This window comes from Vicia villosa, unplaced genomic scaffold (assembly GCF_029867415.1).
Source record: "Vicia villosa cultivar HV-30 ecotype Madison, WI unplaced genomic scaffold, Vvil1.0 ctg.000001F_1_1_3, whole genome shotgun sequence".
Lineage (NCBI taxonomy): Eukaryota > Viridiplantae > Streptophyta > Magnoliopsida > Fabales > Fabaceae > Vicia > Vicia villosa.
Genome location: NW_026704932.1, coordinates 26,945 through 99,033, shown reverse-complemented (window position 1 = coordinate 99,033; position 72,089 = coordinate 26,945). Strand labels below are relative to the sequence as shown.

General features: G+C 37.2%; 1 protein-coding gene across 1 annotated transcript; it reads left to right on the top strand.

Annotated features, from left to right (window-relative positions):
- The first annotated feature begins 29,114 nt into the window (after positions 1 to 29,114).
- Positions 29,115 to 30,407, top strand: LOC131621310 (uncharacterized). Its single transcript, XM_058892355.1, has one exon. The coding sequence runs from the start codon at positions 29,115 to 29,117 to the stop codon at positions 30,405 to 30,407; it is 1,293 nt and encodes a 430-aa protein (XP_058748338.1).
- The last annotated feature ends 41,682 nt before the right edge of the window (positions 30,408 to 72,089 follow it).

The following is a 72,089-nucleotide window of genomic DNA, read 5'->3' as shown; positions in this document are numbered from 1 at the left end:
ATACATCATCAACAGAAGTTGCACGAGGCATCACCATTATGAAGGGAATCATTCGAGATAGAGACAAAGGATTAAAATATAATTTAGAATGGAATTCTGATAAACAAGCAATTGGTTCTAATGCTGCAAAGTTGACAAGCTACATTGGTACACTTGTTCGTTTGCATATTCCAATCTCCGTATCTAAATGGAATCTGAAAAGTAAATCGTTGGACGAGAAAAAAGATATGATTTGGGACGAGATTAAGGTATCATATATGGTTGTTGTTATTATCTTGACGATAATTTGTTTAAATTACTTATACTAACACACTCTATGCGTATGTTTTTTCGCAGAGGTCTTTTAATATACCAGATGAGCGTAAACGCTACATACTTAGTTTGGCCGGAAAAAGATATAGAGGGTGGAAAGCTTTTTTTAACAAACACCTATCTTAAGGATAAAGATGGAAACTTTCTCGAAGAGGCACTGGGACGGCCAAAAAAATATGAGCTCTTCATTAAAGAAGAAGATTGGGCTGAATTTCTAAATCAAAGATATGAAGCTTTCCAGAAAAGGAGTGCCACAAATAGTGCGAGAGCATCAAAACCCGCATATCCATACAAAAAAGGGCATTTGGGATATGCACGCTTAGAGGAAAAAATTGTAAGTAAATAGAAATGCTACGTTCTTATTAATTGTCTAAATATGTTTTAATTGACGATTTTATCATTTGTGTCAATGCATAGTTAGAGGAGACAAAAAGTGAGGAAACCTCATTTCCAGTACATGTGTTGTGGAAGATAGCTCGTGTGGGCAAGAATCGAGCTGTTGATCCCGATGTTCAAAAAGTTTATGATGAATGTGTAAGTATAACACTGTGTCTTTAATTAAATCAAATGTTTATTAATATATAATTGATTTTTTATCTCCACTAATAATTATTGAAATGTAAATGAATTACAGGAGACCATGTCGCAATCAGTATCCACCGGTGAGGACCAGGATAATAGGAGCGTACTTAGTAGAGCACTAGATGTTCCTGAGTATCCCGGTCGGGTGAGGGGTAAAGGTCATGGTGTGACTCCAACCTCTTTCTACAAGAGTTCTAGGAGAAGAAATCCTACCAATGAAGAAGTGTTGCAAAAATTGCAGGAATTACAAGCACAAGTCTCTGAATTGCAAAGAGATAAAGAGATGTATATGAGAGAAAAGTGCAATACTTCATCGGTGAAAGAAACTAGTGATAAATCTAGTATCAACTGTCAAAGAAAATTTCCCGAGGTAATTATAAATTCTTTTTTCTTACAATTGTCTATTTTATTAATGATAATGACTCTATTTATTATTGGTTTAGGGCATTTCATCTTGCCAAATATACTTATCGTCACCGAATTATCGCCTAGTTGGCAAGGGAAAAATGAACAACACTTTGGGAGATTTACTTCACCATAGACCGCTCCCGGATGGACACTTGAAAGTATCAGTTGATGTTGTATTAGATCATGATGCGGTGCTACCGGTACCTGACATGGTCTCAGAGACAACATTGCTGCGAGATGCAATAGGGTCATTTGTTGCATGGCCCTCGGAGCTCATTATCATTGGTGATGAGGTATGTTGAAAACCATTATGAATCATTTAGTTTTCGAATGTCAATTCTGATCCGTTACGTTAATTATTTTTTACATTTTAATTTTAGGCTGCTCCTACAAAACCCGCAATTAAGGGTAAAGGGATTTTGCAGGAGGACGAGTCTGTTGCATCACTAAAAGAGATACATTTAAAGTGTTAATATATAATTTGAATCTAAAACTGCATGATTTTATAATTTACCTAAGTTATATGATTTTTAGGCATCTGCTCGGGGGTCACAACAAGTGACACAGCAAGTTCGTAGCGTACCACCCAAGGAAAAGGGTCCTCCGAAGCCAGGGGCAAAAAGAGGTGGTGCTTTTGTGCCTCGATGCCGGCAGACGCCCGGAGCACTTGTTGATATGTCAGATTTGACGAATGGTGCTTTCCGTGAAATTAATATGGATGAAGCTGTCTTTGGTATTGAATTCCTCGAAAATATTGCACTAGATGACATGCATGAGATTTTTTCGCATGACCAACTAGGCGTCGGTAATATTCACTCATACATCCGGTAATCCGATGAATATATTATTTAATTAGTTGAACAATTTATTTACACATTTCAATGAAAATAATATAATGTTTATTATGTTTTTATTTAAGGTTGTTGTATGACAAAGTGTTACGCGGGACTGAAATGTCAAACAGATTCCATTTCGTGTCTTCCGCCCATTGCAGCGGACAGACAATTGCTACGGAACCGGAATCAGTTAGACAACGCTTAGTCGATAGATTCCTGGTTCATCTAATCTTTGTTTCTTTTGTGTAGCAAAATTTTCATCTAAGCTTTTGTTTTAATTTATAGAGTACATTGGTTATTGCTTGCTATCAACCCTATAAGAGAAGTGGTATATTTTCTGAATTCGGTAGATGGTGAGTGGACGAATTATCCGGCTATGAAGTCAATGATTAATACGTAAGTGGGATCGTTCTAAATATTCGTGTATATTTATATATTTAATTATTTGTGAGATTGATCTAAATATATGCTTTTATATTTTTGTTAGATCAATACAAGTGTTCCGAAGTCAAAGAGACGCACAGGTATCCCGGACTAAATCAAACAACATTACTTGGATCAAAGTGCAGGTACATTAATTTTCACAATTTTTCTTATAATAGTTATGCTACTTGATAAAACAAGACAACTATAAAATCTTTTTTTTTCTATATAGTGTCCGCAACAGCGAAACAGTTATGATTGCGGATACTTTGTTTTAAGGTTTATGAAAGAAATCATTCAAACGAATCAATTAGAGATTCCAACCACGGTATGGATTTATAACTTAAGATAATTTCTTATAATTTATTACATTTAACTAAATCATTCATATTATGTTTTTGTTATGTAGTACTTTGATGACTTCTATGCTGCTTCTTACACGAGACTTAAGTTGGAAGAAATCAAAGATGAATTGTGTCAATTTTATATTCAGCAACTATTCATATAGGTATGAATACATTATTGTGTGAAAAGTTTTATATGTACATTTTTTTGATAATGACTTTGTGTTTGAGTTTCTTTGGTGGATGTTGGTTCATTTTGCTTAATATTAGTTGACGATGATGACGTTGTTATATGAATCAAGTTTGTTTTTGTTGTTGTTAAGTGGTGCTGATAGTTTTATTTGAGATTGGTTTGATGACACATTACGTTGGTGGATTGAGTTGCAAATCACATGAAATTGTTGCTAATAATATTGTTGATGTTACTGAATGACAATTTGTTTTCTTGGAAAATTTGAAGTATAGATGTTGGAGCATTTAATTGACCGTGTTGTTCTGTTCATACTTTGTAGTACCAGGACCGTGCGCTCGTCGGATTTTTTACATTTCGGGCTTATATTCAGATTTAGTTATTGTTAGAGATGAGTTAGTTATATGTATCTGATTTAGTTTGTTTGACATGAGTTAGTTACATGTGAATTGAACTATAATGGTGTATATATATTATTTTGGATTATAATGGTATTATATTAGTATATATATATATTGTCCTACCTATGGTTGAAAATATTACAGGTTGAAAATATATTACAGGTCGAAAATATATTACAGGTCGAAAATAAATATAGGTTGAAAATATTACAGGTTGAAAATATATTACAGGTCAAAAATATTATAGGTTAAAAATAAATATAAATTACAGGTCGAACTAGGAGGCTTAAATTACAGGTTGCACTTTAAAATACTGCGTTTAGCAACGACAACGCTTTCAAAAACGCTCTTAAAGGGCTACCTACGAAAGCGCTTTATAACTAAAAGCGCTGCCTAAGATAAAAAACCATAAATGATAAAAAAAAGCGCAACCTACGAAAGCGCTTCTGGAAAAAGCGCTTCTATAGGAGGGCTACGAGAGCGCTTTTCTAAATAAAAGCGCTGCTATAGGGGAGGCTATGAGAGCGCTTTTCTGGAAAAAGCCCTGCTATAGGGGGGATACAAGAGCGCTTTTCTGGAAAAAGCCCTGCTATAGGGGGGCTACGAGAGCGCTTTTGGAGTTTCAAAAGCGCTGTCGTTACCTACGGCAGCGCTGGCTTTGGCAGCGCTTTTAAGCGCACTAAAAGCCCAAAAAAAGCGCTTTAGAAGCCCTTGTACATTGTAGTGGGTGGATGTTGATCTAAAGCACTTGTTTTTGGAAGAAGGACTATTTTCTATTAGAGTAACTCCCTTTGGCCCAAATATATGCCCGTTGGATGATTTGGTTTCCGGAGAAACTGAGTTATTCATAGAGGAGCGGAGGGCTTGGTGGGAACAATGGTTTAGTAACATCAAACCATGGGAACCTTTGGATGTAGATAAAGATAGAATTTGTTGACTGAGGATTTCAGGTATCCCGTGCCATGTGTGGGGAGAAAAATGCTTCAAATCTCTAGTAGAAATCAGAGGAAGCAATATAAATTGCGATGAAGAGACGACGGCGAGATTAAGAATGGATGAGGCTAGAATTTGCATAAAATCTGGAAGGAATGAGAGAATAGATGGAACAGTGAAAATGTTGGTAGATGGAGTTTCCTTCTACGTTAGCATGAAAGAAGATCCATCCCTGTTAAAGGCGCATGGAAGAAGGTTTATGGTTGAATCAGAAACAATTTCTCTAGCATCTAAGGAGGATTTCAATTTTGAAGAGGCGGAGGAGAACCAGAACTTGCCGGAGAAAGCATGGAGGTTTGATGAATCAGCTCTGGATGAGAAGTGTGGAGAAAACGTGGACATCGAGAATGAAAATTATTGTGTTAGACAAGAAGTTACTCGAGAAAGGGAGGTTTCTTTATCAAAAAGCAAAAAGGTGGTATTTGACTTACATGTAAAGGATGCAGTGTCGCTTCACAAGGCAGAAGTTGGAAAGGTGTTTTTGGAGTTTAATAAAGGTGAGGATATCATAGATGTTAGCAGAGTAGGGGATTCGGTGGAAGGAGATAATCTTTTGGATAATAACCACGTGTCTAGTGGGACCGACATTGAAGCTTCTAGTTTATTGGAGAAATTTGGGCCTAGGGAGAATCAGTGTTATCACTTAGGCCCAATGTCTTTTGATAAGTGTAGCAACCTGCCTAAAAATTATAACTTAGAGAGTCGCCACCTATTCTGAAGGGCGAATAGGAAACCCTACGCAGTATAGAGATCAGGGTAAGATACTATATTCAGGTCGAGGGAAGGTGTTAGGCACCCTCAACCCTTTCCTATTGGCTTTGAATCTAAGGTGAAGGTTTTATGGCTAAAATATTGAGTAGGGGAAAATTGAGATTTTAGGGAGGGGGACTCGCCTTGTTGCCAAGTGCCTACGTATCTCCTTATGGAGAATCAGAGCCAACGTAGTTCGGGCACAGGATTGTACGCCTTAGAATTTGATTTGAATGGTTTGAAGTTGATTTGAAATTGTTTTCGAAATGCGAAGTTCGAAGGTATTTTGAATTACCTTATCGTAGTTTGAACATCGCAGAATTGAAGAGATGAAAATCCGTGGTTTGTGATTTGATGTATTTTAAGTGTTTTGGGCGTACAACCCTGATTTAATATGGCACTATTAACCGCAACGATCAATAGATTCGATCGCCATAGTTAACAGATTAGTAAAGGATTGCTGGCAATTCTAATCGATTGATTCGATTATCACTTTTAGCAAATTGATGTATTTTAATTATTAATTTATTAATTTATCGTTACCCCTCATAACCGATAGCTTCGATTACAAATAATAACGAATTGATAAGGGGAAATATGCTAATCATCATAACCAATAAGATGGTTAAAACCATTTAGCAAAATAAATTTATTTGAATTTTAATTTATAGGATTTGATTAATTAAATTAATCGATTATTAACCATCGCGACCAATAGATTTAGTCAGAACGAATAATAAATTAAATCCTAATATCTTTGATACTTTGGGCAAATGGGATGGAGCAAACCCTAATATCTTAATGTATTTATAAGGGTTTTTTATTATAATTAAAAGTAATTAGACTAATTTAAAACGAGTAGTCGAATAGTCGGGAAATAGTCCTAATATTAATTATCCTAATTATATAAATAAATTAAATCAAATACAATTATTTATTATTTAAATCTAAATAGTTAAATAACAAAATAAATAATTATATTAAATAAAACCTGGGTGTTGATCCTGTACGACATGCTTGGGAAGGTGCATGGTGCACCTCACAATCTGGTGCGTTAGATTTGATCATAGGAGATGTTGTGGCTGATAGCTGAGTGTGTGTGGTGTGCCAGCAAGGGCGAAGGGCGCTGGATCTACAAGCTTATGAGAGGAAAGAAAATAAACCAAAACTTTTGCAAAAGCCAGGAGTTGAACCCCTGTTCTTGCATATGATTCACCTTTGGACCACGCATGCTACCAATTGTGCTAATTTGGTTCGCTGTTATAGAAACAAACAATAAATATTAAATACATAAACAAGTGTTACTGGGAAAATCCAAACCTGAGTCAACCCTGGGCCCCACAGTCACACGCAGGAACCAATTAGGAATAGAGAGAGGGTCTGAACGCTGTTGACCGGCAAATTGAATCATCACACGCGTGAGAGAGAGAAACGGAAGACTGACCAGCGAATCATGCAGCTCCACGCAAGCGTCCATGTTTCCACTTACCCAGTCATCATCTTCTTCACATCAGCTGCGGAAATAGCCACGTATTTTGCTGCGGATTTTCATGCCAATAAACCTTTGAATTTTCTGTTCTTTTGAAAGCTCGCGAAACCGATGCAACAGCCAGCGAAAACAACCCAGATCCCCCATATTAATCCTTGCGAGTTCAATGGTGGTGGTATCGAGACCTAAAACGGCCTGTAACATAGAAATCGAATCACCTTTCTTCTTAGCCCTAACAATGGTAAGTACAAGTTCAGGGCTCTAAACTTCCATGCCGTACGTCAAACCTCTCCTATTACTTGCCAGGGACATAAAGGGATCATTAGCTTGGCTCAAAACACGATAAATTATCAAAAACGAAAATCAAAGATGTATGTACATGAAGAATAAAAAGAACGTGTTTGAGATAGTTTTAATCACCTCCCAAGACCAATACTTACTCCTTAGTACCTTATGAGGAGGATGGAATGAATTGGATCCTCTGAAATTGGCTGCAATGGCGAATACCAATTTTGCACCATTCCTTGGATTTTATCTCCTTAAAACCCTAGCCCTTGGCTGCCATTTTCGTCCTCCCCTGATCTGCATATTCTTTTCTATATATATGGGCTCCTATTAGGGTTTCTTCTTTGGAAATTATTCAATAAATTATCCACATGGAAATTGGAAAAAGATTTTGCATAAAACCTTTTTATTTTGGACACTTATGTTATTCTAGGCATTTTTCCCATTCAATTGAGACCATTGGATTTAATTTGGATTGACTGGATACTTGGAACATGAATAAATGATTTGAAATTATCTATTTTATATTTATATGATTTATCAATCTTTAAATGAAAAAAATTCAATTAAATAAAGATAAATATAATAAAATAAAATAAAGGGTTCACAAGTCCTTTTATGGGCCATGGTCATGTTTGAATTCCAAATTCTAGGCCCATTGGTTAAAAACCAAGTTTTGAACGCTTAGGGTTTCATGCACATCTCAGAAATCGCTCAACTTTAACCATGTGTATTTCTCTCAATTTTAACTCTATGGAGGCATTCTTGATCATTTTAGAAAGCTTAGAGAGTCCTCTAAATGATGTCTTTGGTTTCATCTCAATTGGAGTTTCCATGCTCAAGTTATGAGCTTTGACCCAAAAGGTATACCTCATTGACTTTTAGGAGGACCTATAATGTATTGCGCCATATCTCTTGAATGAAGCATTTATAGCTTTGGCTTGTGAGACACAAAGTTGTAGAGAATCCAATTTCCTTCCAAATAAGCTTTGGTTGAGAAATTTCTGATAAAGTATGAGGGAGTTATGCCCAGTCAAAGTTGAGTTGACTTTCTCCTAGAGAAACCCTAATTTGAACCTTTTTGTATTTGTTCATCTCTGAGCTCCTACTGATAAATCATGATCAATCTTTGATCAAATGATTGATATACCCTCACATACTTGATATTGACCAAAAATCTTGAAGTTTGACTGTACTTTGACTATAGTTGACTTTTAGGTCAACATAGTCGATTATTGGTCATCTGAACCTTTGAATGGGAAAGTCTTGGGATTGAAGTTTGATATATGAGTGAGTGACCTGAGTAAGCCATTGAAACCTGAACCATTGAAGATGCATAGAGGAACCTTTGATTGAATATAAGAGGGCAAATTTTGGGTTATGACAGCTGCCCCTGTTCAATCTTCTTAAACCTGAAGAGTCAGATAGGCACGTCTGCCTATTGTGATCTAAAGGTAGAAGATGATTGAACACTGAGAATACCCTAAAATTTGCATTTGCCGGGAAGGATCTTCTGCGGGAGATGGGCTTAGAGATGCCATCCGAGGTAAATACCTATCTTTTTCTTGGATGTGAAGCAGATGCTTTCGAAAGGGACCGGGTGCTTTGATTGTAGCATAGCCTAAAAAGGAAACCTGAATATTATGCAATGGTATGATGCATGCGATGTATGATGCAGTAAGCTCCTTAAAATAAATGAGAGCGATGTCTGTATATGCAATATGTATGAATGAGGTGTGTTAGTTGAATGATGCATGATTGTCAGTTAAAGTATGTTAGTAGCTCTGAAAAGAAAGATAACACCTTTGATTATTATTGATGATGTTTTGGAGCATATCACTGCCAAGGGACTAACGTGATAAACCCAATTGAGAAACCTTTTGAAAATCTTGTGCTCAAGTGTGAGAGAAGAGAACCGTCCTGCTAAAGCCTGAGTCTTACATAGCGAGGATTTGTAAGAGGGATCACTTGTTATGGTTCTAACAAGCTCACCTGCACCAATAGGATCATTTGCGAGGGTTATCGCAAACTCACCTGCACCATTAGGATCATCTGTCCTAGTTCGGACAATTCACCTGCACCATTAGGATCCTTCGCGAGGGTTATCGCAAATTCGCCTGCACCATTAGGGTCATTTACGAGGGTTATCGCAAATTCACCTGCACCAATAGGATCCTTCGCGAGGGTTATCGCGAATTCGCCTGCACCATTTGGATCATTTGCCCTGGTTCGGACAAATTTCACCTGCACCAAAGGAATTACCTGCCATGGTTCTGACAAGCGTACCTGCATAAGAGGAATCATTTGCTATAGTTCTAGCAAACTTACCTGCATGAAAAAAATTCACCTGTTTGGAGAACTGTTTAAGAGACCGGGAAAATAAATCGTTATTTGCAAGGAGACGTAGCTTTGTATCACTGCCAAGGGACTAATGTGATATGACATAGCTTATTACTGCTCAGGGACTAACGCGATAAGTCATGGTTGGGATTGAAATTGAAATTGAAATTGAAATGAGTCTTGGTTACTGCCAAGGGACTAACGTACCAAAGAACTCGGTGTCATATCACTGCCAAGGGACTAACGTGATAAGACATAACTTATTGCTGCTCAGGGACTAATGCAACAAGTCACAGTTTGAATAGGAATTGGAATAGGAATTGGAATAGGATGTAACGGTCAGACGGGAACTGACTACCAGACGGGAACTGACTACCAGACGGGAACTGGACTTTGTAATGGTTTGGATTGCCAATAAAAATTGGGCTTTATTTGATGATATATATATATATATATATATATATATATATATATATATATATGCTAATGCTAATGCGTATGTATATATGCTAATGCTGATGCAATCCCAAGATTTTATCTCTTTAAACCCATTGAACTTGTTTACTCCATGCTTGCACCTGTCCCATGACTATGCTTATGCTGGCTTTGTAATGTTTATGTATGCTTATGCATATGCGTATGTTTGGTCGACGTAATGAGTGGAGCGAAGTAATGTCTTCTGTAAGGTTACCTGAAAAGGTCTTTTGAATGGATGTGAATGTTTGTCTTAAAGAAGACTATCTGAAATGATTTTTCGAAATGGTAGCAATTTGTCTTAGAGAAGACCACCTGTAAAGGCTCTTAGAGTAGATAGAAATTTGTCTTAAAGAAGATCACTTGAAAAAGTTCTTAGCAAGGAATGAAGAATGTCTTTAAAGACGACTACCTGAAAAGGTTGAAAGATGTCTTAAAGAAGACTACCTGAAGAGGTTCTTGAGAGGGATGACGAATTGTTTTTTTGAAAGAGACTACCTGAAAAGGTACTTAGGACAAGAATGTCTCTGAGAAGCCTACCTGAAAAGGTGCTTAGAAGAAGGATGTCTTGAAGAAGACTACCTCAAAAGGTACTTAGAAAAAGAATGTCTTGAAGAAGACTACCTCAAAAGGTACTTAGAAAAGGGAACGTCTTGAAAAAGATTACCTGAAAAGGAACTTTAGAAAGAGGGATGTCTTAAAGAAGACTACCTGAAGAGGTACTTAGAAAAAGAATGTCCTGAAGAAGACTACCTCAAAAGGTACTTAGAAAAAGAATGTCCTGAAGAAGACTACCTGAAAAGGTACTTAGAAAAAGAATGTCCTGAAGAAGACTACCTAAAAAGGTTCTTTGAAAATAATGTCTTGAAGAAGACTACCTAAAAAGGTTCTTGGAAAAGAATGTCTTGAAAAAGACTACCTGAAGATACTCCTGAAAAGGATGACACTTTGTCTTGAATAAGACTGCTTGAGGAAACTCCTAGAAAGGATCGTGATATTTGTCTTAAAGAATACCACCTAGAAAAGGTTACGGTGTAATGTATCAACCCATGTATGTAATGCATGATTTGTATGTATTTGTAGGATGCTCCAATGGTAGGTTATTGATAACCAAAGCGTATATAGTTCGCTGGAGTTGCAGGTTTGCTTGATGAGATGGGGTGTGATGCTAGCGCGATTTCCCAATACCTGTTTTGTTTGAACTTTGAAGATCGTAGTCAGGAGAAAGATTGATTCGAGGTTGTAAAGTGTGAAGACGCCTTTTCCTTTTGTTATGCGTCTTATGGATTTGCTATCCATTGCCCCAGTATTTTCGTGGAAAAAGATGCTTATGAGGGAAGTGCCCCAGCAAATAGCTTTGTCATATGCTTCGATGTTTAGATTGAAGGGTGTGCCCTTGATCTCCATGATATGGAGGACTATCCATAGTGTTCTACCCTTTTGAATTTGAATTCTTGCCATGTTTGACATGCCCCTGTTTGTTATTGCTTCGAGGTGTGCCCCAAGTCGATTGAACCTTTAGGAAGAATTCCCCTAGTAAATAGGATGTTTGATTGCATGCTCCTGTTTAGGAAAACCCTCTGGACGTGGTTTCCCCATTCAAGAGTCTTTATCAAAAATGATCACCCTTGTGCTAAGTGTATACTCGTAGATGACGTTGTACCCTTTGAGAAGTAACTCTAATGTGATGTGTATGCAAGTTTTTTTGAAATCGAAGTCCGTTATGAATTAGGACTGGGTGATTTAAGAAATGAATGCTTGAAGAAGCGTAGTGGTTAGAAATAGTTTTAACAAACATAGGAGTCAGTATAACAAATCCTGCTTAATATGCTTTCATGGTTAACCTTGCCTCAATTAGGACTTTTAAATGTTGTAACTTGGCCTGGTTCATGTTTTAAGAAACAATGGATATAAGGCTCAAAATTTTATTTATCCCACCCCTTTCTCCTTGATGTTCTCCAGATCCTAAAAATTCTCCTAATCCGATGGATGTGCCTTGTTTGTAAGAGAATCAGTTCTGATGTTGAGCAGAAGCCTTTAACAAAGACCCAAGCGTTTGATAAAAAATATTGTAAAGATCCAAGCATTGTTGTGAAGTTTTGATGGTTTGGCAGTCATAAGATTATCCTTTGTATTTCGCCTTTGTTTTTATCCCTTATTTTTGCATGAACCAACTCTCTTGAGTTTGATCCATCGGGATGCCCTAATTTTTGCCTAAGTCGTTCTTTTGTTTTCATGGAATTTTCCATTTTGACTTAGCGGGCGTTTTTCTCCTTTTTCTTTTGAATGCTCTTTTTGAAGTACTTGATCCTTGGATATTGAATGTTGTGACTGCCATGTCGATTTTGATTCGTAAGCTTCGCCTTTGATACTTCCTCGATCTTGAATGATGTAATGAGGAAGAAGATTGTTGTGAATGTTATCTCCATTACTTCCTCAATCTTTGATGAATGCGAGGAAGAAAATATGCTTGAACCTTTGCTTTGCTTGATCCTTTGCTTGGATTGACTGATTCTCTTGACAACCAAAATACACCATTGAATTAATTGAAATCTACCTTGCCCCTGGTTAAAATCAAGGTTTATTTGAAAAGTAGAAACAAGCTCCAACTCCTGGCTCGAGGGGGTAACGAGGGATTAACATCCTTATATCTCCACTGTTTGGGAATTGAAGCAATGCCTGTACATCCTCGGCTCGGTCTTACCTTGAAAGCATATGTTTAGCTGGACTTAGTTATTTGTAATCGTCATTCTCCCTCAAGTTTGTTAATACTCTTAAATTTGAAATTGAAAATAGAATAGAAGCGTGCGAGTAGAAAGTCGTAGTAGTGAGCGAATGAAGCGAATGGATTGATTTCAAAACATGCATGATATTTTTATTGAATTACTATTCGAAAGGTACAACGTTTTATATCAAATAGCATTTTGTGATCGTAGGAAATACAACTTGAAATGATAAACCTATTGATCCTAAGGGCAATCTCCTTTGTGGATCCATTGATCTTGTTTTACTCCTTAGCTCTTTAGACTTGTAGAAGTAAAAGGGTAACCTCGAATTCTTCTTGGGCACGTCAAACCTGTCGGAAGTAATTGTAAGCGGTGGGTTTTTGTCGTATCGGAACTTCATGGGTTTCCTTTGACTGAACCTCTTTTGCCTTTCCTACGGATAGTACCACACCGTTTGCAACCTCCAGAATTTGTAGATTGATAGAGAGAACCTATGACCCTTTTGCCCCTTGGTGTGGAGTTAACATATGTTGCCTTCCCTCCTTCGTAGTATGCATCTTTGTCTAGGATTTTGCCCTAGTTGGATTAATCCTTGCCCCCAGGTTATCGTAGAGAGTCCTCGAAAGTTTGATATGTTCTAAGATGAACCCCTTTATGACTAGATACATCTTGAGTGTATCTATGAGGGAACTCTTTGTTGAACTAATCCTTGCTCGATGAAACCCTTTATTGTATTTATAATCCTGTTAAGCCAAGGCATGGACACGTGGCTGGCACGGTAAAAGACGTCCCCTTTTATTAGCAAGACCAAGATCTTTTATTCTCCTTTCTCCATAGTTTTTTTTTTATCCTTTGATTTTTTTGGCGAGTTTCGGGAAACCGGCTAGCACGGTTGGTATGGATGCGGGCGAAGATAGAAATGCAAAAGTGAATGTATGAATGCATGAAAATGCAATGCACGCGTAAGCGAGAGACTCCTTATATTGTAACTCCGTGTATGCAATGCAGACGTGTAACATATGATCCTAGGGATAGCCTTAGAGGCGACATTAGACCCTCTTGGCATCTTTGCAGGGTAAATGTTATGACATGCTAAGGGAAATCCCTTGGATTCGAGAGTATGCAGAAGATAGCGGCTAGTGACAGTTCAAGACAGTCACTAAATCTCATGGCCATCGAGAGGCCAATCAACATGTACCAATGAATTTGTCCCCCGTGGGAAGGTTCTCTATGCGGAACACAACCTATCTAAGGACGATATGGACGAAGAGAAATCCCTACAGGCTAGGGATGTGATGTGTAAATGGAGATCCAAACCCTACAAGTTAGAGGGTGCGCGGGAATAAGCATGGAGTGACCGTTCAGGACAGTCACTAGATTTCATAGCCATCGAGAGGCCAATCGAACGCATGCTAGTGAAGTTGTCCTTCGGGGAAGGACGCGTCGTTGTGAAAACACACGGGTGTGAAAGAAAATCCCTACAGGCTAGGGAGTGCGTAGGTGTAGGCACGAGGTGACCGTTCGAGACAGTCACTAGATCGCATGGCCATCGAGAGGCCAATTGACGTGCGTTAATGGAAATGTCCTTCGTGGGAAGGACGCGTAGTTGTAAGAATACAAGGATATAAAAATAAAATCCCCACAGGCTAGGGGATGCATAGATGGTGATGTCCTTCGTGGGAAAGACATGGTCTTTAGAAATTAGAGTCCCTACAGGCTAGGGACCACGTGGGGATACCTGCAAAAATCGAAACGCATAGATATTCGAAGTATATAAATTGCAAACATATAAAGAGCACAGCAGCACAAAAGTCCTAGGTTCATAGGTTCGACGTAGCGGCTCTTGGGAGCCAACCTTTTTATAGGGGGGTTCTAGAAGGTCTCATGGGGTCGTTCGTAGCCTCCGAGACTTTTTGTCTCTTCGGATTTTAGAACAACTCATTTTATCCATGAGGTTCGAATTTTTGGGGTAGGTTCCCGGAGAGATCAGCTAAGTATCCAGTCCAGCCCTCCACAAAGCCAAGCTTCGTTTCGGACCTTTCCAAATACCTAACCCACTCCGAGTGGAGTTATCAGTGAGATAATCTTTTGGATAATAACCACGTGTCTAGTGGGACCGACATTGAAGCTTCTAGTTTATTGGAGAAATTTGGGCCTAGGGAGAATCAGTGTTATCACTTAGGCCCAATGTCTTTTGATAAGTGTAGCAATCTGCCTAAAAATTATAACTTAGAGAGTCCCCACCTATTCTGAAGGGCGAATAGGAAACCCTACGCAGTATAGAGATCAGGGTAAGATACTATATTCAGGTCGAGGGAAGGTGTTAGGCACCCTCAACCCTTTCCTATTGGCTTTGAATTTAAGGTGAAGGTTTTATGGCTAAAATATTGAGTAGGGGAAAATTGAGATTTTAGGGAGGGGGACTCGCCTTGTTGCCAAGTGCCTACGTATCTCCTTATGGAGAATCAGAGTCAACGTAGTTCGGGCACAGGATTGTACGCCTTAGAATTTGATTTGAATGGTTTGAAGTTGATTTGAAATTGTTTTCGAAATGCGAAGTTCGAAGGTATTTTGAATTACCTTATCGTAGTTTGAACATCGCAGAATTGAAGAGATGAAAATCTGTGGTTTGTGATTTGATGTATTTTAAGTGTTTTGGGCGTACAACCCTGATTTAATATGGCACTATTAACCGCAACGATCAATAGATTCGATCGCCATAGTTAACAGATTAGTAAAGGATTGCTGGCAATTCTAATCGATTGATTCGATTATCACTTTTAGCAAATTGATGTATTTTAATTATTAATTTATTAATTTATCGTTACCCCTCATAACCGATAGCTTCGATTACAAATAATAACGAATTGATAAGGGGAAATATGCTAATCATCATAACCAATAAGATGGTTAAAACCATTTAGCAAAATAAATTTATTTGAATTTTAATTTATAGGATTTGATTAATTAAATTAATCGATTATTAACCATCGCGACCAATAGATTTAGTCGGAACGAATAATAAATTAAATCCTAATATCTTTGATACTTTGGGCAAATGGGATGGAGCAAACCCTAATATCTTAATGTATTTATAAGGGTTTTTTATTATAATTAAAAGTAATTAGACTAATTTAAAACGAGTAGTCGAATAGTCGGGAAATAGTCCTAATATTAATTATCCTAATTATATAAATAAATTAAATCAAATACAATTATTTATTATTTAAATCTAAATAGTTAAATAAAAAAATAAATAATTATATTAAATAAAACCTGGGTGTTGATCCTGTACGACATGCTTGGGAAGGTGCATGGTGCACCTCACAATCTGGTGCGTTAGATTGGATCATAGGAGAAGTTGTGGCTGATAGCTGAGTGTGTGTGGTGTGCCAGCAAGGGCGAAGGGCGCTGGATCTGCAAGCTTATGAGAGGAAAGAAAATAAACCAAAACTTTTGCAAAAGCCAGGAGTTGAACCCCTGTTCTTGCATATGATTCACCTTTGGACCACGCATGCTACCAATTGTGCTAATTTGGTTCGCTGTTATAGAAACAAACAATAAATATTAAATACATAAACAAGTGTTACTGGGAAAATCCAAACCTGAGTCAACCCTGGGCCCCACAGTCACACGCAGGAACCAATTAGGAATAGAGAGAGGGTCTGAACGCTGTTGACCGGCGAACTGAATCATCACACGCGTGAGAGAGAGAAACGGAAGACTGACCAGCGAATCATGCAGCTCCACGCAAGCGTCCATGTTTCCACTTACCCAGTCATCATCTTCTTCACATCAGCTGCGGAAATAGCCACGTATTTTGCTGCGGATTTTCATGCCAATAAACCTTTGAATTTTCTGTTCTTTTGAAAGCTCGCGAAACCGATGCAACCGCCAGCGAAAACAACCCAGATCCCCCATATTAATCCTTGCGAGTTCAATGGTGGTGGTGTCGAGACCTAAAACGGCCTGTAACATAGAAATCGAATCACCTTTCTTCTTAGCCCTAACAATGGTAAGTACAAGTTCAGGGCTCTAAACTTCCATGCCGTACGTCAAACCTCTCCTATTACTTGCCAGGGACTCAAAGGGATCATTAGCTTGGCTCAAAACACGATAAATTATCAAAAACGAAAATCAAAGATGTATGTACATGAAGAATAAAAAGAACGTGTTTGAGATAGTTTTAATCACCTCCCAAGACCAATACTTACTCCTTAGTACCTTATGAGGAGGATGGAATGAATTGGATCCTCTGAAATTGGCTGCAATGGCGAATACCAATTTTGCACCATTCCTTGGATTTTATCTCCTTAAAACCCTAGCCCTTGGCTGCCATTTTCGTCCTCCCCTGATCTGCATATTCTTTTCTATATATATGGGCTCCTATTAGGGTTTCTTCTTTGGAAATTATTCAATAAATTATCCACATGGAAATTGGAAAAAGATTTTGCATAAAACCTTTCTATTTTGGACACTTATGTTATTCTAGGCATTTTTCCCATTCAATTGAGACCATTGGATTTAATTTGGATTGACTGGATACTTGGAACATGAATAAATGATTTGAAATTATCTATTTTATATTTATATGATTTATCAATCTTTAAATGAAAAAAATTCAATTAAATAAAGATAAATATAATAAAATAAAATAAAGGGTTCACAAGTCCTTTTATGGGCCATGGTCATGTTTGAATTCCAAATTCTAGGCCCATTGGTTAAAAACCAAGTTTTGAACGCTTAGGGTTTCATGCACATCTCAGAAATCGCTCAACTTTAACCATGTGTATTTCTCTCAATTTTAACTCTATGGAGGCATTCTTGATCATTTTAGAAAGCTTAGAGAGTCCTCTAAATGATGTCTTTGGTTTCATCTCAATTGGAGTTTCCATGCTCAAGTTATGAGCTTTGACCCAAAAGGTATACCTCATTGACTTTTAGGAGGACCTATAATGTATTGCGCCATATCTCTTGAATGAAGCATTTATAGCTTTGGCTTGTGAGACACAAAGTTGTAGAGAATCCAATTTCCTTCCAAATAAGCTTTGGTTGAGAAATTTCTGATAAAGTATGAGGGAGTTATGCCCAGTCAAAGTTGAGTTGACTTTCTCCTAGAGAAACCCTAATTTGAACCTTTTTGTATTTGTTCATCTCTGAGCTCCTACTGATAAATCATGATCAATCTTTGATCAAATGATTGATATACCCTCACATACTTGATATTGACCAAAAATCTTGAAGTTTGACTGTACTTTGACTATAGTTGACTTTTAGGTCAACATAGTCGATTATTGGTCATCTGAACCTTTGAATGGGAAAGTCTTGGGATTGAAGTTTGATATATGAGTGAGTGACCTGAGTAAGCCATTGAAACCTGAACCATTGAAGATGCATAGAGGAACCTTTGATTGAATATAAGAGGGCAAATTTTGGGGTATGACAATAAGGCCTGTCAAAACATTCAACCAAAAAAGCCAAATAAGAAAAAGAAGAAATATGTTTGCAATTTGGGGAAAAAGGTTAACATCTCCCCATCATTCTATGCATGCTTAGCTCCAAGAGGAGGCAACAAAGCAAAGTAAGGATGTGACCAGCAGGAAACGACGATCTCTTCAAACGACACAATTTCCATCGGTGAGTCTTTCACTTGCAACTCTATTTTGGAATCTGATATTCATCGCTACGATAATAGATTGTCTAGTAAATCTGATGTGGGGAAGAAGGTGTGGAGCTCTATAGTTGAATTGGGGGTGTTGAGTGGTAAGGAAGACTTTATGAATGAGAAGCTGATAGAAGATATGGAATTGATAGATAAGGAGGGCATGAAGAGCAAGAAGGTGAATCAATATTTGTTATCATGAATTTATATTCATATAACATAAGGGGTGGGGGAATTCCTTCCAAAAGTAAGAGAATTAGTTATCTGATCCAATCTAATAAAGTAGAGGTGTGCTTCATTCAAGAGACCAAAATTTCCAGCTTTAATGATTCTTTAGCGTGTGACTTTTGGGGCAGTAGAGATGTAGAGTGGACTGCTAGCAATTCTGTTGGTGCTGCAGGAGGCATGGTAATTTTTTGGAGGAGAGGGTCTTTGTCCTTAAACTACAACATCATTGGAAAAGGTTATGTTGGTATCAATATAAATTGGGAGGGGTTGGCTTATAATTTGGTAAATATCTATGCTCCGTCTAGTATGAAGGAAAGAAGGTTGTTATGGAATTCCTTGGTGGAAAAGAAGAGATTGAGAGGTAAAGAGGAGTGGTGTGTCGGGGGAGATTTCAACGAGGTTGTTAGTAAAGAAGAAAGGAAAGGTGAAGGAGGTTCCCGTTTTACAAAAGGTATGGAGGAGTTCCGTAATTTTATAGAGCAAATGGATTTGGTAGACATCCCGTGTGTAGGAGGAAAGTTCACTTGGTTCAAAGACAACGACAAGGCAATGAGTAGAATAGACAGGTTCTTACTTTCGAGGAAGTTGATAGATGATTGGAAGGTGATAGATCAAATAATTGAAAGAAGGGATATTTTAGATCATGTGCCTATTCGGTTGTACAAGGGGAATTTTGATTGGGGGCCTAAACCCTTTAGGTTTAATAATGGATGGTTTAAAAACGGAGGGCTTAAGACTTTCATAGAGGAAGAGTGGGATAAATTGAGGTTTAATGGAAAGGGTGATTTCATCTTGTATGAAAAGCTAAAAACTTTAAGGTCGAGGCTCCGATGTTGGAATCGTGATATCTTTGGTTGGTTTGATCTAAAGGTGGAGGAGGAGGTGGACAAATTAAACGATTTAGACAAGTTGATTGAGGAGAACATAGAAGGAAATGTTGAGCACTTGGTTCAAGCTAGAAGAGAAGCTTCTAGAGAGATTTGGAATGATTTGAGTGTGAAAGAAAGCATGCTCCGTTTGAAATAAAGAAACTTATGGTTGAAAGAGGGTGATAGAAATTCTAATTTTTTTCACAATGCTATCAAGGGAAGACAAAGACGTAACGCCGTTACATCCTTGGAAGGAAAGGAAGGTAGAGTGGAAGGTGTAGAGAATATTAAGGAAGAGGCTAAAAACTACTTTCTCAACTTTTTCAAGGAAGCAGACCATGATAGACCGTTACCGGAGGGCCTAGCTTTTAGTTGTTTGAATGAGAATGATGTGGCTTGGTTGGAGAGACCGTTTACGGAAGAGGAAGTGAAAGAAGTTGCGTGGTCTCATGGGTTCTTAACACCTTGTGAAGGCCAAACGAAGCTAATGGAAGTTAAAAGTTTAAAACTTGTTCAATGGAGCTTAGGAACTCAAAGATTTTAGGTTTAGAAATAAGCTTATGATGTTTCTTTTTTCTTTGTTCCATGTTCCAAAAGTGTAAAAACAGTAAGGCATTGGTATGGTTTGTAAGGTGAATAAAGGTTGTAATTTCTGAATGAACATGAAAGAAGTTTGATAGAATTTTGCTGAAACTTGTAGAGTTGAATTTGAACGGATCCACGTGGAACCCATATGAATTTGAATATGAATTTTGACGTTAGGGATCAATAGTTCAAAAGAAAATTTTTGAAGGGACGATTTCTTGAAGGAAAATTTTGGAGGGATTAAAAACGAAATTTAAAATATTTAAAGGGACGAAAAAGTTCACTAACCCAAGGTTATTTTTCAGACGCTATTTCAAATAGCGTTTTAGCTTATAGCTTATCATTTTTTTCTTCCTTTTCTATTGTTATTATTTAATAAAAATCCACTTTTATCTTTTATATTTTATTTTAATTTAAAATAAAATAATGATGCATTAAATACCTTTTATAAGTTAGTTGAACTGCTAATTTTACCAGACACTTTAATTAGCTTATAAGCCATCAGTCTCAACCATCAACTATAAACTATCTGTCATCAGGCATAAACTATAAACTATCATCTAACTTATCAGTCAACCGCTATTTTTACTAAACATACTCTAGGAATAGAAAAAGTAACCCCCTAAATATTTGTGCTGAACAAAATGTGTTCGTAAATAATTTACCCAATAAAATAGACTTTTATGATATGAATAATTAATTTAATAATTTGTTCATATATTTTTTAGAATTTCCATACATATCTATTATTAATTTAATATATAAATAATTTACCAATACCAGTTCAACTCTGATTCAGTTCAGGTTGGATATTGAACCTCGAACCTGTATGTTTACTGGTTGAATGTCGTGTCCAATTTTAATTACGTTTATATCAACATTAGAATATAATAAAATTTAAAATCACAATAATAACATTATAATGATTTAATTATAATGACATTTGGAATTGTTTAATTAAATCTTGTTAGATTTACTTTATATTTTTTGTTCTCTTAATAGTTTCTGTGAGATATTGGATCGAACTCTAGTATTGTCGAAGGGTAGCTTCTTGGTTCGACAGTTCGACAGAGTTAAGCATGAAGTCGAAGGATTGTTCACATGCTGGTGTCGAAGTGTGCATGCTGTAGTCGAAGATGGGTTTAGCATGCAGATGTCGAAGATGCTAGGGTTGTTAGCATGTTAAATTAGGTTTTAGTGTTTAAACCCTAATTTGTTAAGTTAGCTTGTTTATTAAGTTGGCTTGTGTAATGGGCCTTGCTGAAAAAGCCCATTAGTTAGTATGTTAGGTTTTATTATAAATAGCATACTAGTCTCTCATCATTGCTAAGCTGCAAATCCTAATTTAGGGTGAGAGAGGTTATTTGTTATTCTTGTAAACTTGTAATCTTGTTTTAAGAGAAAGTGAAAGAATAGAAGTTATAACCAATTCTTGTGTTCCTCTTCTTCCTTGTCCTTTATTCTTCCTTGTTTTATACTTTGTTCTTGGCATTGAATTCACAACAAATTGGTGCGGTGAGCGTGGAGAAGATGCCTTCAACAAAGTATGAGATTGAAAAGTTCACCGGAGTGAATGATTTCGGTCTGTGGCGCTTGAAGATGAAAGCTCTACTGGTTCAGCAGGGTTGTTTGGAAGCGTTGAAGGGAGAGGCAGCCATGAATGCAGAATTGACGGCAGCGGAGAAGACGAATATGATCGAGAAAGCACACAGCGCAATTTTGTTGAGCCTTGGTGATAAGGTTCTCCGGCAGGTATCAAAGGAGACGACGGCATCAGGGTTATGGGTGAAACTTGAAAGTTTGTATATGACCAAATCGCTGGTAAATCGACTCTACCTGAAGCAAGCTTTGTATTCATTCAAGATGATTGAAGACAAAGTATTGGCTGAGCAGTTGGATATGTTCAACAAGCTGATTCTTGATCTTGAAAATATTGATGTGAAGATCGATGATGAAGATCAAGCGCTGTTACTATTGTGTTCTTTGCCTCGATCACATGCTCACTTCAAAGAAACTCTCTTGTATGGAAGGGAGTCCCTGACGTTTGAAGAAGTTCAATCAGCCTTGTACTCTAAAGACTTGAATGAACGAAAGGAGCATAAACCTTCGACTGTTGGCGAAGGTTTGGCCGTTAAAGGAAAACTCTTACGAAAGGATGGTAAGTTCGACAAGAAGAAAGGCAAAAACCAGTCGAAGACTTACAGTGGCGAAGCATCTGGCATTCGATGCTACCATTGTAAGAAGGAGGGTCACACAAGAAAGGTGTGCCCTGAATGCTTGAAATATCATGGAGGTAAGGATAATGGCAACGCTGCCATTGTTCAAGATGATTTCGAATCATCTGATGTTCTTGTGGTTTCAAGCAGTGACTCTAAGAAGGAGTGGATTATGGATTCAGGTTGCACTTGGCACATGACTCCAAACAAAGACTTGTTCGAGGAATTATGTGATCAAGATGGTGGATCAGTATTGCTGGGAAACAACAAGGCTTGCAAGATTGCAGGTGTTGGATCTGTGAGATTCAAGCTCCATGATGAGTCAATAAGGTTGTTGACTGAAGTCAGGTATGTTCCTGATTTGAAGAGAAATCTGCTTTCTCTTGGTGAATTCGACAAGAAAGGATATGTTTTCCAAGGAGAGAAAAGTATCCTAAGAGTCATGAAGGGTTCGAAGGAAGTCTTGAGAGGCGTGAAGAAACAAGGCTTGTATACCCTTGAGGCTGAAGTTGTAAATGGTTCGACAAATGTTGCATCCACGAAACCTTTGTCGAAAACAGAAATCTGGCACATGAGATTGGGCCATGTCAGTGAAAGGGGTCTGGTCGAATTAGGGAAACAAAATCTGCTTGGTGGAGACAAAGTCGAAAAGCTGAAGTTTTGTGAACCCTGTGTACTTGGAAAATCTTGCAGAGTGAAGTTCAACAAAGGCAAACAAAGAACACATGGATTCCTTGATTACATCCATGCTGATCTTTGGGGGCCTGCAAGGTGTCCATCACATTCAGGAGCAATGTATTTTCTATCCATAGTAGATGATTATTCCAGAAAATTATGGGTATTCATCCAGAAAACTAAGGATGTGTAGCAACCTGCCCTAAAAATTTAGTTTTTAGAGTCGCCACATATTCTGAAGGGCGAATAGGAAACCCTACGCAGTATAGAGATCAGGGTAAGATACTATATTCAGGTCGAGGGAAGGTGTTAGGCACCCTCAACCCTTTCCTATGGCTTTGAATCTAAGGTCAACAGTTTGATGGCTAAGAGTATTAAGGTAAGGTTTATGCTTTCGAGGGTTAAATAATTAAGGGAAATGAATCGGGAAAAATGAGATTTAGAGGGAAGGGGACTCGCCTTGTTGCCAACTGCCTACGTATCTCCTTAGGGAGAATCAGAGTCAACGTAGTTCGGGAACAGGGTTGTACGCCTTGAATTTGATTTGATATGGTTTGGAGTGGTTTTGAAATGCGAATGTTCGAAGGTATTTTGAGTTACCTTATCGTAGTTGTGAACATCCAGTGTTGAAACACCGTAGTATCGTGGTTTAGTGTGTTTTGAATGTTTGGGATTTGGGCGTACAACCCTGATTTGATTTGTACCATTAATCGCGATGATCAATAGGTTTGATCACCATAATTAATAGATTAGTAGGGAATTACTGGCAATTCTAATCGATTGATTCGATTATCACTTTTAGTAAATGGATGTATTTTAATTATTTAACTTCATCGTTACCCCTCATAATCAATAACTTTGATTAAAAATAATAACGAATTTTTAAGGAGGAAATGTTAATCATCGTAACCAATAGATTTGGTTAAAACCATTTAGCAAAATAAATATTATTTTATTGGATTTGATTAATTAAATTAATCGATTATTAACCATCGCGACCGATATATTCGACCGAAACGAATAATAAATTGAATCCTGATATCCTTGGCCAAATGGCTGGTGGGATCGGACAAACCCTAATGTATTATAACTTTCTAGGGCTTTTTGTGATTATTACAATCAAATTATAATTAAAGTTGAATAAAACAAATTAACTCGAATAATCGAGATAATCGAAAAAATCATAATATTAATCGTATCCTAATCATAGCCTAATCCTAATTTCATTATATTATTATGTAAATTTTAAAATTAAGTCATATATAAAAAAAACTAAGTTTTAATTATTAACTAATACAAATAACATATATAAAAGAAAATAGAATAATGACACCTGGGTGCTGATCATGTATTGCTGCATTGAGGGATGAGCATGGTGGACCTTCGATCCAGGTGCGTGAGATCTTATTCGCTGGAGATCCAACGGTGATGAGTTGAAGGCGCATAGCAAATTCTTTTAGTGAGACTTTGATGCGTGGTTGTTGTGGCTATGCGTTACGGGTGGAATTTCCAGCGGCTGTAGGGAGACCCTCGCGGTGGTACTGGTGCGTGGTCGTGTACGGCGGTCATCATGGTGATGTGGCGGTTGTAGTGGATTGCGATTTCAATTGGATCTAGATGGAAGACCCGTCGATACTACCGACAGCTTCCCCTTGAATCTTTTCTTTAATAATGACCTGCAACGGAACTGAAAACAACAGCAACAACCAATTCTCTATTTTTCTCCACCTTTTTTTTATTTTATTTTCAGGTTTCTTGTTTGAATTTTAATTAAAAGTAATATTATTGGTGATTGTATCAATGGTGATGTTATTAAGGTAGCATACATAAACTGAGCAACAAAAATACAGTGTATGGTCAATGCTTACGGCAAGAAATATGTATGGTTGGAATTGATGAATTAGTATGAAATACTTACATGCTGATGGAATTTTTGTACGTGTGGTCGGTTAGAACATGATGGTCAAGAATCAGTGATGGAATTTGGTACGGTATCTGGGATTAGTTTGCGTAGAGAATTAGTTTCGTAAATGTTCTGAGGCTAGGTTAGGATTTTGTACAGTGTGGATTAGCCTCCCCCTAAAATAGGGTTGTTAGTTGTGTATTTATAATAAAAATTAGGGTAAGGAATGGGCTTGGATCTATTATATTTTCCATATTTTAAATCTAATAAAACTATAAATCTAATAAATTTACAAATAAATACAACTAGAACTAATATTAATATAAAACTTAAAAAATAAAGATATAAGGAACCATATTTATTTTTTGTAATTTTTGTTTAAATAAATAAATAAATAAATGAAAAGAGGTTAGAAACAAACATTATAAAAAAAGAAAAGTTAGAAGTGGGGTTCGAACCTGGGACCTCTCGATCGCATACTCTTATCTTCAAATTCTTTACCGACTGCACCATATCAATTATTCGAAAAGATGACATCGACAATTATAAGAGGGCAAATTTTGGGGTATGACAGGATGAAACTTTTGAGAATTTCAAAAGTTGGAAGACTCTGGTTGAAAATCAGACTGACAGAAAGGTCAAGAGGTTGAGAACCGATAATGGCCTTGAATTTTGCAATGAGGCATTCGACAGTTTTTGTGCTGCCTCTGGTATTGCAAGGCATAGAACTACTGCAGGTACTCCACAGCAAAATGGTTTGGCTGAAAGGTTTAATCGAACTATTTTGGAGAGAGTCAGATGCATGTTGACTAGTGCGGGGTTAACAAAGGTGTTCTGGGCTGAGGCTGTTTCGACAGCAACATATCTGATAAACAGATGTCCTTCGACAGCGTTAGATATGAAGACACCTGAAGAAGTTTGGTCCGGACATCCACCAGATCTCGACAAACTGAGAGTATTTGGCTGCGTAGCCTATGCTCACATTAGGCAAGACAAGGTCGAACCTAGAGCTCTGAAATGCATGTTCATGGGATACCCTGAAGGAGTCAAAGCTTATAGGCTATGGTGCCTAGAGCCAGGTCACAGGAGGTGTATCACCAGTCGAGATGTAGTTTTCAATGAAGCTGAAATGGCTTTTAAGAAAACTGATGATGTTGGTCGAAGTACAGAAACATCTGACGAAGAGCTGGAACAGGTAGAGATTCCTGTTGAGGTGGAGCATGTTGATGCTGAATTGCATATCCCAAATGAAGTCGAAGAAGAAGCAGAAGATGCTGAAGTTGAGGAAACTGACGATGACTACCTATTGTCGAGAGATAGGTCGAGAAGAGTCATCAAGCCACCTCAGAGACTTGGATATGCAGATCTTATAGCTTATGCCTTAATCTCTGCAAGTGAGGTTCTAGACGAAGAACCTAGAGACTATAAGGAAGTTATGAGGAGTCGAAATAAGACTGAATGGCTGAAGGCCATGGATGATGAGATAAAATCTCTTCATGATAATCATACCTGGGAACTGATCAAGAAACCTGCTGGGGCAAGGTTAGTCAGCTGTAAATGGATTTTCAAAGTTAAGGAAGGAATTGAAGGAGTGACGTCGAAAAGATACAAGGCAAGGTTAGTTGCAAGGGGTTTCACTCAGAAAGAAGGTGTCGACTTCAATGATGTGTTTTCTCCTGTTGTGAAGCATAGGTCCATTCGAATGTTGCTTGCCATGGTGGCACAGTTCGATCTTGAACTGGAACAGATGGATGTGAAGACTGCGTTCTTGTATGGTGATTTAGATGAAAAGATCCTGATGAGGCAACCTGAAGGGTATGTCGAAAAGGGGAAGGAAGATTATGTGTGCAAGTTAAAGAGATCTTTGTATGGGCTGAAACAATCTCCTCGACAGTGGAATAGGAGATTCGACAAGTTCATGGCACGCATAAGTTTCATTAGAAGTCAGTTCGACCACTGCGTTTACTTCAGATTTCGATCTGGTAATTCATTTGTTATTTTGTTGCTTTATGTGGATGATATTCTCATAGCAAGCAACAATGTTGAAGATGTGACGAGGGTGAAGGCTGAACTCAATAAGGAGTTTGATATGAAGGATCTGGGAGCTGCTTCTAGGATTCTTGGAATTGACATTCGAAGAGATAGAAAGAAGTCGAAGTTATGCTTATCTCAAAAGGCATATCTACGGAAGATTCTTGAAAAGTTTGGTATGTCGAATTCGAAGCCAGTTGTGACTCCAACAAACCCTCAATTCAAGCTGAGTATTGATCAGTGTCCCAGTACTGATGTCGAAAGAGCCTATATGAATAGCATTCCGTATGCTAATATCGTTGGTTCTTTGATGTATGCTATGGTTTGTACTAGACCCGACATAGCTTACGCAGTCAGTCTTGTAAGCAGGTACATGGCGAATCTTGGAAAGGCTCACTGGCAAGCATTGAAGTGGATTTTAAGGTACATAAATGGGTCTCTGAATAGAGTCCTAATTTATGGTGGAGCCTTGGCTGAAGATAGTAAAGCAGTAATAGAAGGATATGTCGACTCTGATTATGCAGGTTGTATGGATTCTAGAAAATCTATTTCTGGATATGTTTTCACTATGTTTGGCACTGCAATTAGTTGGAAAGCAACACTTCAGAAGGTTGTTGCTCTATCAACCACTGAAGCGGAGTATATTGCCCTAACTGAAGCTGTGAAAGAAGCATTGTGGCTTGAAGGTTTTGCGAAGGAGCTGAAACTTCAAGGTCGAGGTATCACTGTTAAATGTGATAGTCAAAGTGCAATACACCTGTCGAAGAATTCAGCCTATCATGAGCGAACTAAGCACATTGATGTGAGGCTGCATTTCGTTAGAGGAGTAATCGAGCGTGGAGAAGTCCAAGTGCTGAAGGTTTCGACTGAAGACAATGCTGTTGATATGATCACCAAGACATTGCCGAGTTGCAAGTTTCTCCACTGTATGCAGTTGATAAAGCTGCATGAAGAAAGCTAGTTTGTTCCTTGACGTTGTAGTGTTAGGTCCAAGGTGGAGATTTGTGAGATATTGGATCGAACTCTAGTATTGTCGAAGGGTAGCTTCTTGGTTCGACAGTTCGACAGAGTTAAGCATGAAGTCGAAGGATTGTTCACATGCTGGTGTCGAAGTGTGCATGCTGTAGTCGAAGATGGGTCTAGCATGCAGATGTCGAAGATGCTAGGGTTGTTAGCATGTTAAATTAGGTTTTAGTGTTTAAACCCTAATTTGTTAAGTTAGCTTGTTTATTAAGTTGGCTTGTGTAATGGGCCTTGCTGAAAAAGCCCATTAGTTAGTATGTTAGGTTTTATTATAAGTAGCATACTAGTCTCTCATCATTGCTAAGCTGCAAATCCTAATTTAGGGTGAGAGAGGCTATTTGTTATTCTTGTAAACTTGTAATCTTGTTTTAAGAGAAAGTGAAAGAATAGCAGTTATAACCAATTCTTGTGTTCCTCTTCTTCCTTGTCCTTTATTCTTCCTTGTTTTATACTTTGTTCTTGGCATTGAATTCACAACAGTTTCTAAGTGAATTTTTTCAATCATGTTTACTTCACAAAATATATCTATTTGAAAAGCTAAAAAGAATATTATATACATAACAATAAGAAAAAAAACATGAAAATATAACAATAAAATGAGAATAAAAAATATTAGCTAAATTTTATTATGTCAGTTCAGTTAGTAATTCCATAGAGACATCTGACTATACAAACACAAATTTGACATACTAGTAACTAAATAGAGACATTTTACTATACGAACACAAATTTGAATCCGCAATATTTCAATTATTTATTTGTAGGAGTTAAAACTCTAATTATTATATTACTATACCATAAAATATTAAATAGTAAAAATAAAATTTGACTAAATCATCCAAATAAATTTAATTTGAAAAGAAAAAAAAAAATCTATGTAATGAGGTGAAGTAATTTTTAAATAAAAAAATTTATTTTATATCAAAAATAAAACTGGATCATAATAAGCACAAGTTTTTATAATTATTTATTTTACTATTATTTTATTAATTAATTAAATGATTTCATAATAATTATAATATATAAAAAAATAATGAAAAAATCAAATAAATGAGATGTGTGGATTGCTAATGGTTTGGCGGGTGGATTTAGAGATCTGTCAACTAGTTGGACATTAACTTGCCAAAAAAAAGTAAGGTAATTTAAGAATTGTATGTATTGTATTTTAGGATGATGTTAGAGTTCTTTTTTAGAAAAATAGACCATTAGGTTAAATAATTCAAAATTTAAATTATACACGAAAAATTCAATAAAATTATATTTGTAGATAGATAGCCCAAAATTTGGTTTTATGATGTTCTAAAACATACCTAATGTAGTTTAGGTCTCCAAATATCAGTGGCGGCCTCCTTATTCATGATTCTTCAGTATGAAAAGAAAGATTAGGAGGAAGAAAACTTCTGCAAAATCTGATTTTTATTTACCCGATGACTGTTGGGAGCATGTCTTCACATTCCTCAACAACCACAACCGCGACTTTAACTCTCTATCTCTCGTCTCTAAACGGTTTCTCTCCATAACCAACAGACTCTTATTCTCTCTCAGAATTCGCTATCCACATCTTTGCTTTCTCCGCCGTATCCTCCATAGATTCTACAACCTTAATTTCCTTGACCTCCGATTCAACCTCCATCATGATCTGGGTGCAGATATTGCTTTGGCTCTCCGTGACATACCAACATTGAAATCTTTAGCTATTTCCAATATTAACCTAAAGTATGGAAAGTATGTTACTTCACTGTTCATTGATTCATTACTCAGTTTGAAGGGTTTGATTAGTCTTAAGTTCCGATGCTCGCAATTCTCAAATGATTTGTTCTACTCTATTGGAAGGGAAGGTCTTCCTTTAAAAAGCTTTGTCATCAAATATTGTACCGGCTATACTTACGATGGAGTTTATTTTTTGTTATCCAAGTGTCATTCGATACAACATCTAGGTCTTCGAGCTAATTACTTTCTAGATAATCATCATATTACCGACTTGTCTTTGCTCCTTCCTCATTTGGTTTCTATAAACCTTAGTCAATGTTTTAAACTCACCGAATCAGCCTTGTTTGCCATAATTAGTAACTGTCATTCAATTGAAGAAATCATAATGGAAGAGATTGATTTTGGGAATTTTGATTCTTTCAAGAATTTTCAAGTGAGCTCTCAATTGAAGTCTCTGTGTTTGGCTGACAATTCCTCCATAAATGATGAAAGCATCACAACGGTGGCCTCCATTTTCCCCAATTTGCAGCTGCTTGATTTGAATGGTTGCGATGACATATCTGAAAAAGGTATTTGTCATGTTTTAAGTAGATGTTGTAAGATTAGACATTTAAACTTGAGCGATTGTTGTGAAATAAGGCTACTTGAAATGAACTTTGCAGTTCCTCAGTTGGAGGTGTTGAACTTGTCATATACAAGAGTTGATGATAAAACACTCTATGAGATTTCAAAGAGTTGTCATGGGCTTTTGCAACTAAAATTGGCATATTGTAATTATGTCACACAAAAAGGAATGATACATGTGGTTGAAAATTGCACACAACTTAAGGAGATTGATTTGAGAAATTGTAAAAAAGTGGAGGCTGATGTCATTGTCTCAGAGGTTTTATCAAGGTCTCCTTTTAAAAAAAGGAAACTCTTCTCGCGTGATGAGTATATTTTCTTCTCCTAAATTTCAACTCTAAATTGTAAGATGGTCTTGGTACTTAGATTTTCTTCATTGAGAAATTACTCTTTTATTTTTAAATACCAATGTAATGCATACAGTTGAGTGTTACATGAAGTTTTAATATTTAGTTTTTCTTTACTCTTCATTGAATTATATTTTCTTGGATTCGATTTTTGTGTCATGCTTATTGGCGCCTTCATTGAAAACATGGGTGGAAAGATAATAATTTAACTTGCAAGTCATCTTAATTTCTAATTTTATTCGGCTTTTAAACTGTGAATGTCAGTCAAGTTTGTTGTAGTGTCATATCATCATTGTAAGAGTATCTAGCCCATGATGGCCAAGTATTAATTTAAATTTGGCACATGAAACCAACAAGTTAAAGGTTGATTCAGGTTTATATTTGAGTACTTACATGCTTAGGTTTAGGAAATTACCAGCATGTAGTACTTACTACTGATGAATAATCTTCTTTTCAATATATGGCAAGAGCCTTGGCTGCGAACTTGGAATTGTATATTTTTGCTGCTAGTATTAGATAGGATATTGAGAAGAACAAGGTCCATTTGATGGTTGTAGAAATTTTGATAACACTTAGTTATGGCTAAAGAGAACTTGAAATTATTTATTTTTCAAGGTTATACATTGCAGATAGGAAATAAAATGTCTCGAGAGATCAAACATCCAGGCATTAGACAAACAAATCGAGGCGTCACAAGGTAAGTTCAATGAATTTGATTTTCATTGCTTGATAAAGATAGAAATTTTTAATTATACATGTCTTGGCACGATAATAGACGAGCATCCTATTTTGCTCCAAACCTGCTCCTTAGGCCTCCTCACATACCTTACTGCTCCTTAGGCCTCCTCACATCTACAACATGAATTTGGGCAGTTAACCCACCTGGTTCGGAGTTGGGCACGTGTAGGTAGTGTTTGGCAAAGTCTCCACAGGAATGTTTTTTCTTTAGGTGCTATATGCAAGCTCCACAGATTTTTAGTCTCCCGACATTGCCGATAACCTTGCTTTTGTGAAATCATTGACATAAAGGTTGTCGGTTGTCTTGACTGAGTAGTTTCCTTGACGAACACCTGTCCAGTTCTGTTGATCAGTTTCATTTTGATGCAGAATTTGCGTGCACACGTTTATGCTGAAAAATTGCAGATAGTAGATTGAGGTTCCATATGTTGTCATTGGTCTGCATAAGAACAGAGACTCCTAAAGCCGCAGATTTGTCTTGCACAGGGGCTAGCTGCTAGCAGCCTGTGGTGAAGATGGTTTCGCAGCTAAGGCTCTTGCCATAAATTGATAAGAGGATTATTGATCAATAGTAAATTCGACACAGTATTTTTTTAACCAAACTCAACTGGTACTATACCAGTTGAACCAAACTGTTTTTCTTAAATTAAAGAGAATATCTATATTTAGAGTTGTGTATGATTGAACCATAGTTTTAGATGCAATGAATAATAATTATTGGATAGATTTCTTAATCTCAAACAAAGTCCAATCATTGCATTCAACTCATTGAACTTAAGAATATGACATTCAACATATTGCCTTACAATCTGAAATTTTGGTGGAAAATTGAAACAAAATTATAAACACTTTCTAAAGGTTATGTAGATCTGTTAGTCTGTTTACAGTTTTCTTTTAATATTTTCTACTAACTCTGCAACTGACTCTCATTAAAATATTCTAGACCATAATGAAACTGACTGACTGTACAATTTTATTAACAATTAGAATAAAGGTATTACATGATGGTAGTAACAAACTATAACCAAATGAAAGGAAGACCAATTCTCTGATGAGGAAAATCAAAGAGAGTAGTGAGACTAAGAAAGGAAACCATCACTGGAAATCAAAGAGAGTATAAAAGACATAAACTGATCCCAAAAAATTATGAGAAAAAAACCAATTATTACTAGTACTAATCAGCATCAAGGGTTGTGAAGATGGAAACCAATACTGGAAATCAAATGTTCTATATTTCTAATTTATCCTCCAAAAATAAAATATATGTGTGTTGGTATTTTCAGGTAGTAGAGATAGTTTAGAATGTAGTTGGATAATGTAAAGAGCTTTGGATGATGGTTGAAAGATAGTAGCAAGTAGTGTGTGAGCTAGTATCGGAGCATGGTGTAGCAACCTGCCCTAAAAATTAGACTTTTAGAGTCGCCACCTATTCTGAAGGGCGAATAGGAAACCCTACGCAGTATAGAGATCGGGGTAAGATACTATATTCAGGTCGAGGGAAGGTGTTAGGCACCCTCAACCCTTTCCTAAAGGCTAACATTGCAAAGATAAGGGTTATGGCAAAACATAAAGAAAGGTAACAAACAGTTAATAGGGTTAAAGACATGATTAAGATTTGGAGGAGGGGGACTCGCCTTGTTGCCAAGTGCCTACGTACCTCCTTATAGAGGATCAGAGTCAACGTAGTTCGGGGAAGGGTTGTACGCCCCTAGAGTTGAAATTTGATTTGAGATGGTTTTAGAGGCTTTTTGAATGGCCTATCGTAGTTTAGAATAAGGATGAAAATCCGTAGTTTGATGTGGAGTGTTTTGAATGTTTTAGATTTGGGAAGTGTTTTAGGATTTGGGCGTACAACCCTGGTTTTAATTTGTTACCATTAGTTGCGATAATCAATAGGTTTGATTACTACGGCTAACGGATTAAAGGGAATAGCAAATGTGCGTATTTTAATTATCGTTAATCCTCATAACCGATAGATTCGATTACAAATAATAACGAATTTTGATAAAGGGAAAATGCTAATCATCGTAACCAATAGCTTTGGTTAAAACCGTTTAGCAAAATAAATAAAATTAATTTATATTTAATTATTTAAAGGATTGATTATTACCCACCGCGATCAATTAATTTAATCGAAGCGAATAAAATTCTAAATTTGTTTGGCTAAAGCCTACGTTGGCTAGAAAACCCTAATCCTAATACTTTAGCCACTGGGCAATGGGATTAAGCGAACCCTAATGCATTGATAGCCTTTCTAGGGTTTTCGTGATTATAATAATTAAATATATTAAATCGAATAATCGAAAATAATTGAATAATCGGGATAATCGGGAAAATCCTAATATTAACTATCTCCTAATCATCTATCCAACCCTAATTATAAATAGATTAATTAAATTATCTAATCTTAAATAATTAAACAATAAAGAATAAATAATAAAGAAAAACTATATGGAAGAACCTGGTTGTAATCCTGTATGAGCAACTCTTGAGGGTTCATGATGGAGGTGCTGTTTCTGGACGTTAGATCTGGATCGTAAGAGACTTTATGGCTAGATGCTGAGAGTGCATGGTGGACGTGTGTTGGTTACGAGCACCAGATCTTGAAGTTTGAAGTTTGAAAATTGTGTAAAAATAAAGGGAGACGCTGGGTATCGAACCCAGGTCTCAATGGTAATAATCTTCTTTCCTCCACCACCTGCGCCACGTTCTATTTCTGAAATTAATATGGCCGTAAAACATTATATTAATATTTGTGTCAATTCTGGGAATTCAAACGAAATGTCAAACCGGGCCCCACTATATCCTGTGTACGCCAATGATATGAAGAGAGAGGAGGTCTGTTTGTTGACCCTCCAATCAGGACACCCAGATGTGCCACGCGTGACTTCAAACGGGGCTGTCACTTTTGCAGCCGCCGGAACAGTGGCGGAGGTCATCTTCTCCGACCGTACACACGACCTGCAACCTGAAAACGATGCATACAAGACGGGAAACTAACCCAGTTCACATAAATAACACGCTGCGAGTTCATTGGTAGCGTTCTTTTCCCTTAAAAGTGCCTGCAAATTCGAGTACAAAGCTCTAGGAGCTTCATGCCCTAATAATGGTAACTCACCGTCTGGCCACCAAAAGTTACGAATGAATGATCAATTCGACCCTAAAACATCATACAAACTCATTGGTGATGTTAGTTTTGATCGAAACCCTCTATAAATAATAAAACGATAATGCATATCATTCTTAAAAATATGAATGTATGTATAGTTATATAATAAGCATGGGGGCTGTGCAAGTGATCCTTCTTACCTTTTCCTACCTCCAGAACGAGATTCAAGGGTTAAATGGCCCTGAGGAAGTCTCCAATTCAGATTTCAAAATTACAAGTTTATGTGTAATTTTGAGCTTTGAGAACCCTAGCTCCCCTTGTCAAATTTTCGTCCCCCTTCTCTTGCAGCCTCCTCTTAGTATATATATGAGTCAAATTAGGGTTGGAAGCTTTTAAAAAAAATCCATCATCCATTAACATGAAAATTGAAAAAGATCTTTTTTTATCAAATCTTTCTAAGTTTAAACCCCATGCTATTTTATGCATATTTTCCACATTTGGATGCCCTTGGATTGATCTTGAAATTGATTATGGTTTGTAAAAATCAAATATATTATCTTTTACTATTTAATCATGATTTAATTTGATTTATTTTAAATTTAAATGAATAAATTTAAAGATAAATTAAATAAACCATAAAATAAATAAGAATTGATAAATGGGCCTCCCATGACCTTGTATTCATGTGAGAAGTTCAATCTTATAGGCCCAAAAACTCAAAGTTCAAAATTCAACAATTAGGGTTTCATTTATTTCTCCAAAAATCGACCAACTTGTACCAAGCATATATCTCTCAATTTTTTAGATATGAAAGTGTTTTGGTACATAAGTGACACATTGAGATCCATTTGAGGCCTTGGAGATCCAAATTATTTTGCTGAAGAACAAACCCTAATTTATGATAATGCAGAGTGACTTGAGAAAGCCCTTGAACCTTGGATTATTGAAAATGAAAAGAGGAGGGCAAATTTTGGGGTATGACAGCTGCCCCTGTTCAATCTTCTTGAACCTGAAGAGGTAGAAGATGATTGGACACTAAAATGCCCTGAAATTTGCTTGCGTATGGAAAGAGTTATGTGGGAGATGGGCTTATAGATGCCATCTATTTGCCTGGAAGGGTACTTGTCTAAAGCGTATGCTTTTCAGACTTGGATTATTTGATCGCATCTGAGGAGAGAGGAAGTAATGTCTTACATAAGACTACCTGAAGAGGTTCCTGAATAGGGTATATCGAAAGTTGATGCGAAGAAGCTTAGGCTTTGAACAATGCTTAGGAAGGATGTCTTGGAGAAGACTAACTGAGGAGGTTTTTTTTTAAAGAACTAAGTGTGTCTTAGAAAAGATTGGAGAAACATTTTAAGAAGGCTACCTAGAAAGGCATGATATGTCTTAAATAAGACTCACCTAGAAAGGCTCCTAAAAAGATATGAAACGTCTTAAATAGGACTACCTAGACAGGTTATGGTACGTCTTAAACAAGACTAACCTAGAAAGGTTCTTGGGAATGATACGACACGCCTTAAATAAGACTATAAGGTTAACTTGGATATGTCTCAAACAAGACTGACCTATAGAGGCTCCTGGAGAGGATAAGGAGGGATTGGATATATGTTTGAAGAAGATTACCTAGAAAGGTATGATATGTCCTAAACAAGACTAACCTAGAAAAGTTGTTTTTGGAAATGGTGTAATACGTCTTACACAAGACTCACCTGGAAAGGCTCTTAGATAGGATACGGGATATCTTAAACAGGACTTACCTAGAGAGGTTCCTATAAAGGGGAGTGATACGTTTTAAACAAAACTATCTAGAAAGATTCCTATAAAGGGAACGATATGTTTTAAACAAAATTAATCTAGAAAGATTCCTATAAAGGGAACGATATGTTTTAAACAAAACTACCTATAAAGGTTCCTATAAAGGATATGGCATGTTTTAAACAAAACCACCTAGAAAGGTTCCTATAGAGGACGTAAGACGTTTTAAACAAAACTACCTAGAAAGATTCCTATAAAGGACATGAAACGTTTTAAACAAAACTACCTAGAAAGGTTCCTATAAAGGACATGAAACGTTTTAAACAAAACTACCTAGAAAGGTTCCTATAAAGGACATGAAATGTTTTAAACAAAACTACCTAGAAAGGTTCCTATAAAGGACATAAGACGTTTTAAACAAAACTACCTAGAAAGGTTCCTATAAAGGACATGAAACGTTTTAAACAAAACTACCTAGAAAGGTTCCTATAAAGGACATGAAATGTTTTAAACAAAACTACCTAGAAAGGTTCCTATAAAGGACATAAGACGTTTTAAACAAAACTACCTAGAAAGGTTCCTATAAAGGACATGGAGCGTCTTAGACAAGACTACCTAGAAAGGATAGGATACATCTTAAACAAGATTGCCTAGAAAGGTTAGGATACGTCTTAAACAAGACTGCTTGGGAAGGTTGAGATAATTGTCTTGGACAAGACTACCTGGAGAGGTAAGAAATTCTTTGATTGCTTCTCGATTGTCTTTGAAGAAATACTTGGAATGAGGTATTGGAATTGTATTTGTTAAGATCGAATCGTTGATACGATCGTATTTGCACTGTAATTGGATGATAACATCCTTTTGAATATGAAGTGACCTGAAAAGGCAGCGTTAGTTTTATGCAATGTCATGATGCATGTGTCATGTAATGAGATTCTCAAAATAAATGAGAATTATCCATGTATGCTTATCCCACACTGCGGGATGTAAATAGTACAGGCGTGGGAAGATCAATTATGCAACAATGCTCCTTGTATGATACTAGTGTGACTCCCCGAATATCAGAAATTGTGAGACATGCCCCTTTATCTGAAGGAGGGCCCTTTAGAGAGAACTCGAGTTTCACCATGTCTTGCCTGATATGCATTGCCCCAGTGTTTGAATTCTTGAAAGATATGCCCCTAGTTAATTGGATCCTTGATTGTATGCCCTTATTTTAGGAAAACCCTCTGGACGTGGTTTCCCCATTCAAGAGTCTTTATCAGGAATGATCGTCTTTGATTAGACCAATTTTGAGGTCTCCTTGATGCTAAGTGTTGATTTGAATGTGAAACAGATGCTTTTCAGAATGAGTTGTGACAGACAGTGATTTGCTGAGTACTCAGAATGAGATGATGTCTTTTACAAGATTACCTGAAGAGGTCCTTGGAAAAAATGAGAAATTGTCTTAAATAAGACTGTGCTTTAAACAAAGCTCAAAGGATATGTTTGTGCAGAGGGTCAAAAATATTCCTATAGAGGATAAAGACTGTTTTTAAGGAATGTGGGGTTTTAAACAAAACTTAGGAAAAATATCTTGAAGAAGATTACCCTAGAAAGGATGGTGAACTGCCTTAGAGAAGGCTCTGTACTTTAAACAAAGTTTGACAAGGTTCTTGAAAGCATGAGAGAAGTTTGAATACGTCTTAAAAGACTAACTGAAAAAAGTTAAGAGATGTCTTACAGAAGACTACCTAGAAAAGGTTCTTGGAAAGGAATATATCTTAGAGAAGACTGTTTGAAAGGGTTTGAAAATAGAGAGGATAAGAAAATGGGTCTTTAAAAGACCGTCTGAAAAAGGCTCCTAGAAAGGGTAAAAAGTATTTGCATGTCTTAACGAAGACTATATGGACGGATTGAGAAGTATCCTATAAAGGTTCCTGGAAAGGATGTGAGAGTGGTATTGACACCATCTAATACTGAGTGACCTTTGCAACATGCCCCAGGTAATGGACTTGCCCCATGGGCTATTCAGCGTCCTTGAGAGATTCGATGAATCCTGATGAGATTGCCCCATGTAAATGGGATAATAACGGCTCATGCCCTGTGTACACATTAGCCATCCCGGTCATGTGTAAGAGATGTTTCTTCTTTTGATAAGCTTCTTTTTGAAAGCTATTTCGTCCGTCGGTAGGATTTTTAGTCATTAGCCATGCCCCATGCAACTTCTCCTTGATGTTAGCATTTAAATCTATATAGACAAGTGTACTTTATAATGAAATTCATAAGATGCGAATGCATATGTCTGTCTTGAAAGTTTAAAAACATTTTTTGAGTAAAACGAAGTTTTTTTTTGTAAGAAAGTGATATCAACTCAAGAGTTATAGTAGACCTTAAGGAGTCGGGATACCTTTGGTAACGATATGCTTTCGAACTAACCATGTTTCAGTTAGGACTTTTAAGGGTTGTAACGTGGCCTGGTTCACGGTTTAGAGAAACAAAAGATAGAGGCTCAAAGTTTATTTGTACCCATCCCAATCTTCATGATGTTCTCCAGTCCTATGCTCAGTTAGCTATGCGTTTAGTCTCCAAAAGAATTTGGTAATTGTGACATTGGCATTTATGATGGTTCAAAAACCAAAGGTTTATCTGCAAAGGCAGTCATTCTCCTTTTTTATAATTTTTTCCTTTTGTCGAAGGTACATAGTAACCTTTTTTCGACTTTGTTATCCCTAACTTTTGCATGAACTTTTTGTTTTAAAACTGCAGTCAGCGGGATGCCTCAATGTTGCCTAAGTCTCCTTAATAGCTTTTGACTCAGCAGGCTTTTGCATTGCTTTCTCTTTTTTTTCTTTGCGGATATTGACTGCCAGGCTTAATCATGACGGAGAACCATCGGTGGTTATGTTCAAAGGAACAGTTTGGAATAATTAAGTTAACTGAGCAGCTACCCTACCCCAGGTTATATATTAAGGGTTTTATTTTGTATGAAGGAAAACTCCTACTTCTTTGGGCTCAAAGGGGTTGACGAGGGATTAACATCCTTATATCTCCATTATTTAGGGATTGAACAAATGCCTGTACATCGTCAACACGGTCTGTTCGAAAGCGTAGTGTATGAAATTGTGGTATCGTTTTCGTCATTCTCCTTCTAAAGGTGTACGAATTTAACGAGAGTTGAATATCGCAAATGAGAAAACCGAGTAAAAACGCAGTTTTAAATATAGTGAGAACACTAGGAGTAAGTCAAGACAAACGTAAGCAATGCATTAATGATTTTTTTGAAAAGTACATAGCATATGTTGTAAGACTAATGTTTAAACAAGCGGAAAGAAATTGCAAATGAAAACAAAACTAATGATCTAAGAAATCCTCTTTCTAGCCACCTATGGCATTAGGCTTGTGGGGATCTTAGAACTCAATGAGCCCTTCTTCAATCAAATCTTGGATCTTGTGCTTTAACGGCCCACAGTCCTCTGTATCATGGCCATGACTGTCTGAATGATAAGCGCACCTAGCATGATGCTTGTACCCAGGAGCGGGGTTAGCTGGAGCTGAGTATGGAGGTAGCAGAGTTACCAAGTTCTGACTGAGCAAACGTTGCAAAGCTTGAGACAGTGGCATGTACAACGGGGTGAATGAGCGTTTGGGCTTGGGCCTCCAAGTGCGTTGGCCACCCTGTTGCTTTTGCTGATCCATTGATCTCTTCTGCTGAAATCTTGTTGGATAATATGGTCGGGATGTTAGGTTATCCTTCCCAATGGTCCCTTGCTCTTGAGATAGAAGAGGAATCTTCTCTTAATGCCATGAAAATGATGTGTATGCCATGCATGATATGTATGATATCTTTTTCCTTCCTTTTTTTTTTGAATAAAATACGATGCAATAATGCCCATGATGTATGATGAATGGAAAAAGAAATAATAAAAAAATAATGATCAACACATATATATACATATATCACATAATCACATAAGTTCATAGGTTCGACGTAGCGGCTCTTGGGAGCCAACCTTTTTATAGGGGGGTTCTAGAAGGTCTCATGGGGTCGTTCGTAGCCTCCGAGACTTTTTGTCTCTTTGGGTTTTAGAACAACTCATTTTATCCATGAGGTTCGAATTTTTGGGGTAGGTTCTCGGAGAGATCAGCCAAGTATCCAGTCCTGCCCTCAACAAAGTCAAGCCTCGTTTTGGACATTTCCGAATACTCAACCCACTCCGAGTGGAGTTATCAATGAGACTCGTAGGCGATTCATGCTCCCCTATTGATCTCAAAGTTAACTCCCACACTTAGGGTTTTAACATTACATAATATGTCAGCAGTGCATATAAAAATATGACAATTAGGCAATTAAATATAAATATATTAACATAAACAATTAAATATAAACATATTATAAACAATTAAATATTTTTAGATAAAAAACAAATAAAAATTTTTTTTTTAAAAAAAATAAAATAATTACAAACCCTAAAAAAGGCGAATTAGCCAAACCCTAAAAAGTTGTCAAACCTAAACTCTGCCAAAACCTATAGGAGCATAGTATTCACTATTAAGTTCTCCCCAGCAGAGTCTCCAGCTGTAGCAACCTGCCCTAAAAATTAGACTTTTAGAGTCGCCACCTATTCTGAAGGGCGAATAGGAAACCCTACGCAGTATAGAGATCGGGGTAAGATACTATATTCAGGTCTAGGGAAGGTGTTAGGCACCCTCAACCCTTTCCTAAAGGCTAACATTGTAAAGATAAGGGTTATGGAAAAACATAAAGAAAGGTAACAAACAGTTAATAGGGTTAAAGACATGATTAAGATTTGGAGGAGGGGGACTCGCCTTGTTGCCAAGTGCCTACGTACCTCCTTATGGAGGATCAGAGTCAACGTAGTTCGGGGAAGGGTTGTACGCCCCTAGAGTTGAAATTTGATTTGAGATGGTTTTAGAGGCTTTTTGAATGGCCTATCGTAGTTTAGAATAAGGATGAAAATCCGTAGTTTGATGTGGAGTGTTTTGAATGTTTTAGATTTGGGAAGTGTTTTAGGATTTGGGCGTACAACCCTGGTTTTAATTTGTTACCATTAGTTGCGATAATCAATAGGTTTGATTACTACGGCTAACGGATTAAAGGGAGGATTGCTAACCACTATAACCGATAGATTCGATTATCGCGAATAGCAAATGTGCGTATTTTAATTATCGTTAATCCTCATAACCGATAGATTCGATTACAAATAATAACGAATTTTGATAAAGGGAAAATGCTAATCATCGTAACCAATAGCTTTGGTTAAAACCGTTTAGCAAAATAAATAAAATTAATTTATATTTAATTATTTAAAGGATTGATTATTACCCACCGCGATCAATTAATTTAATCGAAGCGAATAAAATTCTAAATTTGTTTGGCTAAAGCCTACGTTGGCTAGAAAACCCTAATCCTAATACTTTAGCCACTGGGCAATGGGATTAAGCGAACCCTAATGCATTGATAGCCTTTCTAGGGTTTTCGTGATTATAATAATTAAATATATTAAATCGAATAATCGAAAATAATTGAATAATCGGGATAATCGGGAAAATCCTAATATTAACTATCTCCTAATCATCTATCCAACCCTAATTATAAATAGATTAATTAAATTATCTAATCTTAAATAATTAAACAATAAAGAATAAATAATAAAGAAAAACTATATGGAAGAACCTGGTTGTAATCCTGTATGAGCAACTCTTGAGGGTTCATGATGGAGGTGCTGTTTCTGGACGTTAGATCTGGATCGTAAGAGACTTTATGGCTAGATGCTGAGAGTGCATGGTGGACGTGTGTTGGTTACGAGCACCAGATCTTGAAGTTTGAAGTTTGAAAATTGTGTAAAAATAAAGGGAGACGCTGGGTATCGAACCCAGATCTCAATGGTAATAATCTTCTTTCCTCCACCACCTGCGCCACGTTCTATTTCTGAAATTAATATGGCCGTAAAACATTATATTAATATTTGTGTCAATTCTGGGAATTCAAACGAAATGTCAAACCGGGCCCCACTATATCCTGTGTACGCCAATGATATGAAGAGAGAGGAGGTCTGTTTGTTGACCCTCCAATCAGGACACCCAGATGTGCCACGCGTGACTTCAAACGGAGCTGTCACTTTTGCAGCCGCCGGAACAGTGGCGGAGGTCACCTTCTCCGACCGTACACACGACCTGCAACCTGAAAACGATGCATACAAGACGGGAAACTAACCCAGTTCACATAAATAACACGCTGCGAGTTCATTGGTAGCGTTCTTTTCCCTTAAAAGTGCCTGCAAATTCGAGTACAAAGCTCTAGGAGCTTCATGCCCTAATAATGGTAACTCACCGTCCGGCCACCAAAAGTTACGAATGAATGATCAATTCGACCCTAAAACATCATACAAACTCATTGGTGATGTTAGTTTTGATCGAAACCCTCTATAAATAATAAAACGATAATGCATATCATTCTTAAAAATATGAATGTATGTATAGTTATATAATAAGCATGGGGGCTGTGCAAGTGATCCTTCTTACCTTTTCCTACCTCCAGAACGAGATTCAAGGGTTAAATGGCCCTGAGGAAGTCTCCAATTCAGATTTCAAAATTACAAGTTTATGTGTAATTTTGAGCTTTGAGAACCCTAGCTCCCCTTGTCAAATTTTCGTCCCCCTTCTCTTGCAGCCTCCTCTTAGTATATATATGAGTCAAATTAGGGTTGGAAGCTTTTAAAAAAAATCCATCATCCATTAACATGAAAATTGAAAAAGATCTTTTTTTATCAAATCTTTCTAAGTTTAAACCCCATGCTATTTTATGCATATTTTCCACATTTGGATGCCCTTGGATTGATCTTGAAATTGATTATGGTTTGTAAAAATCAAATATATTATCTTTTAATATTTAATCATGATTTAATTTGATTTATTTTAAATTTAAATGAATAAATTTAAAGATAAATTAAATAAACCATAAAATAAATAAGAATTGATAAATGGGCCTCCCATGACCTTGTATTCATGTGAGAAGTTCAATCTTATAGGCCCAAAAACTCAAAGTTCAAAATTCAACAATTAGGGTTTCATTTATTTCTCCAAAAATCGACCAACTTGTACCAAGCATATATCTCTTAATTTTTTAGATATGAAAGTGTTTTGGTACATATGTGACACATTGAGATCCATTTGAGGCCTTGGAGATCCAAATTATTTTGCTGAAGAACAAACCCTAATTTATGATAATGCAGAGTGACTTGAGAAAGCCCTTGAACCTTGGATTATTGAAAATGAAAAGAGGAGGGCAAATTTTGGGGTATGACACATGGCAAAACATAAGTAATCAATTTGTTGTAGGAGGAAAGTAATAGTATGATGAAGCCTTCACTGTTATTGATATTATACCTTAAAGGCTTGAATACAATTACACATATGCTTAACTATTTATAGGTGCTCGAGGATGTTTCTAGAATAGAACTGCCATACCCCAAAATTTTCCCTCCTCTATGCATCTTCAATGGCTCAAGGTTCAAAGGCTTATTCAGGTCACTCTCTCCTAATCAAAGATCTCCAAAACTAGGGTTTTCATTTTATCAAAGGACTGTGAATATTCAAGGCTTCAAATAGATCTCAAGGTCTCTCATATGTCTCAAGGTATCTCCATGTCAAAAGTCAAGCTTCTATTCCAAGGATTGCTCACTCAATGGCTCAGACGACCAATAATCGACTATGGTGACCTAAAAGTCAACTATAGTCAAAATACAGTCAAACTTCAAGATTTTTGGGCCAATATCAAGTATGTGAGGTTATATCCATCATTTGATCAAATATTGATCATGATCCATTAATAAAAACTCAGAGATGAACAAATTCAAAGGTTCGAATTAGGGTTTTTTATAGGAAAAGTCAACTCAACTTTGACTGGCCATAACTCTCTCATACTTTATCAGAAATTCCTCACTCAAAGCCTATTTTGAAGGAAATTTGATTCTCTACAACTTTGTCTCTCACAAGCCAAGGCCAGAAATGCTTCATTCAAGAGATATGGTCCAAGAGATTATAGGTCCTCCAAAAGTCAATAAAATATACCTTTTGGGTCAAAGCTCATAACTCGAGCATGGAAACTCCGATTGAGACGAAACCAAAAGGAGTGTTTAGAGGACTCTTTGAGCTTTCCAAAAAAGTCCAAGAACACCCCCATGTGTTAAAAAAAGTGAAGGAGTTATGACTCGCACAAGTTGGGCGATTTAGAGGAAATGCGCTTAAAGCAAAATGGAGAAGTCTTGTATTTTGAACCATTGGGCCTAAAATAGGGATTCCAAACATGACCATGGGCCTTATAATGATCTTTTTATTAATTATTTAATTTCTATAATGTTTACCTTATTTATTTGAACTTTTAATTCATTTAAATATAGATGAATTATTATAAATATAAAAAAATTAGTTTTAAGTCAAAGAGTTGATTTTGTAACCAAATCCAATCATCCAAATAAGCCATATGTGATGCAAATTTCGTTCAAAAAAAGATTGGAGAGAGATGGACCAAAAATAGCAAGATTTGATATAAACATTAATCAAATATTCTCTTAATCAAAACAAAAATATTTCTCCATGTTATTAACCCTAAATAACCCTCATATATATAGAAAACATGTGCAGCCACAAGGGGAGGAAGGGGGGAGTCAAGCAGCTAGGGTTTTCACGTTCAAAATTGCAAAGAAAGGTGCATAACTCCTACCACGATTTCCAGCAAGTTTCGTCTGATACCAACCGTTCCATTAGCTTCCTGAGGTCTTTAGGAGTTCATCCTCATCTTCATCAAATCCCAGAACACGCGGGGAAGGTCCACACGAAGTCACGGTTTGCAAATCAACGTTTCAAATTTAAATTCATCATCCAGGCAATATAATTAAATATCTCGTGCATATTTATGTTTCTGTTGATGTTTAGAATGATTATGAGCCACTTTTATGAAGCTGGGACGCATGAACCGAGAGAAGCCATGATTAGGGCATAGAATTTATATGCCTGCGTTTTCCCACATGCGCGAGGTTTAAGGCCGAATAAACCATCCCATCGTGTTCGCAAGGACCTGAATAACGGATCTGGGCTCTCTTTTGCTTTTGCTAACGTGAATATTTTAGGTTTTGAAGCATGCAGAAATTGCTATGGAAGTTCGTAGCAGAATCGAGGCCAAATTAGAAGCAAATCCGTAGCAGATTTTTGGGGACGATGATGAACAGTGTCGTTGACACTTTGACTACGCGTGGAGAGGAACGATTCGTTGGTCAGCAAGTCTTTATTATCTCTCTTCTTCTTATTCGCTGAACAGCATGCATGTGGGTCCCGCGTCTGACTGACTTTTGAAATCCATAATTAGTTCACGTTTTCTTATCTAATTCTTGGTAAGGGAATAAATAACAACTTGACAATTCAGCCCAGTTGGTGGAGGCGCTTCATTGGTAAGCTAAAAGACCTGGGTTTGATCCCCAGGTCATGTGTGTTTTCTTGTTATTTTTCTACTTGTTTTGCCCAGGGCCGGCCCAACCCGTTTAGAGGCCTAAAGCAAATTTTAAAGTGATGTCTTTAAAATGTATTTCAAAATATTAATTTTGTGGTTGTTAAGAGTTGAACTAAATACCAATAGAAAAAGAGGCCTATATATTAACAATTCAGCTACAATAATATATGTAATACAAATATCATTATATATTTTATATCTAAATAAAAAAAATTTAGACCTTTTTTAAGCCCAAACTTTTGAGGCCTAAAGCCCTAGCTTTAGCAGCTTGGCCCTTGGGCCGGCCCTGGTTTTGCCACAGCCAGCTCAAAGATCACACGCTGCGCAGCCCTTGATGAGTATCATGCACGTCCCTCAACAACCACCAGATTACAAGCAACACAAAATCCAACGCACCAGATCTGAAACTCTACCATGCACCCTCAAAGGCTCCCCACACCAGATTGAAGCCAGGTTTTCTTTTATTATTTTATTTTTACATATTATTTATATAATTGTTTAAATACACATCAATATGAGTATATTTGATAATTTAATTAGAATTAGGGTTATAATTAGGATTAAGGCTATGATCTTTAAGATTATTTTTCCGATTATATTTCCGACTATTTTCTCGATTAATTTATTTAATTATTTATTAATTACACAAATCATAAAAACCCTAAAAAGGTTTATTAAGGCGTTAGGGTTCGCCCAATCCCATTGGCCGGTGGCCAAAGTATTAGGATTAGGGTTTTCCAATCGACTTAGGTATTTAGCCAAACAATTTAATTTATTATTCGCTTCGATTAAATCCATTGATCGCGGTGGATGATAATCAAATAATTATTTAATTAATTAAATATAAATTAAAATAACAATTTATTCTGCTAAATGGTTTTAACCAAAGCTATTGGTTACGATGATTAGCATTTTCCCTTTATCAAAATTCGTTATTATTTGTAATTGAATCTATCGATTATGAGGAGTAACGATAATTAAAATACACACATTTGCTATTCGTGATAATCGAATCTATCGATTATAGTGGTTAGCAATCCTCCCTTCAATCCGTTAGCCATGGTAATCAAACCTATTGATTATTGCAACTAATGGTAACAAATTAAAACCAGGGTTGTACGCCCAAATCTAAAACATTCGAAACACCTCAAATCAAACTACGGATTCTCATCCTTATTCAAAACTATGATAGGCTACTCAAAAGCCTCCACGATTATATCAAATCAAATTCTAATTCTAAGGGCGTACAACCCTGCCCGAACTACGTTGACTCTGATTCTCCATAAGGAGATACGTAGGCACTTGGCAACAAGGCGAGTCCCCCTCTTCCAAACTCTAATCATGTCAATAATTAGCCTTTAACTCTTATTACTCTCCATCACCTTTCTTTATAAGCCACGCCATAAACCTTTATCTTTGAGATGTTAGCCTTTAGGAAAGGGTTGAGGGTGCCTAACACCTTCCCTCAACCTGAATATAGTATCTTACCCTGATCTCTTAACTGCGCGAGGTTTCCTATTCGCCTTGGTAGAATAGGTGGCGACTCTAAACATTAAATTTTTAGGCAGGTTGCTACAAGAACTATCTAGGCTTTTGTTGTCTTTTCTACATTACGTTGACATAGAACTTTCTAGACTATAAGTAAATCTAAGATTTATTGGAACACTCCAAGTGTACTCCATAGTTGCTCAAATGTGAATCTGTGAAGCTATCTCCTCCTGCATTGATATTGTTATGTAATATATTTTATTTTGAAAAGCATTACCTTCACCGTGATTCAACTTTGTCACGCAACTTTGTCACAATGATTGTTATTAAACTCTTTCTCATCATTATTGAAGGCTTTTGACGAGAATCATTCATGCTCCTTAGCTGCGCTTGTGATCTTTCTTGTTTGTCTTGTTAAATACTTCTAACAAAGATTGTTGTCTAGTTGTATGTGAATCTCCTTGTCATTACTCTTGTTTCTTAGTTACGTATGAGTATCGTTGTCATTCTTGTAGAAGAAATTTGACAGGGACTCTTTCTCGCTCTAGTAGATGTATTTGTCTCCCTAGGCTTGTACTCAAGTCGAGCCTCAGAGGTTACAGGTCTCAATTTTTTGGGCTTTATCAGAACTCGAGCCTTATTTTCCATAGGCTGAACTTGGGCTTTATCAGAACTCGAGCCTTATTTTCCATAGGTTTACGATATTAGTTGGGCATGAAATTAAGAGGATCGGGCTGTTAGGCTACCTGAACTCCTCTCTCTCATTTTTAGTTTTGAGTTTTAACTCAAACAGAGTCGGGCCGTGTAGCTACCTGTACTCCTTTGTGTTTGAGTCAGAGACCTTGTTTTCTAGTTTTAATAAAATTGTTGGTGACAAGAAGAAATAGTTTGCTACGCCCTGTGAATGACCGAACATAGCTCTGATACCACTGTTGGTGGTTGATTAGTTGATAGTTGATAAAAGATAGTTTTAGAGAGATGTTTAGAAAGAAGGTTATGTCATTGATTTCTTGAATGATGAATTACAAGATAGCAATTGCCTATTTATAGGCTCAAGTCACCAACCTCTCAATGGTGATGAATATTTCTACATCTCTTTAGTTCTTTCTAGAATTCTCATGATAGATTAGTATCACGATGATTCTAGGTTATTCTATATTTTACATACACTTATAATTCTAAATTGATCTGCCATATACATTCACACTATAGTTCTAGATTATTCTACCATATTCTAATACACTATAATTCTAGGATATTCTACCATTTTCATACATATTATATTTAGAATATTCTAGAAATTTGTAGCAATTTCAACACTCCTCCTTGATGCAAATTTCTTTGACTCCAAGCATAGCTCGTAGATCTTCAAATGTTGGTCTCGGCAACGCTTTCGTGAATATGTCTTCAATTTGATCTCCTGTCCTGCAGTAGTCGAGTCTGATCTCTTTAGTTGCTTCGGCTTCTCTAATAAAGTGATACTTGATTGCAATGTGTTTTGTTCTGCTGTGATGCACTGGATTTTTTGCCATTGCAATTGCTGATTTGTTGTCACAGTTGATCTTAGTAGGCTCATCTTGTTTTTCTCCCATGTCTTCGAGTATCCTGCGAAGCGATATAGCTTGACTCGTTGCTTCAGCAGCTGCCACATACTCTGCTTCTGCTGTTGATTGTGCAACCGTAGCTTGTTTCTTTGACACCCAAGAAAAAAATTCCTGATCCTAGAGAGAAAGTATAGCCAGAGGTGCTCTTCATGTCATCTATCGAACCTGCCCAATCACTGTCGGTGTAGCCAAGTAATCCTTAGTTGGATTCGTTAGTGTACCATATACCGAACTCTTTTGTTCCTTTAAGATACCTCAAAATTCTTTTTCCTGCTCCAAAGTGTATTTGACTTGGGCTTTGCATGAATCTTGATAGAAGACTTGTAGCATACATTATATCTGGCCGTGTAGTTGTTAAATATAGGAGACTTCCAATTAGACTTCTGTATTTGGATGCATCAGCTTCTGGTCCTCCATCATTCTTCTGTAGTTTCTCATTTGTTATGAGTGGAGTAGCGACGGGTTTGCAACCGTACATCTTGAATTTCTTAAGTAAGCCTTATGTGTATTTCTTTTGCGAGATGAATATCCCTTCATTTCAGTGACTTACCTCTATACCGAGGAAGTCACTCATCAAACCAAGGTCGGTCATCTCAAAGGTCTTCATCATGTCTTCTTTAAACTCCATCATCATCTTAGTATTGTTTCCCGTGTGGATAAGGTCATTTTCATACAGAGAGAGTATGAGAGTGTACTTACCTTGGGACTTGATGTAAAGTGTAGGCTCACTCTTGCTCCTCCTGAATCCTCGATCCATGAAATATTGATCGATTATGGTATACCATGCTCGAGGTGCTTGCTTCAAACCGTAGAGTGCTTTTCTTAGTCTTAACACTTTGCTTTCTTCACCTTCAGATATGAATCCTCATGGCTGCTCCACATAGATCTCTTCTTCAAGTACACCATTAAGGAAGGCATATTTGACATCTAGTTGATGGATACTCCATCCTTTTTGTGCCGCAAGAGCTATTAGAGCTCTTATGGTATCAAGACGAGCTACTGGTGCAAATGTCTCATTGTAGTCGATCCTAGGTTGTTGTGAGTAACCCTTAGCTACTAGCCTCACCTTGTGTTTCTGTATGGTGCCATCAGGGTTGAGCTTTGTCTTATAGACCCACTTAACCCCAATGATATCTTTTCCATGGGGACGATTTACTAACTCCCATGTGTTGTTTTTCTCGATCATCTTTATTTCTTCTTCCATTGCCTTGACCCATACTTCCTGCTTTGACGCTTCTTCAAAACTTCCAGGTTGAAGTATGGCCATGTTATAGGTTTCATATATGTCCACCAAGGATCTTACTCGTCTTGGAGTAGACTATGGTGATGATAGTTCTTGTTCTTGTTCTTGTTATTGTGGTGGAGGCGAAAGAGGTTCACCTGATTCTTCTTCCTCAGGTTCTTCATCCTCGCCTTCTTCTTGAGGTAGTTGAGCTGGTATAAGGATGTTCTTCTCCACTTTTTCTTCATCCCAATTCCAAGAAGCACTCTCATCAACTTCAACATCTCGACTGATGATGAGTTTTTTATTTTGCAAGTTGTAGACACGGTAGCCCTTAGAGATTGTGATATACCCCAGAAAGATACCTAGTATAGTCTTGTCTTCAAACTTATGCCTCTTCACGTCTGGAATATGAATGTAGCATATAGATCCAAAGACCCTTAGGTGCTTTGCTGATGGCTTCTTCCCGCTCTAGGCTTCAATTGGAGTGTTATCTTGTACAGCCTTAGTTGGATATCTATTGAGTATGTAAGCAGCAGTGTAGACTGCTTCAGCCCAGAATGTGTTAGGCAGTCCCTTCTCCTTGAGCATCGATCTAGCCATCTCCATAACTGTGCGATTCTTTCTCTCGAACACACCATTTTGGTGAGGTGAATATGCGACTGTAAGTTGTCGCTCTATGCCTTCATCCTCGCAAAATCTGTCAAACTCGCGAGAGGTGTACTCTTTGCCGCGATCACTTCTTAGTACTTTTATCCGTTTTCCACTTTGATTTTCCGCAAGGGCCTTGAACTTTTTGAATACTCCAAAGACTTCTGATTTTTCTTTTAGGAAATATACCCATGTAATTCTAGAGAAGTCGTCAATGAAGAGTATAAAGTACCTGTTGTTCTCATGTGATGGCGTCCTCATTGGTCCACATACGTCAGTATGTATCAGCTCCAACTGGTCTTTTGCTCTCCATGCTCCGCTTGTTGAAAATGGAAATCGGTGTTGCTTACCAAGGAGACACCCTTCGTACACTTCATTGTTGAACTTTATGCTTGGAAGATCTCTCATCATGTTCTTCTCATGTAACAGCTTCAATGCATGTGTGTTGAAGTGGCCAAATCTTCAATGCCAGAGCCATGAATCATCAACTTGTACTTTCATGGCAATATTAGTTGCATATTTTAAATTTAGCGGGAAGCTTCTATTGCTCTTATTCATCTTCACTTGGGCAATCTCGGCCCTTTTATTTTTGTTGTCTAATATTTTGCATACACCTCCTTCAAAGTGAAGTGTATAGCCTCTCTCCATCATTTAACCAATGCTTATAAGATTTTCTTTTAGGCTGGGAACTAGTAAGACATCATGGATGAGTCACGTACCTTTATCAGTCTCCACCATGACAGTGCCTTTTCCTTTTTATTCAACCACACTACCATTTCCCAGTCGGACTTTCACTTTGACAGACTCGTCAATGCTTTTGAAAATAGTCTCATCCTTGGTCATGTGATTGCTACATCCACTATCCAAGTACCAGCTTCCTCCTTTTTCTTTCATTGAGTCTTGAGTGGCATAGAACATACATTGTTCTTGATCATGCTCCTCTGCAATATTAGCTTGATGCCTATCTTTGTTGCGACAATTTTTCTCTATGTGTCCGAACTTCTTGCAATGGTTGCATTGTGGCATATTACGGTACCAAAAATTTTTCTCTGCGTGGCCTGGTCTTTTGCATATATTGCATGGAGGATTTTTATCTGGCTTGTTCTTAAAGAAATTTCTAGAATCTTCTCTTCTTCTAGAAGTTTCTCCATAACTCTTCTTTCCTTCATCTTCTTTATTTTGGGGCCGAAATTTGAGCTTTGATCGGAAGGCATTTTCAAGCGTATCTTCTTTATGCCTATTCAGTCTTTGCTCATATGCTTCAAGAGAGCCCACCAGTTCTGTCACTGATAAGTGGACAAATCTTTGGTTTCCTCAATCGTTGTCACGATTGAGTCAAACTTTGGGGGCATAGTAATTAGAATTCTCTCAACAATTTTATTGTCATGAATATCATCCCCAAAAGCTCTCATTTGATTAACTATTTCTTTGACTTTAGAATAGTAATCTTTAACTGTCTCAAAATCCTTCATCTTCAATAGTTCAAAATCTCTTCTTAGAGATTGAAGTTTAACAGCACGTACCTTATCACTTCCTTGAAACTCCTCCTTCAATGTGTTCCACGCATCTTTGGCAGTCTTAGCTCCCATAATTCTTGGAAAAATTGCATCAGTCACGGCTTGTTGCAAGGTGAACAACGCCTTTGAATTTTTCTGTTTATTTTTCTTCAACTCCTTTTCTTGAGTTGCATTAAGAGTTGAAGTATCCGCGGGAACAGTGAAACCTTCTTCTACTATGTCCCATAAATCTTGAGATGAAAAATATGTTTCCATTTTAACACGCCAGAAATCATAATTTTCACCATTGAAAATAGGGACAGAAATAGATGATTGAGTGGTGTTATCCATAGCTTAGAAATTGTTTTTGTAGTGAGTTAATATTACAAAGGAAATTTTTGAAGTAGGTGGGAGGATTTCGGAATGTTAGGTAGGTAATATAACTACGCCCAATGTATGACCGAACATAGCTCTGATTTCACTGTTGGTATTTTCAGGTAGTAGAGATAGTTTAGAATGTAGTTGGATAATGTAAAGAGCTTTGGCTGATGGTTGAAAGATAGTAGCAAGTAGTGTGTGAGCTAGTATCGGAGCATGGCAAAACATAAGTAATCAATTTGTTGTAGGAGGAGAGTAATAGTATGATGAAGCCTTCATTGTTATTGATATTATACCTTAAAGGCTTAAAGGCTTGAATACAATCACACATATGTTTAACTATTTATAGGTGCTTGAGGATGTTTCTAGAATAGAACTATCTTGGCTTTTGTTTCCTTTTCTACATTACATTGACATAGAACTTTCTAGACTATAAGTCAATCTAAGATTTATTGGAGCACTCTAAAAACATGTAGCAACTTTAGACTATTCTAGTTTTCTCTAAACATTGTCATATATTTATGCTAGAATATTCTAGAAATGTGCATCAATTTTAACAATGTGACTACATGTTTATCATCACTCTACTGAAATAAAATTTCATATCTCTCTATAATTCCTTACCCAAACTTACTGCTTTGCATTCCTCCTAATCGTCATGACAAAATCAAACTTTGATATATTAAGACGAGAGTCTGAAAACAAATTGAAATTTTACCATAATTATTTATATTTAGAACTATCCACTAACCATAACTGAGTTGTACTATTAATTGTTTGAAGTTTTTGCAACATGACATTTTTTATTTGAATCTTATATAATATGATAGAAAAAAAACATTAATAATTAATAATAAAAGACTTGTAACCTTATATTGACAAACCTATTTGTTTCAAGCCACAATGTTGTAATTCTTTACTATGTTAATACACTAAATAAATAAATATATTAAGTGTGACTGATCAGTGCATTTTGATGCACGTTCTTTCATGTTTGTACTCAAGCATTTCTTCGGTTTGTTTTATTTATTTTTATGTTTTAATATGTTTTTATATTTTATTTTTGCATTTAATTGTTTTTCGAATTAATTTTTCAGCAGTAGCAGTCTGCACGGAAACAATCATATCTGGAGTTCCAGGAGTCCGATTGAGGCGTTCTAATAATCGACGGAAAGCTAAGAGAAAGAGCTACAATTCTTATGTTGGAGTCGAAGTCAGAATCGGATTGTAGAAGGGCCAGAAAATTCGTTGAAGTTGCAGCACTAGTTTTATTTAAGTTTCGGGTCATTAGTTTTGGGCCTGGGTCGTATGTTTGACCCAGTTGGATTGTAAACCGGGTTGTATTCTTTTCGAATAGGGTACAGCCGCGATACTGTTCATTCCATACACTATTCACGATTTTGAATTGAGAGGTTTTACGAACGCATGGAGAACTAATCACTTTTGGATCAATCTGCTGTGAGTCGGATTCCACTTTGAGGTTTTTATAAAATTCATGTCAATTTGTTTCCTTTGAATTCTTCCTATAATTCCAATTATTTGCTTAATTTAATTGTTGCTATAGGATAGATTTCTTAAATTTGATTGTTGATTGATGATCCTGAATCAATTTCGTGTTAACATAGCTTTTATATTATCACGAACGATCAAAGTTGCGTTTGCTTAATTCGTAACAGCTTTTAATCCGTTTGCTTAATCCGGAATTCAGGAACATCCGTCGTATAATTTCTATTAAGCTTGTCTGTAGTTGTTATAATCGAATAGGAACGGACCCGTTAGGGAATTGGGATTTTATAAGAATCGATGATAAGTTGGAAGTCGATGCAGTAGGTTGATTCGTTTTAGCTTAATTATTAATCACTTTTTTCAAAACAGCTTATTTCAAGAATCACTTTTTTTAAGCGCTTTTTCTTTAAATCGAACCTGAACCAAACTCCCCCCATCGATTTTACAGCAGTTGATAATTGTAATACGGTGAACTGACTTTATTGAAATGTTGCGGATAGCATGAGTCGCCACCGACTTTTATTTTATTCAATTAGGAAAGGCTAAAAGAACAGGAAAGACCTTTTTGAAAAGATTTTGAGTTCGGGGGATAAGTTATACAAAGGGAAGGTGTAAGGCACCCTTTGCATCCATGGTTATCCATGGGCTCTTAATTGCTTAGCTCGCTTTTGTATTGTTTGAAATGTTTGAAAATGAGGTGTGAAAAGTAAAAACTTTGAAGAAGAACTTTAGCTTGTAAATAAGCGTAGTCTTTTGAAAAGTATTTGAAAATTAGTGGAAAAAGAGTTTGAATTTGATTTTGAATATGAAATAGAGCAAGCAATTAATAGCAACTACCCTAAGTTTAAAAAATTGTTCTTTTAGTCTTTCGGGCGAAAGGATCTATCCATACCATAAGAGGGCAGGAAGTCTTTCAATTGGATGTTTAAGGGTCATCGAGTTATCATTCGCCATAAGACTGTCCCTTGCCATAAAGAGGGCAGGTAGTCTAAGAGAAGGATATAATAGTCATTTAAGGCATCATGCGAGGATACCTTAGCAATTTGGGACAGTCATTTTATAAGGCAACCTCGAGGGAGTTTCAATAACTTTGAAGGCAACATTGCTTTAGGTTTCCTCGGAATCGAGGGACTTGACTACTTTTAGGCAACAAAATCAAGGCAACAATATAAGGCAACAAGGCAACCAGAGGAATTACCCTAAAGGTGCGTGTGTGGCACAATCAGGTGGTTAATTCAGATATTTATCTTATAATTAGTTATCCTAATTCTGTTAAAGGCTTGCACTCCCTAAGATTACTAACCACGCAGTTGATATTACGGAAATTAAAGGCAAAAAATAAATTCCTACGCTATTACAATAAACACCTGCGGGGATGGGGGAAATTAAAAATAAAAATATGAGTAATTAATTTAATTATTTCATCTTGAGCCTTGATCTTCCATCTTCCTCGAACCCTTGATTGACTCTGATCACCTGAGAATTAAACGGAAAATAAACGGAAAATAAATAAAAGTTAGTGTATTACAGATCCATTAACTATGGAGGCAAACCCTATTTTAGGCAAAGAGGCAAAATAAAAATGAAAATGATAATTAAACAAAGAGGGTCAGAAACTTAGCTTTTTGATTGAGGGCGCGTAGTCGGAGGATTTTTGATTAACCCTGAAAAGTCGAACACAAAGAAGAGAAGTGTTAGTGCATTAACTGATTCAAACCCTAATTGATTACAAAACCCTAAAAGGTTTACAAACCCTAAAGGATTTATTTAAGAAAACTTATTGTGACCCAAAAGGCTTATAAGGCTTAAAAATGCATTATTAGATAACACCTACCTGAGGATTATAGGGTTTATAAATGAATCAAGGTTAACAAAAATTTAATTACTAATTTTCAATTAATTAAAAGTATATACAAAATAATAATTTTAACAATTATTGATAAATTTGGAAGAATCGAGTTCCCGATTAAAAAGGAATTAATTATAATTTTACTATAAAACTAATTTATGAAAATACAAAATAATAATAATCATAATAAAAAGGAAAACAAGAAAATAAAATAAAATTATTTGTAATTAGAAAATAAATAAATAATAATAAAAAAATAGGAGAACTTAGCTGGGATTCTGTGTAGCGTCCCTCTGATGGTGCATCGTAGGTAAGCGTATCCCAGACCTTTGGATCTGTCTCTGCTTTGATCCGGCGGTGGAGCGATGAGGATGCATCATGGTCATTCATGGGGCAGTAACATTGAATTCCATGAGACATCTGTGTAAAAATTCAAATTGTTGCCGAGGGGATTCGAACACGTTACCCTAAGGCCGTCAACTTCTCTGTCTCGCCACTTGTGCTGCGCCATTAATCTGTTTGACCAACAAATAATAATAAATAAATATGAAAAGTTAAATTTAGAAAAGAGAGATTCAAAACTTGGTCAAACGTGGGCCCTGTGCAGCTTGAATAACCAATCACACCGAGAGAGAGAACTGAGACCGTTGACCGGCCATTCACGGCCTCACACACGTGGTCGGTGGGCCCTGATTTACTATTCATCATCTTCACCAAACAAACCAAGATTTTGCTACGATTCTCTTGCGGTTTCGCTTCGATTTTCTGCAAGCTAATCCTGCAATATTCAAACGCGCATAATAACGACTCAAACAAAATAACTAATTGCCCAGATCACTTAAATTGGCCCTTGCAAATCCAATGGTGTCGTATTTAGGTCTTGAAAACTGCTACAAATACGGGTACGAAGCAAGATGCAACTCGTGCCCTAACCATGGCTTTTTACAATTCAGACGCCCCAGCTTCAAAACTATGGCTCAGAAATGTTCTAAACATCAAAAGAAACATAAATATGCACAAGAGATTTATTCATATTGCATGAATGATGAGTTTAAATTTGAAAAAAATTTACTTGCAAACCGTAGTCTCGTGTAGGCTCTCCCCACATACTCTAGACCTTGATGAAGCCAAAGACGAGACCTGGGGACCCTTAAGAGTTGGATAGAATGATCTTCTTTGGCTGCAACACGAGCATATGGTTTCTGGATTATGCCCTAGTTTTTGTTGTTTTTATAACTTTGAAAACCTTGTTTCTTTGCCCCTTTTTCCGTCCCCCAGTGGTTGGGTATTATGAGCAATATATAAGGGTGAAATTAGGGTTGAATCATTGGAGAGGCAATAGGAAATTTGATTGAAAAATATTTGATTCTTGATCATGCATGAAAACCTTCTATTTTGGTTCCTCCTTATTTCTAAATCTTCTCCACGTTGTCCTTTGATTTGGTCTCCATATATTTCTCAATATTTGATGCAATTATAATCCCATTCAAATCTTTGATTGTTTTCACTATTTTATTTAATTTAAATTGAATTTAAGTTACTAAATTCAAGATAAAAATAAATAAGAATAATAAAAATGAACATAAAGTATTATGGGTCGTGCATGGGCTCAAGATGAAGATTGGATAAAAAGAATATGGGCCCGTTTGGAAGTAATTGGATTTTTGGACCTTTTTTCTTCATGCATGCCCTTGAAAATAGGTGAACTTGTGCACCTTGCCATTTCCTCATACTTCAACATTTTTCCAAGTTCTTGGATTTTTTAGAAACCTTGAAGAGTCCTCTAATCACTGTTTTTTGTCCCATGTCCATTGAAGTTTCTATGTTCATGTACACTTCTTTGCAAAAAGATGACTTATTTGCGATCTTCTAGAAGGACCTGTGATGTTTTGGCTTATATCTTCCAAATGAAGAATTTTTGGACTTGGCATGTGAGAGACAAAGTTGTAGAGAATTCAATTTCCTTCAAAATGAGCTTTGGATGGGAAATTTTTGATGTTCCATGTAGGAGTTATGGCTGGTCAAAGTTCAGTTGACTTTCTTCTAGAAAACCCTAATTTAGAAACTTTAGGTTTTGTTGATTTCTGAACTTTTCTTGATGAATCATGATCAATACTTGATCAAATGATGAATGATACTTCATAATGAGGATGTTGACCAAAAATCAGAAGTTTTGACTGTGGTTTGACCATATTTTGACTTTTAGGTCAACCAGTCGATTATCGATTGTTTGGGCCATTGAGTGAGCAATCTTTTGAATCGGGACTTGAAACTTGGCATGAGGACACTTTGAATCATATGAGAGGCCATGTAGTCCCCTTGAGGTGTCAGAAGTTCAGATTCCTTGATTAAATCAGAAACCCTAATTTAGAGGTTGTTGTTTAGGAGAGAGACTGCATGCTTCTTTCTTGTGTGTCTTTGAGCATTTGAAAGTCAGATGGATTGAAATATGAATAAATATGTTGGGCAAATTTTGGGGTATGACAGCTGCCCCTGTTCAATCTTCTTATACCTGAGGATGTAGATTAGCTTGTGTGCCTGTCGGAATTTGAAGGTAGAAGAGGATTGAACACTAGAATACCCAGGAATTTGCCCTAGCTGAAGTAGGGATTTTTGTCGGAGATGGGCTTGAAGATGCCATCTAGGTGTTGAGAGACTTGATTTAGATGGGCTTGAAGATGCCATCCAGCTAGATAGACTTGAGAGCTAGAATACGTCGTACGTTAGATCGTATCTGAAGGATGTCTTTAGGATGAGTCGTACGTTAGACTGAATCTGTGGTGTCAGAATTAAGTTGTTGGCTAGATTGCCCAGAGCTTCAGGATCATGTGAGTGAATTGATTATTGTGACTCTATTGTCATGATTGTTTTTGAAATGAATATCGGGAATAGATATGTGACTCTATTTTCGTGATTCTATTATTGTGACTCAGTTGTCGTGATTCCATTATCGTGACTCAGTTGTCCTGATTTCATTATCGTGACTTAGTTGTCGTGATTCAGTTGTCTTGATTCCATCATCGTGACTCAGTTGTCGTGATTCCATTATCGTGACTCAGTTGTCGTGATTCCATTATCGTGACTCAATTGTCGTGATTCCATTATCGTGACTCAGTTGTCGTGATTCCATCATCATGACTCAATTGTCGTGATTCCATTATCGTGACTCAGTTTTTGTGATTCCATTATCGTGACTCAGTTGTCGTGATTCCATCATCGTGACTCAATTGTCGTGATTCCATTATCGTGACTCAGTTGTCGTGATTCCATTATCGTGACTCAGTTGTCGTGATTCCATTATCGTGACTCAGTTGTCGTGATTCCATCATCGTGACTCAGTTGTCGTGATTCCATCATCGTGACTCAGTTGTCGTGATTCCATCATCGTGAATCAGTTGTCGTGATTCCATTATCGTGATTTAGTTGTCGTGATTCCATCATCGTGACTCAGTTGTCGTGATTCCATTATCGTGACTCAGTTGTCGTGATTCCATTATCGTGACTTAGTTGTCGTGATTCCATTATCGTGACTCAGTTGTCGTGATTCCATCATCGTGACTCAGTTGTCGTGATTCCATTATCGTGACTCAGTTGTCGTGATTCCATTATCGTGACTCAGTTGTCATGGTCTTTTCTGAATTGAGTGTCATGATTAAGTATGTCTTTTTTTCATCTGCTTATTCCAGCATCCTGAAAAAGGTAAAATTAGTCTTTATGCAATGTCATGATGTATGTATTATGTGACGAGTTTCTCAAAATAAAGGAGAAACTTGCATGTTATGTATGAATTTTTTGCATTGTATGAAATGTATATGATGTATGACTATGATTTATGCTATCTGGAGTATCTTGATTGAGAAAATAAATCTCCAGGTTGTTATGACTCTGATGCCTGATCTTGTTTTGAAAGTACACAGTTGGGGATTTGCTTGGGGATGACCATTAACTTGATGTACCCTGACTGGGGGATTAGAGATATTGATAAACCATGTTTGGAGAAGAGAAGAAGGCCGGGGAACCGACAGTGTCGAAGATGTGAACTCTGCTGAGGAGCTATGTCTTTTGTTGGACGAGTACGTTTGAAGATATCTTCTTGAGGATTACTAGGTGGTGATATGATCCTGTGAAATCGGCTTTGTGGAAGACGTGGATGTCTTGAACATTGCCCCCAAGATTACCACACCGTTGAGTATTGGTCAAGATGTCAAACTTGACTTGCATAGATTTGCCCCTGTTAGTTGGAACTTTGAAAAGATTCGCCTCGCGAGGACTTTATGAGATGTGCACTATGGGCGACATGCCCCTAGTAGTCATAGGCCCAAGACAATGTCCCATGCTGATTGGGAAGTAGCTTCACATCTCCTTGGATGCATGCCTCTGATTGTTTTGGCATCCTTGAGAGATTCTCGGAATCTTGACCTGATTGTCCCATATTGATTGGGCAAAACGTGTCATGCCCCTTTGTATGCGTAGGAGACATTGCTTCTTGGAGTAATCTTGTCTGTCGGGATAACTTTCAGTCATTAGTTGTACCCTGTGCAAATTCTTTCTGATGCTAACATTTGAAATTATGTAGCAGAATATGTTTAATAATGAATTCATGAGATGCAATGTATACGTCTGTCTTGAGTTTTTGAAAAACGTTAAAACAGGAGATGTAAAAGCGTGATATTTGTAAAGACATGATATTTGTAACAAAGTGATGTTTGTAAAATGAAATATCAACTCAGCATTTTTGGTGAACCTTAAGGAGTCAGGATACTTTTTTGGTGACATTATGCTTTAGAACTAACCGTGCTTCAATTAGGACTTTCAAGGGTTGTAACGTGGCTTGGTTCATGGTTTAAGAAAAAAAAGGATAAAGGCTCAAAGTGTATTTGTACCCACCCCTCTTCGTGATGAGCTTCAGTCCTAAGCTCAGTTAATTCAACTTATGCATTCAGGTTCCAAGAGACTTTTGGATTTGCACCTTTGATAATGATGATGGTTCACAAGCGAAGAGAACTTTTGAGATGGCAGTCACTTCTTCCTTTTGGTAGTCACAACATTGTGTGGCTCAGGAATTTATTGACTTCTCTTTTTTCATCCTTTTGATATCCCTAACTTTTTCCTGAACTGTCTATTTTGAGCTTACAGTCAGCGGGATGCCTTGATTTTTGCCTAAGTCTTCTTTTTGATTTTCGACTTAGCAGGCTTTTCTTTGTATATATGTTTTTTCATTTTTTTTTGAAATATATTGACGGCCTCGCTTAATGATTGATGAACCATCATTGACTTTTGATTGACATCTCCAACACTTCTTTGATGTGTGCGGATGAACGCTTGTGGTTGAAACCTTTGTTGAAAGGTGTACCGAGTGATTCTCTTAAGATAGAATACACAGCCAAATTAATTGAGAACTACCCTGCCCCAGGTTATGATCAAGTGTTTTAATTAGTACGAGAAAAAAACTTCTACTTCTTAGGCTCAAAGGGGTTGACGAGGGATTAACATCCTTATATCTCCATTGTTTAGGAATTGAAACAAATGCTTGTACATCGTCAACATAGTCCGCTCGAAAGCATACTGTATGAGGTTGCGGTATCGTTTTCGTCATCCTCCCTCAAAAGGCATACAGCTTTAGCAAGAGTCGAGTATCACAAAACACATGCAAAGTAAAGACATAATTTAAAATGAGTGATAGCGAAATAATTTATTCAAGACAAACATATGCAATGCACTGATGATGATTATTAAAACAGATAATGTCTATCATGAGCCGAATGTTTAAACAAACAGGAAAGAAAAATGCAAATGAAAGTACAACTAATGACCCAATAGTCTATCCTTCTAGACATTAGTCAGTCTCGTCATGATTAGGCATGGGAGCAGTGATTACATTAGGGGTCTCAGGAATGTTGAATTTAATTTTCCCCATCATTGATCATATCTTGAATCTTATTCTTCAACGTCCAGCAATTGTTAGTGTCATGTCCAGGACCGTTGGAATGGTACGCCCACCTCGCATTGAGTTTATAGCCAGGAGTGGAGGTGTTAGAATTCTTAGGAGCATCACTCAGAGTAATCAATCTGATCTTCAACAGATGTTGTAATGCTTGAGCCGAGGACATATTAATCTTGGTGAATTGACGCTTAGGTGCATCTGGCTTGCGTCGTTGTTGTGGAACTGGTGTAGAGATTTAGAGTATCCGGGGTTCGAGCTTCCAGAATGTTCATCTGATTGTAACTTTCAGAATGTCCGGGGTTCGAGCTTCCGGAATGTGTATCTGATAAGAATGTTTCAGAAGTCTGGGGGTCAAGCTTCCAGAATATTCATCTGATTGGAACTTTCAGAATGTTCGGGGTTCGAGCTTCCGGAATGTATATCTGATTGGAATGTTTCAGAAGTCTGGGGGTCAAGCTTCCAGAATGTTCATCTGATTGGAACTTTTAGAATGTCCGGGGTTCGAGCTTCCGGAATGTATATCTGATTGGAATGTTTCAGAAGTCTGGGGGTCAAGCTTCCACAATGTCCATCTGATTGGAATTGATTTGTTGATGGTATCTGTCTGACCAGTTGGCCGACCTGAAAGGAAAAGTTAGTTCTATGTGATGTTATGAATGCAAATGCAATCTTTTCAAGGATCTTTAGGAATTTAGTTAGCAACATTAAAAAGTGATTTGGTCGCGTCTTTGTCTGAAGCATTCTGACTTTCGTCTTTGAACGTTCCTCTTTGAGAATCAAGCTCACCATATCGAGTGGGTCATCGCCTCTGATTAGGGATACTTCTGAATTTGAAGGTACATGGCTAGTAGAAAATAAATCCTCTTGCCCCTTGGTATGTACTGAGTCTCTGAATCGGAAGGTATGTGGCTAGAGGAAAATAAATCCTCTTGCCCCTTGATAGGAATTCTGTCCTTGATAAGAGCACCTGAGACTATGCGCCCTAAATTCCTAAGATCCTTGAAAGGGTTAGTTAACATGTGATGTTATGATGTCATGATGTTATGCGAATGCAATGCATCAGGCAAAAGTATAAGGTAGTAAGGACGAGTAAGTCCTATGAGAAAAACTTGCAAGAAAACCAAAGGGTTAGTAGCAAGCACAGACAAGTCACACAAGTGTCCTTAAGTTTAAAGGCTTGCGTGAAGTTTGTAGGTAAGTACCCTCCCCACTGAAGTTAAGTTGGTTCAACCTGTCCTAGAATAGTAACCGGGTTCTATGGTGCTCATATCCCTGATCTTTCTCGCGGGCATTGTCTCAACATGGCACTCGATCGGCCAGCCAAAAGCATCCCTAGAATCCAATCTCAATGAGTGTAGCATCGAGTATCAACCGGCTTCAGTTAGGAATCTAAAGCCAGCTATCTCGCTACTTCCTATAGGCTAAAGTCAAGTTCAACTAGGGTTCTAAGGGCGAATTAGTGCTTGTGACACCACGCGGTAGCCAAATGTCTCCTCGATCATATTCAAGGGCCATCAGGACAAACCAAAGCGTCGCACTAACGGTGGCCACCAGTTCAACCATAACGATACATGTCGTACAGCCTCCCTGGTCTAATGCCACATACCTAAGGTACACTAGATCCGGGTGTAGGATCTTTCACACAGCAGAATACCCATAACAGCCTTTAAAGATAAAGCAAACAAGTCAAACAAATTTAAAGTGATCCTAAACTTTAAGGTAACCCCTCTTTTAAATTGAAAGCATCCCTAGCAGAGTCGCCAGTTCTGTAATACGGTGAACTGACTTTATTGAAATGTTGCGGATAGCATGAGTCGCCATCGACTTTTATTTTATCCAATTAGGAAAGGCTAAAAGAACAGGAAAGACCTTTTTGAAAAGATTTTGAGTTCGGGGGATAAGTTATACAAAGGGAAGGTGTAAGGCACCCTTTGCATCCATGGTTATCCATGGGCTCTTAATTGCTTAGCTCGCTTTTGTATTGTTTGAAATGTTTGAAAATGAGGTGTGAAAAGTAAAAACTTTGAAGAAGAACTTTAGCTTGTAAATAAGCGTAGTCTTTTGAAAAGTATTTGAAAATTAGTGGAAAAAGAGTTTGAATTTGATTTTGAATATGAAATAGAGCAAGCAATTAATAGCAACTACCCTAAGTTTGAAAAATTGTTCTTTTAGTCTTTCAGGCGAAAGGATCTATCCATACCATAAGAGGGCAGGAAGTCTTTCAATTGGATGTTTAAGGGTCATCGAGTTATCATTCGCCATAAGACTGTCCCTTGCCATAAAGAGGGCAGGTACTCTAAGAGAAGGATATAATAGTCATTTAAGGCATCATGCGAGGATACCTTAGCAATTTGGGATAATCATTTTATAAGGCAACCTCGAGGGAGTTTCAATAACTTTGAAGGCAACATTGCTTTAGGTATCCTCGGAATCGAGGGACTTGACTACTTTTAGGCAACAAAATCAAGGCAACAAGGCAACAATATAAAGCAACAAGGCAACCAGAGGGATTACCCTAAAGGTGCGTGTGTGGCACAATCAGGTGGTTAATTCAGATATTTATCTTATAATTAGTTATCCTAATTCTGTTAAAGGCTTGCACTCCCTAAGATTACTAACTACGCAGTTAATATTACGGAAATTAAAGGAAGAAAATAAATTCCTACGCTATTACAATAAACACCTGCGGGGATGGGGGAAATTAAAAATAAAAATATGAGTAATTAATTTAATTATTTCATCTTGAGCCTTGATCTTCCATCTTCCTCGAACCCTTGATTGACTCTGATCACCTGAGAATTAAACGGAAAATAAACGAAAAATAAATAAAAGTTAGTGTATTACAGATCCATTAACTATGGAGGCAAACCCTATTTTAGGCAAAGAGGCAAAATAAAAATGAAAATGATAATTAAACAAAGAGGGTCAGCAACTTAGCTTTTTGATTGAGGGCGCGTAGTCGGAGTATTTTTTATTAACCCTGAAAAGTCGAACACAAAGAAGAGAAGTGTTAGTACGTTAACTGATTCAAACCCTAATTGATTACAAAACCCTAAAAGGTTTACAAACCCTAAAGGATTTATTTAAGAAAACTTATTGTGACCCAAAAGGCTTATAAGGCTTAAAAATGCATTATTGGATAACACCTACCTGAGGATTATAGGGTTTATAAATGAATCAAGGTTAACAAAAATTTAATTACTAATTTTCAATTAATTAATTAATTAAAAGTATATACAAAATAATAATTTTTAACAATTATTGATAAATTTGGAAGAATCGAGTTCCCGGTTAAAAAGGAATTAATTATAATTTTACTATAAAACTAATTTATGAAAATACAAAATAATAATAATCATAATAAAAAGGAAAACAAGAAAATAAAATAAAATTATTTGTAATTAGAAAATAAATAAATAATAATAAAAAAATAGGAGAACTTAGCTGGGATTCTGTGTAGCGTCCCTCTGATGGTGCATCGTAGGTAAGCGTATCCCAGACCTTTGGATCTGTCTCTGCTTTGATCCGGCGGTGGAGCGATGAGGATGCATCATGGTCATTCATGGGGCAGTAACATTGAATTCGATGAGAAATCTGTGTAAAAATTCAAATTGTTGCCGAGGGGATTCGAACACGTTACCCTAAGGCCGTCAACTTCTCTGTCTCGCCACTTGTGCTGCGCCATTAATCTGTTTGTCCAACACATAATAATAAATAAATATGAAAAGTTAAATTTAGAAAGAGAGATTCAAAACTTGGTCAAACGTGGGCCCTGTGCAGCTTGAATAACCAATCACACCGAGAGAGAGAACTGAGACCGTTGACCGGCCATTCACGGCCTCACACACGTGGTCGGTGGGCCCTGATTTACTATTCATCATCTTCACCAAACAAACCCAGATTTTGCTATGATTCTCTTGCGGTTTCGCTTCGATTTTCTGCAAGCTAATCCTGCAATATTCAAACGCGCACAATAACGACTCAAACAAAATAACTAATTGCCCAGATCACTTAAATTGGCCCTTTCAAATCCAATGGTGTCGTATTTAGGTCTTGAAAACTGCTACAAATACGGGTATGAAGCAAGATGCAACTCGTGCCCTAACCATGGCTTTTTACAATTCAGACGCCCCAGCTTCAAAACTATGGCTCAGAAATGTTCTAAACATCAAAAGAAACATAAATATGCACAAGAGATTTATTCATATTGCATGAATGATGAGTTTAAATTTGAAAAAAATTGACTTGCAAACCGTAGTCTCGTGTAGGCTCTCCCCACGTACTCTGGACCTTGATGAAGCCAAAGACGAGACCTGGGGACCCTTAAGAGTTGGATAGAATGATCTTCTTTGGCTGCAACACGAGCATATGGTTTCTGGATTATGCCCTAGTTTTTGTTGTTTTTATAATTTTGAAAACCTTGTTTCTTTGCCCCTTTTTCCGTCCCCCAGTGGTTGGGTATTATGAGCAATATATAAGGGTGAAATTAGGGTTGAATCATTGGAGAGGCAATAGGAAATTTGATTGAAAAATATTTAATTCTTGATCATGCATGAAAACCTTCTATTTTGGTTCCTCCTTATTTCTAAATCTTCTCCATGTTGTCCTTTGATTTGGTCTCCATATATTTCTCAATATTTGATGCAATTATAATCCCATTCAAATCTTTGATTGTTTTCACTATTTTATTTAATTTAAATTGAATTTAAGTTACTAAATTCAAGATAAAAATAAATAAGAATAATAAAAATGAACATAAAGTATTATGGGTCGTGCATGGGCTCAAGATGAAGATTGGATAAAAATAATATGGGCCCGTTTGGAAGTAATTGGATTTTTGGACCTTTTTTCTTCATGCATGCCCTTGAAAATAGGTGAACTTGTGCACCTTGCCATTTCCTCATACTTCAACATTTTTCCAAGTTCTTGGATTTTTTAGAAACCTTGAAGAGTCCTCTAATCACTGTTTTTGGTCCCATGTCCATTGAAGTTTCTATGTTCATGTACACTTCTTTGCAAAAAGACGACTTATTTGCGATCTTCTAGAAGGACCTGTGATGTTTTGGCTTATATCTTCCAAATGAAGAATTTTTGGACTTGGCATGTGAGAGACAAAGTTGTAGAGAATTCAATTTCCTTCAAAATGAGCTTTGGATGGGAAATTTTTGATGTTCCATGTAGGAGTTATGGCTGGTCAAAGTTCAGTTGAGTTTCTTCTAGAAAACCCTAATTTAGAAACTTTAGGTTTTGTTGATTTCTGAACTTTTCTTGATGAATCATGATCAATACTTGATCAAATGATGAATGATACTTCATAATGAGGATGTTGACCAAAAATCAGAAGTTTTGGCTGTGGTTTGACCATATTTTGACTTTTAGGTCAACCAGTCGATTATCGATTGTTTGGGCCATTGAGTGAGCAATCTTTTGAATCGGGACTTGAAACTTGGCATGAGGACACTTTGAATCATATGAGAGGCCATGTAGTCCACTTGAGGTGTCAGAAGTTCAGATTCCTTGATTAAATCAGAAACCCTAATTTAGAGGCTGTTGTTTAGGAGAGAGACTGCATGCTTCTTTCTTGTGTGTCTTTGAGCATTTGAAAGTCAGATGGATTGAAATATGAATAAATATGTTGGGCAAATTTTTGGGTATGACAATAATAAACAAGAATCCTTGCGATACGACTCGAGCCATTGTCGCTATACTACCGTTTGAAAATTAACTCGTTTTTGACCCGCGCGCGACAGCGGATCAATTTGGCGCCGTTGTCAGGGATTCTTGTGAATATTAACTGATATTAGAGTCTTAGGTGTAGTGTTTGTGCGTTTTGGCCATAGGTTCCTTGCGGTTTCGGCCATAACGCCTCCGTTTCGAAAATCTGTCCCGACAGTTAGGTGTCAAAAAATTCCCCGATCAAAAGTCACCTACTACAGAGTAGTTATGTGACAAATTTTTCAAATCGCGAAAAAAGCCTTTTTACTATTTTTAATGATTTATTTTCTGTTTTCATAGAGTCGAAAAATTCCGAAAAAATATCAAAATTTTATTTTTACGTCATTAGATTATTTTCGGTGTCAGTTTATTTTTTTGAATTGTTTTTAATCGATTTGCTTCATTGTGTTGTTTTAGGGACATAGTTGGCATTTTCACGATTGTTGCTGCATTGCTGTGCACTAGTCCTGGCTACTAGGTCTTCCTGTCCTGAACTTGTTGCTTTTGATCTTGAAGTAGAGAGAACCTTGCACACACTTCGTAGAGCAGGCCAGGCTAGCAATAGTTCACCTTCACCGACCATAGCTGAGTCTGATTCTGAGTCTGACTATTTGCATAACTTGTTTGATTCTGATTCTGAATTTGCTTTTGAAATGGTTGAAAATAGAACTCTAAGGCAACTTGCAGCCCCTGATGTGAATTATAATGGCTTGTGTATTGAATATGATGCTGTTGTTGTTCGGGTTTAATACACTTGTTGCCAAAGTTTAATGGTCTTGCAGGTGAGGATCCACACAAACATTTGAAGGAATTCCAGGTGGTGTGTTCTACACCATTGAAGCCTGAAGGGATCACTGAAGATCATATCAAACTTCGTGCTTTTCCTTTTTCTTTGCAGGGTGCAGCGAAGGACTGGATATATGATCTCGAACCGAATTCAATCACAAGCTGGAATGCTCTGAAGAGAGTGTTCTTGGAGCGATATTTTCCTGCATCTAGAGCTGCTTCAATCCGAAAAGAGATTTGTGGTATTAGACAAGATAATGAGTCATTGGCTAAGTACTGGGATAGGTTCAAGAAGTTGGTTTCAAGCTGTCCTCAACATCAGATCACCGAGAAACTTCTCATTCAGTACTTTTATGAGGGGTTGTTACCTATGGATAGAAACATTCTTGATGCTGCTAGTGGTGGAGCACCTGTTGACAAAACTCCAGCTGCTGCCAGGGCCCTCATTGAAAATATGTCCTTAAATTCCCAGCAGTTCACCACTCGAACCAATTCTGTCCAAACCAATGGTGTACATCAAATTCAAGGTTCCTCGAATAGAGCTTTAGAAACCAGACTTGATGAGCTGACCGCTTTAGTCAAACAACTTGCAGTAGCGAAACCTCAAACAACAACTATATGTGGCATTTGTACAGCTCATGATCATCCCACTGATACTTGTCCTCTTCTGAAAGATGATACTGTTACCGAGCTGCCTCAAGCTTATGCAGCCAACCTTTACAACCAGAACAGGTACAATAACACCCCTGACTTGTCCGCCAACAAATATCACCCCAATTGGAGGAATCATCCCAACCTTCGATATGGAAATCAGCAGCCCTCACAACAACAGCTCACCGTTCCATTACCCCAGCCACATCACACCCCTCCAGCTACTACTTCCGGACCATCCTTGGAAGATCTTGTTAAACAAATGGCCGTGAACAACCTTCAGTTTCAACAAAGAACCGACACTAGCATTCAGACCTTGACCACACAGATGGGACAACTTGCTACTCGAATAAATAATATGCAAGCTCAAGGTTCGAACCAACTTCCAGCACAAACTGTTGTCAATCCGAATGGTAATGCCAATGTGAGCGCTATTTCTTTAAGATCTGGAAAGGTTACAGAACCAGCCACTGAAAAAAATAAAAAATTCATTGAGGTAACTTCTGAACTTTCTCCATCAGAACCTTCCCCTGCTGCACTTTCTTCTCCTTCTTCTGTTATGGTCGAAACTGAAAAAATTAAAGAAAAGGAGTATGTGCCACCAGTCCCTTTCCCACATAGAGTTCTGAAAAATAAAAGAATTGAGGAAGGAGACAAAGAAAAAGAAATCCTGGATATGTTCAGAAAAGTAGCGGTAAACATTCCGCTTCTTGATGTGATTAAGCAAGTTCCAAGGTATGCAAAGTTTCTGAAGGATCTGTGTACAAACAAGAGAAAAGTGAAAGGAAGTGACAGAGTCAACTTGGGAAGAAGCATCTCTGCTTTCATTCAGCCCGAACAAAGTGTTTCGGCCATCTCTCAGGTCTTGCCACAAAAGTGCAAGGACCCGGGAACTTTTACTATTCCTTGTACCATCGGGGATAAGAAATTTGATAATTGTTTGCTTGATTTAGGAGCGGGCATTAATGTTATGCCTACTTCTATTTATAATAACCTTTGCCTTGGTCCCATGCAGCATACAGGTTTAATCGTTCAACTGGAGAACAGGAGCAATGCACGTCCCACCGGCATAGTGGAAGACGTCCTCGTTCAAGTTAACGATTTAATTTTTCCTGCAGATTTTTACATTCTGGACATGGAAGGAGAAACTAAGTCAAGCAGAGCTCCCATCATCTTAGGCAGACCGTTCATGAAAATGGCGAAGACAAAAGTTGATGTTGATGATGGAACCATGTCCATGGAATTTGGTGACATCGTTGCAAAATTTAATATCTTCGATGCCATGAAACACCCTGTGGAGGAGCATTCGGTTTTTAACATTGAGTTGATTTCTGAACTAGTTGATGAGAGTTGTTCTGAATTATTTGCACTTGATTTTCCATCTCTCTCTGATTTTGATGATAATTATTCATGTCGTGACTGCACTGACACTAACGTTTGTGTCCTTTGTGCTGAGATTGATGCTTCCTTGCAGCCTGATACATTTCCTACAGGTGAAGTTGTTACCAATGAGGCTATTTTTGCCATCGATGCTCTTGACATCCCAGCTGCCCCAAGCCTTCCATCCATCATTCAGCCCCCGTCCTTAGAGCTAAAAGAGCTCCCTGGGAACCTGAAATATGCTTACTTGGAGCATAATGAAAAACTTCCTGTTATTATCTCTTTTAACCTTGATTTCAATCAAGAAGACAGACTTTTGCAGGTATTGAAGAGGCACAAGAAAGCAATCGGGTGGACATTAGCCGACCTTCCAGGTATTAGTCCTTCGATGTGCATGCACAGGATTTTACTTGAGGATGGAGCGAAAACAGTAAGGCAGCCCCAAAGGAGGCTTAATCCTTTGATTCTTGATGTTGTAAAGAAAGAGGTAACCAAACTCTTGCAAGCAGGTATCATTTATCCTATCTCTGACAGTAAGTGGGTAAGTCCAGTGCAGGTTGTACCTAAGAAATCTGGACTCGCAGTGGTAAAAAATGAAAAGAATGAACTTGTTCCCACTAGAGTCCAGAACAGCTGGAGAGTTTGTATTGATTACAGGAGACTGAACCAGGCTACTAGAAAGGATCACTTTCCTTTGCCATTCATTGACCAGATGCTTGAACGACTAGCTGGTAAATCACATTATTATTTTCTTGATGGTTTTTCAGGTTACTTTCAGATTCATATTGCATCTGAAGATCAAGAAAAGACCACTTTCACGTGCCCATTCTGTACATTTGCTTACAGGAAGATGCCTTTTGGCCTTTGCAATGCTCCTGGCACTTTCCAACGATGCATGATGAGTATTTTCTCTGATTTTATTGAAAATTGCATGGAAGTGTTTATGGATGACTTTACTGTCTATGGTTCTTCTTTTGATGCATGCTTGAACAGTTTAAGCTTGATTTTAGAAAGATGCATCGAGACTAACCTTGTGTTGAATTATGAAAAGTGCCATTTTATGGTTGAGCAGAGAATTGTTCTTGGTCACATTATTTCTGAAAAAGGAATTTCTGTTGACCCTACTAAGATTGATGTGATTTCTACACTGCCTTACCCTTCTTGCATTCGCGAGATTCGTTCTTTTCTTGGTCATGCAGGTTTTTACAGGCGTTTCATCAAGGATTTCAGCAAGATAGCTCTTCCGCTGTCGAACTTGTTGAAGAATGACGTCACTTTCGAGTTTGATGACAAATGCAAACAAGCGTTTGACTTCTTGAAGAAAGCATTGACCTCCTCTCCCATCATTCAGCCCCCTGACTGGACACTTCCTTTTGAGCTTATGTGTGATGCTTCGAATTATGCTGTTGGGGCTGTCCTTGCACAAAGGGTTGACAAGGCTGCCCATGTTATTTACTATGCTTCTAGGACTTTAGATTCTGCACAGTCAAATTACACTACCACTGAAAAATAACTGCTAGCTATTGTTTTTGCTCTTGACAAATTGAGATCTTATTTGCTAGGTTCCAAGGTTGTTGTTTTTACTGACTATGCAGCTTTAAAGTACTTGCTGAAGAAGCCGGATGCAAAACCGAGATTGATTCGGTGGATGTTGCTGCTCCAAGAGTTTAATGTTGAGATTAAAGACAAAAGTGGAGCTGAGAACTTAGTGGCTGACCACTTGAGCAGGATAGAAAGAGATGAAGATCCTTTTCCTATTAAGAATGACTTTCCTGATGAGCAGCTGTTTCTTTTGCATGGGATTACACCTTGGTTTGCTGACATTGTTAATTTTTTTGTTGCTGGTGTTTTTCCTACAGGTGCATCTAGATCACAGGTTC

What these genes read in the sequence shown, in the direction of transcription:
- LOC131621310 (XM_058892355.1), top strand. Translation starts at nt 29,115, where the DNA reads ATGAAAAGAAAGATTAGGAGGAAGAAAACTTCTGCAAAATCTGATTTT.